This window comes from Notamacropus eugenii, chromosome 6 (genome assembly GCF_028372415.1).
Source record: "Notamacropus eugenii isolate mMacEug1 chromosome 6, mMacEug1.pri_v2, whole genome shotgun sequence".
In the NCBI taxonomy this organism is placed as follows: domain Eukaryota; kingdom Metazoa; phylum Chordata; class Mammalia; order Diprotodontia; family Macropodidae; genus Notamacropus; species Notamacropus eugenii.
The window spans coordinates 374,243,181-374,315,269 of NC_092877.1; the positions used below are offsets into that span (position 1 = coordinate 374,243,181).

Here is a 72,089-nt window from a genome sequence, read left to right on the forward strand (position 1 = left end):
AAAACTTAAAATAAATAAATAATTTTTCATGAAAAAGAGCGGGCACTGGAGAGGATGGGGGCAAGACTAATTTCCTGTGCTTAGCAGAGTACCTGACACATAGCAATTGCTTAAATAATGCTCTAGCTAACTACCCTAGCAATGATATGCGTGTGTTTGTGTTTGCTATTTTTTTAAACACAGCCTCTTTAATGGCCACTACACACATCCAGGGATATGGATTACATATGGCAAAAGCAATGCACTATAATAGGAAGTTTAGGAGTACTCACTGATTCTGACCTCTAACTCTAAACTCACTTGTTTTCATTTTGCTCTAGAACTTGGTTCCCCTGATCCAGAAGAAGCATGAATTCCTCAGTGTTCTCACAATCACTTGTTTTTTTTTCCTTGCTACATCCTGCAAATGCTTTCATAAAATTTCTTGTGTTTAAGACAGTTTGTCTTAATGATCCATAAATCTTTATCTTTGTTCAACTGTTTTTTCAATAGACTGGAGCCAGGGGTGATAATGTTTATGAAGTCATTTGAATCACAAGGGGAGAACGTAATATCTTTGTTTAGGTATCATAATCATCTTTATAATTAAAGGAGCAAGGCACATAATATATTAAGCATTTATTACTCAACATGCTTAATAGATAGATCAAATGCTATTAATAACTAAGTTTTCTCTTTTCCATAACAAGAGGCATTCTCCATTTGACCAGTGTTCTAATAATATGAATTTGAAGCTTTCAAAGGAGAAAATATAAACTACCAATAGTTAGATGAAAGGATGTTAAAAACAGTAATAATAAGGTAAATGATAATTAAAACATTTTTTCGATTTTTACCCCATACTTATGAATCTGCTGGTTATATACATGCATACATACTTGTATGTCTATATATATATATATATATATATATATATATATATATATATATATATATATATATATATATATATATATATATATATATATATATATATATATATATATGCATATATGCATATATATGCATATATATGTGGGGGTTATTTATTACAGCACTTTTTAATAAAAAAGTATTGGAAGGAATATGAGTTTCCTTCTAATGGGGTATTACTGTATTAATGGTGATAGATGAATATTACAGAACATTATTTTAATATAAGGAAAATTATATGGTGAGATCTATACATAAGGAAAAGTACTTTTGAAGGTATCTTTGACAGATATAGGAAGAGAGGAGAGAGGGGATCTTTTAGAGGTAAAGATCATGAGTTCAATTTAGACATGTTGAGTTCAAGATGTTTACAGGCCTTTCAGCTTGAAATATCAAATAGATAGACACTGATTTTAACTAGAGTTCAGGAGAGAGATTGGCCTGGACATGTTGATCTGGGAATTATCTGAATAGAGACAAAAGGTAAATTTATAGGAGTTGAACAGGTAATCAAGAGATAATATGAGTGAGAAGACAAGAGAGCCCAAAAGAGGATCTTGGGGGATTACCAACAATTAAAGGGTGAGATGGATAATGTTAAGGGATTCCCTCAACTTGGCTTTTTATGTTGCCACATTGTCCAGAAGCACTGGACCCAGAGCACAGAGGAGGCCTTGAACATGTGGAGGATGAAGCCTCACCCCTAGATGACATAATTTGTTATTTGCATGCCAAACTGGAATCCTTGTGTGTCCTTGAGAGTCAAGACAGGTGTCAGTCAGTCTGGAAGAGACTGAAAAGCTGTTTGTGCAGCTGGGATCCTTGTAGATAAGCAAATCATTCTATCTTCATAGTCTAGCAATTCCCAAGGGAAAAGAATGCTGGTTTTGTCACCTTACTGTTATTAGGATTTTGTATGTACTGTGGATAGGACCAGTCTCTAACCTGTGAATACCTGGAGCTTCACAAAGCAGGCCTAGAGACAGCAGTGGCAGGAATCAGGTAGCAGTTTAATTACTCTCAGAGTGAGAAATGCTTTCTATGCAGGAGTAAAGATACAGCTGATATACATAAATCACAAGGAGAAGGAGAGGGAAAATTGATTTCAAAACAACCATTTCTAGGGCCTCAATAGTTTACCACAACAAACCCACAAATATATAATGCACGTGTTTTGGAGTATTGTGGGAACAGTAATGTTTCAAGTCTTTGGTGGTTGTAAATTATCAAGGCACAGAACTAGAGTTCTGAGATGGGAACAGGTTTTGCAATCTTTGATTTACTTCACTTAACATACACAGGCACAAGAATGTAATAACTGTGAGAGCCTTTCAAGCGTCTGATCATTTCAAGCAGTGTTGTAAGTCTGACTACCAACCTAGAGTCTCCCGATAAATCTAAATTATTAGTATATTCATTACATGTCATATTGATAAATATGAAAAACATAATTCCCTTCACATTAATTATTCAGGATTTCTCCTCCCCCTTGAGAAGGAATGCATCCTTTCCTCACCCCTACAGCTCATTCTCTCCTCCTATGCCATTCCCCTCGTAGGAGACAGCTGTTCTTCTTCCCCTCTTTGTTGCAATTTCATACATATGCAAGCTTCTGTTCAGATGGTGAACTTTCACTTGTAGTTCCATATGTGTTCGTTTCTCTTGTAATAAATCCAGTTTCAACACATATCTCATAGACTTGTCATTTTTTTGTTGTTAACAGCAATGATCTAACCAAAAAAAAAAAAAAGAGACTGAGCACCAGCTGTTAGAGAAGAAGTAAATCAAGAGAATTTGAAGAATATCAGTGGGCAGATACTTCCTCAGGCATGTCTAAATAGTCTGACTAATTGTCAATCTCTGATGTCACAGAATCAATGGAATCAGGGAATTTTAGAATTGTGAAAGATCTTAGAGGACATCTATTGAAAGCTCTATCTGGAAAGGGAAGATCCGTGCTTTGCTTGAAAATTCCCAGTGACAAGATATCTACCACTTCCCGAAGCAGCCCATTTCATTTGGAGACAACTCTATTAGGAAACTGTTCTTGACATCAAGTCTAGATTTGCTACTTTGCAACTTTCACTCATTCTTCCATATTATACTTGTTCAGTCCAAATATAATGTCTACTTATTCTTCTACATGATATCCTTTCATGGCTGACATACTCCACTTTTGAACTGAAGATAATTAACATTTAACGTTCCTCACCAACCACTGTTTTCATGACCCATTGGGTTGTTTAAACTTCTTCTATAGTTTCCCAGATAAGATGGTGACATCCACCCTCTGGATCCCCAGTGGAGAAAACCACTTCCTGAGAGCTAGTAAGTAATAGAGAATGCCTGAGGCTCTCTTTTCATTGTGACAGGTTCCCTTTTCTCATTTTCTTTGCTAATCTTTGTCACTTTCATTATAACCTTAATCTTATTTGGATTCAATAAATTCTCCAACAAGATCTCTGAATCAGAGACCTTGTGTTCTGTGCTTGGTCCCTGCCCCTGTCAGTACTGCCCCATACTACTTGTACTATTATTAAATTAGTTAATCCCCACTCTGTCTTCTACCTTCTGTTCTTTGTCTTCAGGGTATGTAGTCTTTATAAACCAAGCCTACATTCACTTCTGTGACTGGTGGCTGACTACTCAAGAGTAGCTTACTTTTATCTTCCTTAAGATGTGGTTCAACTTTTTGAAAGCCATTATCAAGGGGCTGGGGATTTTCATTCCTGAGGTGTCTTTTTCCTCCATATAAACATTTGCAAGACCCATGATTAATAATAGGATTTAAGTGAAATATTATTAATGTTTCAGTGGGAACAGATATTTTTCATACTATTTACAAGTGGCATGTTTTCAAAATCTTTCACCTTTCATCCTTTAATGATATCTTTTAAATTTCTTTTAAATATTTAGGGAGAACTAACTTTAACTTTATTTTAATTCAATGAACTTCATTAATTTTTAAAAATTTTGGCTTTTCATTTTGAGATACAATGATTTAGAACCAATATCTGGTTCTAAGTGGATTTTATTTTCATACTTGGTCTTACTGGCTGTTATAGATGAAAATGTACCTCAAATGTAGAAACAAATAGAAATGAGATGTTAAGGCTAAACATTGGGCCAAAGTCATCCTAAATGTCATGTTTGGTGATTGATAACTTTAAGGGGAACATTTTCAGTTGAGTAAGGAATCACGGAAAAGGAGGAGGTTAAGAACCAGGAAGATAGAAAGTTGGAGTTAATTGTGATAGAAATATGAAAATTGTGAAGATGGGTAGTTTTAGGGGGAAAGACAATTTAATTTAATACAATTGGTGATGCATGTCACAATCATTTATGTCTGCTCATCCTGTACTATTCACTCTACCTCACTGAAATGTGAGGTGGTGAGGGAATGTATTTAGGTGGAGAGTGTTTTGCAGCCATTTAGATCTCAGAGCTTTCCCACCTGTTCTAGCCACAACGTGATTAGATGGTAGAGTATAAGGAAGTTAGAGGGGAGACAGGAAAGTTTCCTTGCATGGTTTCTTTCGGAGCCTGAGTCATAGTTGAGTTATAACCTCCTTGAGGACCAATTCTATTACCAATTCTTGGAATTAGTGGAATGGAGGGTAATTGAGCTACAAGGGTGAAGTAAATGTTGTGATTATGTTTGACACAAGTCAACAAGTGTCTATTTCAGGGAGCATGGGGGGCAACCAGAGTTATACTGGAGCCAGCTTGGAAGGTGACTGTAAACTTTTCAGTGCGAGCACTCAGAAACTGGCAAATGTACAAATAAGCACTAGATTTATTGTTTTGTTGATTATCTAGATTTAAGAAACCAATGGAGAAAATGTTAATGATGTAGAGTAAACCTAAAAATCATGTCATGAATATTTCTTTTTTTGAGAGCTTGTTATTAAGCAATTACCATCATAGCCCAGAATGTAAACTATCTTTCTGTTCTCTGATTTGTTGGTCGCACATCCTTTGTGGCCCAGGCTCCCAAGTGAACATTTTTCCTATCTCCCCAAACCTACTTTGCAGAACAATGAGCTTAACAACCAGAAACAAAAACTTTTTTTAAGAGTAATAGATGAAGAGGGGGTGGAGCCAAGATGGCAGAGTAGAAAGTCACACATACGGAAGCTGCCTCCACGCAGCCCATAAAACACCTGTAGAGAGGGACTCTCAACAAATTTTGGAACAGCAGAAGTGGAGAACAAGAGAATGGAGGAGATTTCCAGCCCAGGGTGACCTGAAAGGTCCACAGGAAACGTCAGTTGCACCAGACACAGAGTGGAACTCGGAGAGCGGATCCCAACCCAGCCTTGGCCATGTGCGCATGGCTCATGAACAGACCTCTGGGGTGGAATCTCCAATCTCAGAATCTCTAATCCCAGCAGCAGAGGGTCCGCATATCCCTAAAGCCACAGGCACCAAAGGTCAGTGACGGGGATTATTCAGCTGTCCAGGAAGGGAGAAGGGCCTTCACATTGGGCAGGCAGCAAGAGATCTCAGGGCAGCCCCTATAGCATCCTGAGACCATACCTGGTTTGTAAAAACCCCTGGGGGCACTGAAGAGCTGAGTCTTACCTCAGCCCTGTGTAGATGTCCTGAGACAGTTGGTCTTTGTCTCGAACTGAATGGAGGCCCTGCCCCCGTAGCTTGACTGAATCTCACCTCCCCAGTACTAACCTCCCCGGAACTGGAGGTCAGGTGCCTGTGGAGAGGAACCTCTGTTAAGATTCTGGTCACAAAAATCCTTCTGTGCTCCCAGAGCAGCACACACTTGATCGTGCCACCTTGGAGGAAGTGATATCTTACAGGTCCCCAGAGTATACCCTACTCTTGACAAAGGATGCCGAAGTTAAGTAACTAGTTGGGAAAATGCCCAAAAAATGGGGAAAAAATAAGACCACAGAAAGTTACTTTCTTGGTGAATAGATATCTCCTCCCATCCTTTCAGATGAGGAAGAACAATGTTTATCATCAGGGAAAGACATAAAAGTCAAGGGTTCTGTATCCCAAACATCCAAAATAAATATTCAATGGGCTCAGGCCATGGAAGAGCTCAAAAAGGATTTTGAAAATGAAATTAGAGACGTGGGAGAAAAACTGGGAAGAGAAATGAGAGAGATGAAAGAAAAGGATGAAAAGCAGGCCAACACCTTGCTAAAGGAGACACAAAAAAATGCTTAAGAAAGTAACACCTTGAAAAATAGGCTAGCTCACTTGGCAAAAGCGGTTCAAAAAGTCAAAGAGGAGAAGAATGCTTTGAAAAGCAGAATTAGCAAAATGGAAAAGGAGGTTCAAAAGCTCACTGAAGAAAATAGTTCTTTAAAAATTAAAATGGAGGGGGGGCGGAGCCAAGATGGCGTAGTAGAAAGACGCACATACACATAGCTCCGAACCCACAACCCATAGAACAACTACAAAGAAGTAACTCACGGCGAATTCTGCACCCAGAGGCCACAGAACCTTGGAGCGAGGGAGATTTCTGTTCCGGAGAGACCGGCAAACCTCTCGTAAAAGGTCCTTCGTGCTGCGGACTGGGCGCCGGGACTGGGAGCTGAGTACAGCCCTGCCGTGGCCGCGGCACCGAGAGGAACAGATCCGAGCGGGCTTCAGGGACGGGATCTCCAGCGGCCGCACAAGTACCTCCACCCACAGGTGACGGGGGTTGATGAGAGAGTCCCTTTGGCAGGTCGAGGGGGGAGTGGGGTGCCCCCATGGCTCGGGCCCCCTCGGGAGACAGAAGCTGAGGGGCAGCAGCAGACCAGGGCTCTCCAAGCAGGCAGGAGCCTGGATCCATTGTTGAAGGTCTGTGCATAAACTCCCTGAGGGAACTGAGCCTGAGAGGCAGCCCTGCCCTCACCTGAGCATCTGAATTTAATCTCACACTGAATAGCAGCCCTGCCCCCGCCCAAAGCCCTGAGGCTGGAAGCAGCATTTGAATCTCAGACCCCAAACACTGGCTGGGAGGATCAGGAGGTGAGGTGGGTGTGAGGAAAATATTCAGAGGTCAAGTCACTGGCTGGGAAAATGCCCAGAAAAGGGAAAAGAAATAAGACTATAGAAGGTTACTTTCTTGGTGAACAGGCATTTCCTCCCTTCCTTTCTGATGAGGAAGAACAATGCTTACCATCAGGCAAAGACACAGAAATCAAGGCTTCTGTGTCCCAGCCCACTCAATGGGCTCAGGCCATGGAAGAGCTCAAAAAGAATTTTGAAAATCAAGTTAGAGAGGTGGAGGAAAAGCTGGGAAGAGAAATGAGAGACATGAAGTCAAAGCATGAACAGCAAATCAGCTCCCTGCTAAAGGAGACCCAAAAAAATGTTGAAGAAAATAACACCTTGAAAACTAGCCTAACTCAATTGGCAAAAGAGGTTCAAAAAGCCAATGAGGAGAAGAATGCTTTCAAAAGCAGAATTAGCCAAATGGAAAAGGAGATTCAAAAGCTCACTGAAGAAAATAGTTCTTTCAAAATTAGAATGGAGCAGATGGAGGCTAAGGACTTTATGAGAAAGCAAGAAATCACAGAACAAAGCCAGAGGAATGGAAAAATGGAAGATAATGTGAAATATCTCATTGGAAAAACAACTGACCTTGAAAATAGATTCAGGAGAGACAATGTAAAAATTATGGGACTACCTGAAAGCCATGATCAAAAGAAGAGCCTAGACATCATCTTTCATGAAATTATCAATGAAAACTGCCCTGAGATTCTAGAACCAGAGGGCAAAATAAATATTCAAGGAATCCACAGAACACCGCATGAAAGAGATCCAAAAAGAGAAACTCCTAGGAACATTGTGGCCAAATTCCAGAACTCCCAGGTGAAAGAGAAAATATTGCAAGCAGCTAGAAAGAAACAATTCAAGTATTGTGGAAATACAATCAGGATAACACAAGATCTAGCAGCTTCTACATTAAGGGATCGAAGGGCATGGAATAGGATATTCCAGAAGTCAAAGGAACTAGGACTAAAACCAAGAATCACCTACCCAGCAAAACTGAGTATAATACTTCAGGGGAAAAATTGGTCTTTCAATGAAATAGAGGATTTTCAAGCATTCTTGATGAAAAGACCAGAGCTGAAAAGAAAATTTGACTTCCAAACACAAGAATGAAGAGAAGCATGAAAAGGTGAACAGCAAAGAGAAGTCATAAGGGACTTACTAAAGTTGAACTGTTTACATTCCTACATGGAAAGACAATATTTGTAACTCTTGAAACATTTCAGTATCTGGGTACTGGGTGGGATTACACACACACACATGCACACACGCACACACACATAGAGACAGAGTGCACAGAGTGAATTGAAGAGGATGGGATCATATCTTAAAAAAAAATGAAATCAAGCAGTGAGAGAGAAAGATATTGGGAGGAGAAAGGGAGAATTGAATGGGGCAAATTATCTCTCATAAAAGAAGCAAGCAAAAGACTCATTAGTGGAGGGATAAAGAAGGGAGGTGAGAGAAAAACATGAAGTCTACTATCATCACATTCCACTAAAGGAAAGAATAAAATGCCTACTCATTTTGGTATGAAAACCTATCTTACAATACAGGAAAGTGGAGGATAAGGGGATAAGCAGAGTGGGGGGGGGTGATAGAAGGGAGGGCATGGGGAGGAGAGTGCAATTTGAGGTCAACACTCATGGGGAGGGATAGGATCAAAAGAGAATAGAAGTAATGGGGGACAGGATAGGATGGAGGGAAATATAGTTAGTCCTATACAACACAACTATTATGGAAGTCATTTGCAAAACTACACAGATTTGGCCTATATTGAATTGCTTGCCTTCCAAAGGGAAGGAGTGGAGAGGGAGGGAGCTAAAGAAGTTGGAACTCAAAGTGTTAGGATCAACTGTAATGTTCTTACCACTAGGAAATAAGAAATACAGGTAAAGGGTATAGAAAGCTATCTGGCCCTACAGGACAAAAGAGAAGACAGAGACAAGGGCAGAGAGGGATGATAGAAGAGAGAGCAGATTGGTCATAGGGGCAATTAGAATGCTTGGCGTTTGGGGGGGGAGGGGAGAAAAGGGGAGAAAATTTGTAACCCAAAATTTTGTGAAAATGAATGTTAAAAGCTAAATAAAAAATATAAAATATAAAAAAATATAAAAAAAAAATTAAAATGGAACAGAGGGAGGCTAATGACTTTATGAGAAACCAGGAAACCACAAAACAAAACCAAAAGAATGAAAAAGTGGAAGATAATGTGGAATATCTCATTGGAAAAACAACTGACCTGGAAAATGGATCCAGGAGAGACAATTTAAAAATTATGTTACTACCTGAAGGCCATGATCAGAAAAAGAGCCTCGACATCATCTTTCATGAAATTATCAAGGAAAACTGCTGTGATGTTTTAGAACCAGAGGGCAAAATAAGTATTGAAAGAATCTACTGATCACCTCCTGAAAGAGATCCAAAAAGAGAAACTCTTAGGAACATCGTGGCCAAATAACAGAGCTCCCAGGTCAAGGAGAAAATATTGCAAGCAGCTAGAAAGAAACAATTCAAGTACTGTGGAAATACAATCAGGATAACACAAGATCTAGCAGCTTCTACATTAAGGGATTGAAGGGCATGGAATATGATATTCCAGAAGTCAAAGGAACTAGGACTAAAACCAAGAATCACCTACCCAGCAAAACTGAGTATAATACTTCAGGGGGAAAAATGGTCTTTCAATGAAATAGAGGACTTTCAAGCATTCTGGACAAAAAGACGAGAGCTAAAAAGAAAATTTGACCTTCTAACACAAGAATCAAGAGAAGTATGAAAGGGTAAACAGCAAAGAGAAATCTTAAGGGACTTATTAAAGTTGAACTGTTTGCATTCCTACATGGAAAGACAATATTTATAACTCTTGAAACTTTTTTCAGTATCTGGGTAGTTGGTGGGATTACACACACACACACACACACACACACACACACACACACACACACACACAGAAAGAGAGAGAGACAGAGAGCACAGGGTGAATTGAATAAGATGGGATGCCCTGGTTCCAGTGCTTTTCCCATTACACAATGCTGTCCTTGAACTGGGCCACAGACAACCAGACACAAAAGCTTTCCCAGAGAAGAAGATGAAGTTGAAGATGCAGCACTCTAAAAATAATGCACAAAACTCAGTCTTTGTGTATGGTACTAATATTAGGAATCTTCTGGGAGGCTGACAATTCATTAAACCTCATCAGAAAATAAAGGAACTTGCAGGATAGTTAATTGGATATTTTATATTTCCACAGAATAATTGGCTATTGTGTGAAGGATGGCTCGAACTTTGTTCATACATTTGAGCCAGTGATGCCATTAACAGAACTATACCTTAGGATGTTATTGAGAAGGAACAAAGATCTTTTTCAAAACAGGCATTTCATAAAGGCATTACTCAAAATAAAAATCTTCAAATAATGAATTGCAATGGTAATTTAAATGGGAAGTTCTTTCCATTCATTAATAGGCCAATGTGATCTGCTGAGGTCACATGAAAGCCTGAGTCATATGAGTCTCTGAAGGGAGAAGTTACTGAAGGCTTGGAGTAGGAAGGGTGGATCATGAACAGGCTGAGCTAGAGTAGAGCTGAAAGGAAATTGGTCAGAGCAGTCAGAAATGAAGGATAGAGAGGAGGCAAACACCTAAGCTCTTGAGTGCTTGTTTCAGGGAAGGCCCAAGCATGGGGAAGGCTTGGGGCTAGTGTTGTCGTCTGCACTGTTATTGTGTATAGATTATTGTTACTATTATGGATTTGACTTTCTGGTGTTAGGATTTGCCTCTCTTATGTCTGAATAAAAGTTTTGGTTCTGTCTTCCATGTGGACAGTCTGTTGTATTTCACAATTCAGAATTGCACCAGGATATTCATGGTCAATGTAAGTGCAGTGAATATCTCACTGGTGCTACACCCTTACATTCCATGGATGAACAAAGTGTAGTTTATATATATATACGTATATGTACATATACGTATATATATACACATATACATACATACATACATATATACATATATACATATATATATATACATATATATATATATATATAGTGGTGGGCTGTTGTCCTTTGTTCTCAGAGAGGACCAAAATGACATTGCTATTCTAAAGTCAACTGTCATTGTATCCAACTGGGGTGACTCAGCTCAGAACACCTAAGGGAATTTAGGAGACTAATGGAATAAATTAGTCACATGTAGGTGGTCAGAAGGAGAGAAGAGTAAATATTATTTAATGTCTTTGGACCTCAAGTTCTCATCTGTCATTTGATAGGTTTGGACTACATGGCTTCTAAGTTCCGTCTAGATCTAAATCTATGATTCTATGATATTTTGATGCAGAAATACTGCTTTTTATTTGCATATATTGAAAATACAGAGTCTATCTGACTCTATAGATACAGCTTTAAAGCTAGACTAAGGAGATGAACAAACAAATAGTCCAGCTTATAAAACAATATTAATAGCCAAACTATGGGAAGAATGCATCATAACTCCCACTGAGTGAGTGTGTGAGACTTAAGAATGAACTTGAACTTGTTCTGTGCCTCTTTGACTCTTAACAATAACCTCCTTGACTGTGCTTCCTCTTTTGCAATAATGAGGCATCCTTAATTCTCTCTTCAATCTAAGACTAATCATATTTTCTGCACCATTTTTGGGTTAAAAAATTTAGATAAATTTACCACCTACTATAATCAAGTCCTTCCTTACCCACATTGATTAGAATTATATTTCCCTCCATCCATTTAATCTATTCTCTCTTTTGACCTTGTCCCTCCCCAAAAGTATTTACTTCTAATTACTCCCTCTTCCCATTTGCCTTCCCTTCTACCATCCCCCCACAGACCTCTTTTGCCAATTGAGTTAACCTATTTTTAAAGGTGTTATTTTCTTCAGCATTTCTTGGGTATCCTTTAGCAAGCTGTTGACTCACTTTTCATGATATTCTTGCATCACTCTCATTTCTCTTCCCAATTTTTCCTCCACTTCTCTTACTAAATTTTCAAAATCCTTTTTGAGCTCTTCCATGGTCTGAGACACTGCATATTTATTTATTTATTTTATTTAACTTTTAACATTTATTTTCACAAAATTTTGGGTTACAAATTTTCTCCCCTTTTATCCCCTCCCCCCCCCAAACCCAAGCATTCTAATTGCTCCTGTGACCAATCTGCTCTCTCTTCTATCCTCCCTCTCTGCCCTTGTCTCTGTCTTCTCTTTTGTCCTGTAGGGCCAGATAGCTTTCTTTACCCCTTAACCTGTATTTCTTATTTCCTAGTGGTAAGAACATTATAGTTGATCCTAACACTTTGAGTTCCAACTTCTTTAGCTCCCTCCCTCTCCACCCCTTCCCTTTGGAAGACAAACCATTCAATATAGGCCAAATCTGTGTAGTTTTGCAAATGATTTCCATACTAGTTGTGTTGTATAGGACTAACTATATTTCCTTCCATCCTATCCTGTCCCCATTACTTCTATTCTCTTATGATCCTTTCCCTCCCCATGAGTGTCGACCTCGGATTGCATTCTCCTCCCCATGCCCTCCCCTCTATCCTCCCCCCCACCCTTCTTGTGCCTTTGTCCCCCACTCTCCTGTATTGTGAGATAGGTTTTCCTATCAAAATGAGTGTGCTTTTTATTCTTTCCTTTAGTGGAATGTGATGAGAGTAGACCTCATGTTTTTCTCTCGCCTCCCCTCTTTATCCCTCCACTAATAAGTCTTTTGCTTGCCTCTTTTATGAGAGATAATTTGTCCCATTCCATTTCTCCCTTTCTACTTCCAATATTTCTCTCTCCCTGCTTGATTTCATTTTTTTTAAAGATATGATCCCATCCTCTTCAATTCACTCTGTGCACTCTGTCTCTATGTATGTGTGCATGTGTGCATGTGTGTGTGTGTACTCCCAACCAGTACCCAGATACTGAAATGTTTCAAGAGTTACAAATATTGTCTTTCCATGTAGGAATGTAAACAGTTCAACTTTAGTAAGTCCCTTATGACTTCTTTTTGCTGTTCACCTTTTCATGGTTCTCTTCATTCTTGTGTTTGAAAGTCAAATTTTCTTTTCAGCTCTGGTCTTTTCATCAAGAAAATTTGAAACTCCTCTATTTCATTGAAAGACCATTTTTCCTCCTGAAGTATTATACTCAGTTTTGCTGGGGAGGTGATTCTTGGTTTTAGTCCTAGTTCCTTTGACTTCTGGAATATCCTATTCCATTCCCTTCGATCCCTAAATGTAGAGGGTGCTAGATCTTGTGTTATCCTGATTGTATTTCCACAATACTTGAATTGCTTCTTTCTAGCTGCTTGCAATATTTTCTCTTTCACCTGGGAATTCTGGAATTTGGCCACAATGTTCCTAGGAGTTTCTCTTATTGGATCTCTTTCATGCGGTGTTCTGTGGATTCCTTGAATATTTATTTTGCCCTCTGGTTCTAGAATCTCAGGGCAGTTTTCCTTGATAATTTCATGGAAGATGATGTCTAGGCTCTTCTTTTGATCATGGTTGTCAGGTAGTCCCAAAATTTTTACATTGTCTCTCCTGAATCTATTTTCCAGGTCAGTTGTTTTTCCAATAAGATATTTCACATTATCTTCCATTTTTCCAATCTTCTCGCTATGTTCTGTGATATCTGTCTTTCTCACAAAGTCCTTAGCGTCCATCTGTGCCATTGTAGTTTTGAAAGAACTATTTTCTTCAGTGAGCTTTTGAATCTCCTTTTCCATTTGGCTAATTCTGCTTTTGAAAGCATTCTTCTCCTCATTGGCTTTTTGAACCTCTTTTGCCAATTGAGTTAGGCTAGTTATCAAGGTGTTAATTTCTTCAACATTTTTTTGGTTCTCCTTTAGCAGGGAGCTGATCTGCTTTTCATGCTTTTCTTTCATCCCTCTCATTTCTCTTCCCAGTTTTTCCTCCACCTCTCTAACTTGATTTTCAAAATTCTTTTTGAGCTCTTTCATGGCCTGAGCCGATTGGGTGGGCTGGAACACAGAATCCTTGATTTCTGTGTCTTTGCCTGATGGTAAGCATTGTTCCTCCTCATCAGAAAGGAAGGGAGGAAATGTCTGTTCTCCAAGAAAGTAGCCTTCAATAGTTTTATTTCTTTTCCCTTTTCTGGGCATTCTCCCCAGCCAGTGACTTGACCTCTGAATATTCTCCTCACACCAACCTGGCCGCCTGGTCCTCCCAGCCAGCGTTTGGGGACTGAGATTCAAATGCTGCTTCCCGCCTTAGGGCTTTTGGTGGGGGAAGGGCTGCTATTCAGTGTGAGAATTAAGTTCAGGTGGTCAGGTAGGGGCAGGGCCACCTCTCAGGCTCAGTTCCCTCAGGGGGTTTATGTACAGACCTTCCACAATGGATCCATGCTCCCGCCCGCTTGGGGAGCCCCTGTCTGCAGCCACCTCTCAGCTTCTATCTCCCGGGGGGGCCTGAGCCATGGGGGCACCCCACTCCCCTCCTGACCCGCCAAAGAGACTCTTTCACTGACCCCCGTCACCTGTGGGTGGAGGGGCTTGTGCCGTCGCTGGAGATCCCATCCCCGTAGCCCGCTCGGATCTTTTCCTCACGGTGTCACGGCCACTGCAGGGCTGCCCTCTGCTCCCAGTCCTGGAGCCCAGTCTGCAGCGTGAAGGACCCCCCGCGAGAGGTTTGCAGGTCTCTCCGGAACAGAAATCTCCCTTGCTCCAATATTCTGTGGCCTCTGGGTGCAGAATTCACCATGAGTTGGTCCCCTCTAGCCGTTCTGTGGGTTGTGGGTTCGGAGCTATGTGTATGTGCGTCTTTCTACTCCACCATCTTGGCTCCGCCCCCGACACTGCATATTCATTATGGAAGTTTTGGATGCAGAAGCCTTGACATTTTTGTCTTCCTCTGATGGTATGCATTGTTCTTCCTCATCTGAGAGTATGGAAGAAAATACCTGTTCACCAAGAAAGTAACTTCTATAGTCTTATTTGTTTTCCTTTTTGGAGCATTTTCCCAGCCAGTTACTTGATTTTTGAATCTTTTTTCAGGTGGAGGGTATTCTCTAGTGGCCTGTAAGTTCTTAGTTCCTCCAGGGTGGCACAATCAAGGGAGAGGTGTTTACTCTTCTCCTGACCTGCACTCCAGTCTGGGAGCAACCACAAGCTTTTCTGCCAAGAATGTGTGAGTAGAATTCCCTCTCCAGAGCCTCCAATACCTCCACCAGCCAGCCATCCACCTCACCCCAGGGCTGCCACTCAGGACTGAGACCCAGCTCAGCTGCTCAATTCCCCCAATGTCTTTAGGCTGAGGGTTTTGCTGCTTCAGTGACTGCTGCCATCCTGGGGCTGAGGTTAGGGCAAGACCCTGCTTCCTTCTCACCCAGGTGAAATAACTTTCTCACTGACTTTTGAAGTTGAGACCTTTGTGGATTGGGGAATCTGGTAACCACAGCTGCTACCTGTGATTCCACACCCTGCAGCCTGCTCCAGTCCTGTCTGTGCCACACCCCATGGCTAAGGCTGGGTTGTGTTCCTCATAAAGCCTGGTGTGATAGACCCTGTCAGCCTTCTGGGCTGCTTCAAACTGGAAATCTCTTTCACTCTGTCGTTCTATGGCTTCTACTACTCTAGAATTTGTTTAGAATCATTTTTTACAGGTATTTTATGGGCTATGGGGAGAGAGTTTCTACAAGTCGATCCTACTCCACCATCTTGGCTCTGCCCTCCAAGAATATTTTCTTGTAGAAACAACATATAATGGGGATAAATGACATTCCCAGGTCTTCTCGGATTGTAATACCAGCTATGAACACAGCATGCCAACTTTCTGCCTGTTGCAGGAGGGTCATCACTTTAAGAATAAAAACAAAGCCAAGAAGTACCCACTGTTTTTACCAGAAAAGACACACTCCTTTTCACACACACACACATACATACACACAGACACACACGACAATAATAGGATAAGAACATACAAGTCATTCATGATCTTTTGTTATCTCTATTTCAGATTTCATGGAAAAGAGAAAAAGTAAGAAGTTAGGTGAGTTAAAATAGACTACATACCTTTAAAAAGTTACTCATCATGAATATTTGCCTTAATGCCAGAATCTTAAAGGACACATTTAATTAATCTCATCTGGTTTGATGTATAATGTTTTTGGGACCAGATTTCCCAGGCTAACATTCTCTAGAAAAAATATTTAATTGTTAAGAAAGCTTGAACAATTTTCACTTCATGATTTACACATTGTTACTAACCTCTCGGCAGACACAAAGATGGTCTCCTAATATGCTCATGTTTTAAATCCCCCAAATTCCAAAGGACATGATTTCATTTTTCTTTTAAGAATTGGTAACATTAGGCAAACAACTGGCTTCTTCAACCCCCTTGAAAGTTAATGAAATTTAGGTGAGAAAAGAGATTTCTTATTTATTTTTGTGTTAAATCACACCATTTGAATACATATATTTCTTAGCTTTCCTTAATGTTGTTCTTAATTGTTTTTGTTGTTTTAGTTGTGTTTCTTTATTTGCTAAAATCCGAGAAGCTCTGTGGCACACAGCGCTGTTATACAATTGGACCATTAGTACAAATGAAGCATTAATTTATGGAAAAAATATGCTTGTAAGAGGATAACATTTTTCCATGAAGGAATAGCCTATTCCAGGACATGTAAGTACATTGAAGGAACATAATCCCTGTTTGTAAGGCATTTCATGACATTCTTAGCCTAAAATATAAGGGAATATTGACATTTCTTAACATTTTCTCCTAGAAAGTTGTGTTGAAACCTATGCCAGCTGTTTTTTTTTTTTCCTTTTTCTTTTAGACCTTAAAGAATTAATATGCAGAATCTAGAATCAGCTCTATTTCACTAAAGGCTAAGGGGCACAAACAGAAAGGAATCTCTAAATGATACCCAATTGAGGAAAAAAAAAGTGGCCCAAAAGGTCAGTTTGGACAAATATATGTAAGGTAATGCATGTGGTTTTGAATTGTCCAAAATATGCTAATAATATGATGTGGGAGAGGTGCTGTGCACATTCTTTCTTGAAGATGCTGGTCCAAATAATGCTTATATCAGAAAGTCCACTTAATGGGTAGATTAGAAAGAGCACTGGAAGGAAAGTTTGTTTGTTTGTTTTGTTTCTTCCTTGCCAGGTGCCTCTGGGCTTGGAACACTGGTATCCATGATAACCACTGTTCACTTGGAGATGGGATCCAAACCTGTGGGTCATGGTCTCCTGTGACAGCCAGGTGGAGCCTATGGACTCCTTTTTTGAATAATATATTTAATTGCATAAAATAATAGGATTACAAAGAAAATCAAAGGTCACTAAAAGTAAAGATAGGATTTTTCTTCTCATTTATGTTCACAGATGGGAAAATCCCTCCATAGATTTTTTTTTTTGAGGTCCACGCATCCTCAATGTAAAAACCCTTGTCCTAGACATAGTAGAGAGGATAACTTCAGAAAAAAAGAATGGCAATGAAAATGGTCAGCTAATTGGACCATGGAAAGAGTACTACCTCTGGAGTCAGAATAAAAGAATTCAAAACATATCTTTGATGGTGATTTGCAGTGTTGGGAAAGGTACAATCTTGTTGGCACTAGAGGTCCTTTCCTGAGGGGTTTGAACTAGGTGACTTCTGAGCACCTTCCAGTTCAATGATCCTGGGCAGTTTTCTTATGACAGTGCTCTGAAACAAATTCGTATCTTCTGCTCTGTGCAGACAAGCCAGGGAATGGAAATTACTGAAACTGAAACAAAGATAGTTGTGAGTATCCCTTATATGAACAGATACTTCTTCATAAAAGGAAAGGTACATCCCAAAAAAACTTGAAGAAGAGAAGAGTTAGGACAACAAAGAGAAAAGAGGAAAAGTAAATATCCAATAAGTCAATTAAACAATAAGCATTCATTAAGTATTTACTATGTGACAAGCAGTGCATTGAATACTTGGGACATAAAAACTTAAGCACAAATAAAGCATTTTCAACCTTTTAAGAGTTTATGTTTTACAGATTGTGAGAAGTTGTGGGTAGAGAGGCTGGAATTAGAGTGAGAAATTCTTGAGTTCAAATCCTACATCAGGAAAGTACTAGCTATGCAACACTGGGTAAATCATTTAACTGTTTTTCAGCTGCAGTTTCAGAAATAGAGTTAATAATAGCACCTACTTCACAGGATTGTTGCCATGGTCAAATGAGATGATGCACGTAAGGGCTTTGGAAACTTTAAGGGTTGTATAAATTCTAGTTATTATTATTATTATTACTACAATTTACATGGGGTGACAAGTATGCATAAATGTACATATACAAATATATATTATATATCCTAAAAATTTTATATGTGTACATATATGTATATATATGTGTGTATATATATGAGTGTATATATATATGTATATGCATACATATGTATATGTATATATATATACATATATATGTATCTATATACATATATATGTATATATATATGTATATATATATATATACATATATATATATTAATCTGGGGAGAATCCACCAATAGCTGGAGAAATCAGTGAGGATAGTGATTGACTGAGCTTTGAATGATTTCAGAATAATTATTTGAATCAGTGGGGGTGAGGAGGGAGTTCATTCTGATAGGTGGTAAATTTAACATATAAAGCCTTGTGGAAACTTTAGGTGTAGTATAAATTCTAGTTATCATTGTTTTTGTTATTACTATTACAATCTCCATGAGGTGACAAGTATGCATAAATGTACAAGTCCAAGACATATATATATGTATATATATATATAATCATATATATGTATATCTTAAATATCATATACATACACATATACATATGCATATACATACATATACATATACATACATGTATGTGTTTGTATATATCTATATCTATATCTATGAAAATCTAGGGAGGATTCACCAGTGGCTAGAGTAATCAGTGAGGATAGTGATTGAATGAGCTTTGAAAGATTCAGAATAATCATTTTAATCAGTATGAGTGAGAAAAGAGTTCATTCTAATAGATGATAAATTTATCTAATTTTTTTTACCCCCCAAAATGGTGTAGGAGAAAATATGATTAGTCTTACAAATGGGCTTTCATAAGAGCTTAATACAGTGGAGAAAATAACCAGATTCAAAATCAGAGGATATGGGCTCCAAACCAACCTCTGCCACTTACTACCTGTATGACCTTTTGCAAGTGATTTAGTTTACCTGTTTCTTGGTCTCCTCATTTGCAAAATGAGGGAGTTGAACCACAAGATCTCAGTGTTCCCTTCTAACTCTAAATCTATAATCCTGTCGGTGATATTATCCATGAAAGGGAAGTTAAGACCTAAACGAATCTGCCATATATCCTAAACTTTAAAAGTTGATATCATAGTGCAATTATCCACCTTTGTCACATCAATAATCCTAAGATGGCATTACAGCATACAAAACTTTGAACTAGAGAGGTCATGAATCTGCTCAATGGAGATTCTTATTGAAGTTCTAAACTTAACAGATCTAAAAACATATATGGAGGGAGGAGCCAAGATGGCAGAGTAGAAAGATACACATATGCTAGCTTTCAACCTACAGCCCATAAAATACCTGTAAAGAAGAACCCCCAACAAAATCTGGAGCAGTGGAAGCCACAGAATAATGGAGTGGAGGAGATTTCTGTTCTAGAGAAACCTGAAAAATTAATGGCAAAGGTGTGTCACCCACTGGACCTGGGGCAGAGCCCAGCCCTGCCTTGGCCACGTGGCACTGAGAGGAGCAGATCCAAATAGACATCAGGGATGGTATCTCCAGGGGCTGCACAGGTCCCTCCACCCACAGGCGCCAAAGGTCAGTGAGAGAGTCTTTTTGATTTGCCGAGAGGGGAGCGAGGTGTCCCCATAACTCAGACCCCCTAGGAAGGCAGCAGTGGAGGCAGCAGCAGACAAGGGCTCCAAAGCAGGCAGGAGCTCAGATCCATTGTTGAAAGTCTCAGCATAAACCCCCTGAGGGAACTAAGCCCCGTGTGGTGGCCCTGCGCCCACCCCAGCACCTGAACTTAATCTCACACTGAATATCATCCTCACCCCGCCAAAGCCCTAAGGTTGGGAAGCAGCATTTGAATCTCAGACCCCAAGCACTAGCTGGGTGGATCTGGAAGCTAGGTGGGTGTGGAGAATAAACTCAGAGATCAAGTAATTCGCTGGGAAAATGCCAAGAAAAGGAAAAAAAAATAAGACCATAGAAGGTTATTTTCTTGGTGAACAGATATCCCCTCCCATCCTTTTGGATGAGGAAGAACAATGCTTACCACCAGGGAAAGACATAAAAATCAAGGCTTCTGTATCCCAGATATCCAAAGAAAATGGTCTGTGGGATATCTAGTTTGAAATACTCAATAAGAGTTGTTTATTTAAGATTGAAGCTAAGGGAGGAGACTGGGTGTATCATTGCTATCAACATGGATTCTAAACCTATGTGTGTTAATGGTTGTTAATATAGTCACCAAATGAAAGCATATAAGGGAAGGGTATAAGAGAGACCAGATATATTTTTGGGATAAAAGTGACCCAGGAAAGGAGCCTGAGAAGGAGAAGTCAGGTAGGTAGGAGAATCAATAAAGGCAGCATGATGAAAATCACAATGTAGATATCATGAAAGAGTAGAGTGTGGTCAAAAATATCAGATGAAGCAGACAGGTCAAAAAGTTTGAGGACTGAGAAAAGAACATCACAGATGGATGTCATGGGCTTTTTCAAAGCTTTCCATTTGTCTTCAAATTTCCCATGCCTTTTCCTCCCTCATTAGCTATCATCCCATGTTTTCCCTTCCTTTTGGGGGTTAAACTTGACAGGATCATCTACAATCAACGCCTCTGCTTCCTTTTCTCTCACTCTCCTCTTAACTCTATAGTCTGGCTTCTGAAACTACTCCTTCCAAAGTTTCCAGTTATTTCTTAGCTGCTAAATTTAATGGTCTTTTCTCATCCTTCTTGACCTCTCTGCAGCCTTCAAAATCATCACTCTTTAATATATTCTTCTCCTTGACATATTCTTTTCTCTGTGTTTTTGTGACTCTGTTGTCTTCTGAGTATCTTCCCACCTATTTAATTGCTCCTTAATTTCCTTTGCTGAAACTTCATCCAGGTTATTCACAGTGTGGGTGTTCCCCAGGGCTTTACTCTGAGTCTTTTTCTATTCTCCATTTATAGTATTTCATTTAGTGATCTCATCAACTTCTTTGAATTCAATTATCATCTTTAATCTGATGATTCCAAAATCCCTGTATCCAACCCTCACCTCTTCTGAATTTCAGGCTTTCATTTCCAACTACCAACCAACTACCTATTAGATATCTCAAACTAAACATTGTAGACTTTCTAACTCCATATGCCTAAACTGAACTCCTCCCTCAAAACAAAACAAAACAAAACAAAACAAAAAAACCCCGAAAAACTGAAGGTGTCACCAAAATCCCAATCACCCAGGGCTGGCAACCTAGCCTAGATGCAGTTCTTAACTCCTCACTCCCTCTCACGACTTGCACTCACATCCAACATGTTGCAAAGTTTTGCTGGTGTTAACTACATAATTTCTATTGTGTGTATATTCTTCCTTCTCCTGCCACTGGCATATTCTGAGGCAGGACTGTCACTTCATGCCTGGAATACTGCCATATCCTGCTGTCTTGTCAGGCTGTCATGGTTCTATTTCAGTTCATGTTCTATCAGCTGCAAAAGAATCGTCCCAAAGTGCAAGCCTAATTACATTACATTCACACTCAAGAAACTCTAGTGGCTCCCTATCATCTCTAATGTCAAATAAAAATATCTTTTGTTTGGTGTTTAAAGTTCTTCATTGCCTGTTCCCCTATACATTTCCATTTGTCATAAACTTTACACCCCACCCCCATGTACTCTTCAATCCAGTGACACCAGTACCCTTGCTGTCCTTCGAATAAAACTCTCCATCTCTGGATTCTAGGCAATTTCAATGGTTGCCCCCATGCATAGAATACTTTCCCTCCTCACTTCCATCTCCTTCAAGCACAAGATAAAATCCTGCTTTTGACAGAAACTTGTTTGTACACAGTGGAATTCCTGTTGTCTTCCTCGTTAGACTGCGAACTTCTTAAGGGCAGAGACTATTACACTAATTTGTATACATAGTGCTTGATACAGTGCCTGGCAAAGGAGGTGCTTAATAAATGTTTGTTGACAGGCATTTCATGGGGAACTTGCTTGTTTCATTTATTAATAGCACCATAGACTTAATGCAAATGTATGTGGAGGGTATCTAATCCAATATCCTCATTTATAGATTAGAAACTTGAGACTCCTGGAGGAGAATGGGTTCAAGTTAATACAGGTAATGAATGATAGTGAGATTTGAACTCAGTTTCTCAGACTCCAGATCTAATTCTCTTTCTACTGTGTCATGGGGCCTTTCAATAAAACTTATGATTTTTTAGAGAAGGGAAACATAATGAAGAAAATGGAGGATTTTGCAAGATAAAGGAAGATGAGGAAGAAGATAAATTCTGTAAAGAATTAATTATTTTGTAAATTTCTCAAATTATTTTATACTTAAACAGAAAATGAGAAAAAAACATTGCCATGTACACAGAACATACACACACAAAAAAAATCACAGGATCTCTTGAACCAAAAAAAATTCAATGCAACAATCCTTTAATGGGCATATCACATAAACAAGATGAGGGGCAAAATGACATAATGGATCCAGGGCTGGATGCATAGATAGAATTTAAGTTCTGAATTCAAGTTCTTTCTCTGTGAGTTATATTATGTAAGGGGCTAAGTTACTGATTGCTGAAATAATTCTCAAAGAAATTAAGTTTAGAGATAACTGGTTGACTTGACTTTGGAAAAAATAGTGTTCCACCTTATTTTTACATATCAGTGAAATCACACCTGTGAATTAAAAACAAATGGGAAATCATTAAAGAAGATACAGGCAACATAAATATAAAAAGCCCAACAACTCCAAACCATCCCTGTCCTCAAGGAGTTTACATTCTTAATACAAAGAAGAAATGTTATTCATTAAGAAACTGCCTGAAGAATACTCCAGAAATGTATAATTCTCCCATGGTTGATTAGTTGATTGGCTGTTGTCCTTCATTCCAGAACAGGTCCAAAATGACACTCCTTTGCTAGAGTAAGGCTACAATGTTATCTGATTGTGGTTGATCAGAGCAATACAAGCTCAGAAATCTCTACCACAAGTCAGGCACAAATGGTACATGTGACTATTTGGAGGTGGATTCTCTAAATTTGTGCATCCTGCACTTCTTCTGAGTTTCTTCAATTCTGCTTTGCTCATAGAGCACAGCACTTTTTCTGATGTGGGCATGCTATACTGGGCAGTTCTGTGCCAGTGTCTTCCATTTCTCACAATCAATTGCAAAGTCCTTAAGAGAGACTTTGAGAGTGTCCTTGTACTGCTTCTTCTGACCACTATGTGTGCACTTGCCCTCTGTGAGTTCTGCATAAAATGAGCTTTTTTGCCAGATTACATTTTGCATTTCAACAATGTGGCTAGGCCATCAGAGCTGTGTATTCTGAAGTAGAGTTTGAATGCTTGGTAGTTTAGTTTGAGAAAGGACCTCAGTGCCTGGTATCTTATCTTGCCAAGTTATCTTCAGATTCTTCCTAAGACAATTCAAGTGGAAGTGAATCAGTGTCCTGGCAGGACACCAGGTTTCACAATCGCACAACAAAGAGGTCAGCAGCACAGTGCTGCAGACCTTCAGTTTTATAGTCAGTCTAATACCTCTTTCCCACATTTTCCTTCAGAGCTTCCCAAATGCTGAGCTAGAGGTCAGTGAGTGAGTCAACTGCATTATCACGGTGTACATCCCTGAAAAATACATTATTAAGGTAAGTGAACTTATCCACAGCATTCCAAACTTCTCCATTTACTGTAACCATGTTCCATGTTCCATGTGTGGATGGTGTGGTGGTGACTAATGGAGCACCTGTGTTTTCTTGGTGTTAATTGTTAGTCCAAAATTCGCCTACACAGCAGAGAATTGATCCATACTTTTCTGAATCTCAGATTCAGCAGCAGCATTGAGTGTACAGATATCTGAATACAGAAAATCATCCACCATCACTTTCTTCACTTTGGTTTTGGCTTGCAATCTCTTTAAGTTGGAAGATTTACATTGCTTCAGTAACTTGGATCAGTAAGAAAACAGATGAAATTCAATTTTATGCTAATAGTAACAATCCAAAATTCCTTTTTTGATACCCTGAAGATTATTTATGGGCCAAAGAGTTATGGTGCACTTCAACTCCTCAATGCTGATGGAGTCACATTAATTATTGATAAGGACATGATCCTAGAGAGATGGGCTGGACACTTTCATATTATTCTCAATGGTGTGTCATCAATCAATTCTGAAGACGTTGACTATTTACCACACATTGAAGTCAATCCCTCTCTAACTCAAGTTCCAACTGCAGAAGAGGTTTAGAATGCCCTTAGACTCTTTCATATGGTAGAGCACCTGGTGCTGATTCTATTACAGCTGAGATTTACCAGGTATGGGATGTATTGTTCATATAAAAACTGACTGGAATTTTCCAGACCACATGAAAAGAGGAGGCTATCCTCAAGAAGTTCAAAGATGCCTCCATTGTCCATCTCTGTAAAGATAATGGAAATAGATTGTCCTGGGACAATCATGGGGGAGAGGGGGTCTCTCCCTTAATTACTGCTGGCAAGATTCTTTCTAGAGTCCTCCTTAATAGGCTGACCACCTGAAAGATAGAAAATACAACCATATAATCCAAATCCCTCTATACATTTTGTGCAATACCAATTCGTTACAATAGAGATATTTAATAGAATTCCACAAAATAATGACAAAATTAATTTGTGGTATTAAAAGTCCATTAATATTAAGAGACAACTTTTTTAAATAAAAAGAAGAGAGTTTAATATTTCTAGATCTCAAACCATAATGCAAAGCAATAATTATGAAAGACAACTGAAAGTGGGTAAAAAAAAATAGAACAATTCATTAGTAGATTGTACTAGATATATAAAACATGGAAACATTTTCACTCACTAGGCTATTATTTGATAAATTCAAGAATAAAGATATTTTTTTTTTACTTGATAGGAACTACGGACAGAACTAAAAAACAGTCTGGTAATAAATTTGTTTAGATAATCATCTTGTACCTTGTGCTGCAGTATATTCCCGAATAGTTAAAAGAGCCCAGATCTCAAAGAACCATTGCCTACAGGGAAATGAGAGGGTGACCTTCAATTCATGAATACAAGAAAATAAGAAAGACTATATTCAGTCAGGTAGTTTTAAAGATACATACAATTCCAGCTGTGCAACCAGTTTAGTGGTTCCAAATGTTCCAGTCGGCCAATGTAGAATGTCCACACATGTGTTAGTTCCCCTTTCTTCCAGAAGCAGGTTGGCATCATCTTCCATGTGAGTGATACTGTTTTAGGTGATCTACACATATGAAAACGTACATTACACATGTATAAAAGTTATCCTTGATATAAATCAGACAGAAGAACTAGTAGGATTTTTTTCCGGTTTTTCATAAAAATCTTCACAATTCAAACTCCCATAGTTGTTTCAGAAATTTTAGAGAATATACAATCTCTCTGTTTATTGTTTCTTGATATACAAACAAAAGATTTTATTCAGGAGGGCAAAAAGCAATGTAAAAGTTTTTTTTTTTTTAATTCTTCCTTACCCTCCAAAATTGTTTTAGTTTTTGACCACTACCTCCCCCAGTCTTTCCTCCCTGCTTTCAGTCCCCCTCCCTTTTAATCCCCTTTTCCCTTACTACTTCTTCCCTTCCTTTTAGCCTCTCCTCCCTTTTCTTTCCTCCTTCCCCTCCTACTACCTGTAGAGCTACTTGTATATCTATGCTTAATTGAGTTTGTTGTACCCTCCTTGATCCAATCAGATAAGAGCACCTCTCAAACAATGCTCACTCCCCCCCCTTCCCTCTACTGTAATATATTTTTGTACCTCTTGTTGAGGTGGAATTTATTTTTTTCTGCCTCCTTCCTTTCCCATTACAATCCCTTTGCACTCTTAAATCACATTTGTTATCAAAGAATCATTTAATTTATACTCACTCCATCTATCTATCTATCTATCTATCTATCTATCTATCTATCTATCTATCTATCCTTTTATGTTTCATAATACATATATAATCATAAAGATTAACAAGTAACATCTTCCCGTATAGGGATGTAAACAGTTTGCCCATATTAAGTAACAAGTTTTTAATTTTTTTCCATTTACCATTTCATGCCTCTCTTGACACCTGCATTTGAAATTCGAATTTTCTATTGAGTTCTGGCCTTTTCATCAGGAAGGTTCAGAAATCCCTTGTGTCATTGAATGTCCATCTCCATGCCTGAAATATTAAGCTCAACTTTGCTGGGCAATTAATCCATGGTTGTAGTCCCAGCTCCTTTGCCTTATGGAACATTGTATTCCAGATCCTTCGATCTTTTAATGTAGAAGCTGCAAGGTCTTGAGTGATCCTGACTGTAGGTCCTCGATATTTCAATTGTTGCCTTATGGCTGCCTGTAGTATTTTCTCCTTCACTTGATAGTTCTGGAATTTGGCAATGATATTTCTGGTGTTTTTAGTTTGGGATCCCTTTTAGGAGGTGAACGGTGGATTCATTCAATGACTATTTTATTCTCTGGATCTAGGACTTCTGGGCAATTTTCCTTGATGATTTCTTGGATAATATTGTCCAAGCTCTCTTCTTTCATCATGGCTTTCTGGTAGATCAATAATCCTTAGATTTTCATTCCTAGATCTATTTTCCATGTCAGCTACTTTTTTCCAATTAAATATTTTACATTTTCTTCTCTCTTTTCATTCTTTAGATTCTGTTTGACTGATTCCTGATGTCTCATAGATTGATTAGTTTCTATTTGTCTGATTCTAATTTTTATCAAATCATTTTCTTCAGTTAACTTTTGCATCTCCTTTTCCATCTGTCCAGTTGTTTCTTTAAAGGAATTATTTTCTCCAGTTAGATTTTGTACTGCCTTTTCCATTTGTTCAATTGTCCTTTTAAATTCTTCTGTGTTTTTTTCTTTCATATTTTAAAGTCATTGGTCAGTTTTTCTTCTATTTCTCTAATTTGGCTTTTAAAATCCTTCTTGACTTCTTCCAAGAAGACTCTTTGTGCTTCAGACAAGTTCATATTCCCTTCTAAAGTTTCAGATGGGAGTAAAGTCTCAATGCTGAACTATTTGATATTTATGATTTGGTACTTGTCCCCATAGACAGGTTCTATGGTTTTTTCTTCTCTGCTTTGCTTCCTAGTCATGATAACCACTCTTTTCCTGACTTTTAGGGTAGATCTTTGTGTCTGGGGCCCAGGGGGCTCTGCCCCACAGTTCTTGTGCCTAAAACTTGAGACTTTGTGTGCATAAACACGGGGAAAATGGATGGAGGGAAAGGTGTAGATAGTGATGATAACTGAATTTGAATGGGATGAACTCTCCAATAAAACAGAGACTAATCACAGAATGGATTAAAACTATAATCCAACAATATGTTGTTTACAAGAAACACATTTGAAATGGGGGCATACACACAGGGTAAATGTCAAAGTTTGGAACAGAATATTTTGTGGTTCAGGTGATGTAAAAAAAGCAAGGGTAGCTATCCTAATCTGAGACAAAGCAAAAGCAGAAATAGATCTAAGCAAAAGAGATAAGGAAGGATACTATATCCTGCCAAAAAGCATCATAGAGAACGAAGCAATTTCAATACTGAACATGTGTTCTCCAAGTGGTATAGCATCCAGAATCATAGAGGAAAAGTTATAGGAGTCACATGAATAAAAAGACAGCAAAACTCTACTAGTGGGGGACCTCAACCTCCCCATCTCTGAACTTCATAAATCTTACCTCAGAATAAACAAGAAGGAAGTTAAAGAGGTCAATAAAACTCTAGATAGGGTAGATATGATAGATCTCTGAAGAAAACTGAATGGGGATAGAAAGGCATATAGCTTTTCCTCCTCAGTACATGGCACATATACAAAAATTGACCATGTACTTGGCCATAAAAACTTCACAATCCATTGCAGAAAGGCAGAGATAGTTGATGCATACTTTTCAGATCATAATGCAACAAAAATTATATGTAATCATAAGCCATAGAAATATAAACCAAAAACTACTCAGAAACTAAACAATCTAATCCTAAAGAATGAGCAAGTTAAACAACAAATTATAGAAACAATCAACAACTTCATTCATGAGAATGACAATAATGAGACAATCTACCAAATCCTATGGACTACTGCAAAAGCCGTTCTTAGTGGAAGTTTTATATCTTTGAATGCCTACATGAATAAAATAGAGAAAGAAGAGATCAATGATTCGGGCATGAAACTGAAAAATCTAAAAAGAGAAAAAAATGAAAATCCCCAAGTAAATACCTAATTAGAAATACTGAAAGACAATATAGAGATTAATAAAATTGAAATTAAGAAAACTATTGAACTAAGAAATAAAACTAAGAGTTAGTTTCATGAAAAAAAACAATAAAATTCATAAACCGTTCGTCAATTTGATTTAAAAAAATAGAACGAAGAAAACCAAATTACCCATATCAAAAATGAAAAGCTTGAAGTAACCTCCAATGAGAAGAAAATTAAAACAATAATTAGAAATTACTTTGCCCAACTGTATGTCCATAAATTCAACAATCCAAGTGAGATGGAGGATTATTTTAAAAAATATAAATTACCCTGATTGACAGAAGAGGAATTTGAGAACCCCTTTTTAGAAAAAAGAAATTGAACAAGCCATCAATGAACTCCCTAGGAAAAACTCTCCAGGGCCAGATGGATTTACAAGTGAATTCTCTCAAACATTTAAAGAATAGTTAATTCCAATACTATATAGACTATTTGGGAAAATTGCTGAAGAAGGAGTACTATCAAAATATTTTAATGTTACAAATATGGTTCTGATACCTAAACCAGGAAGAGCCAAAATAGAGAAAGAAAATTATAGACCAATTTCTCTAATGAATATAGATGCAAAAATTTTAAATAGGATATTAGCAAAAAGAATACAGCAACTTATCATGAGAATAATACATTAAGATCAGATAGGATTTATACCAGGAATGCACAGCTGGTTCAATATTAGAAGAACTATTAGTATTATTGATCTTAACAACAACAAAAGTAGTAGAAACCACGTGATTATCTCAATAGATTCAGAAAAAGCTTTTGACAAAATACAACATCCATTCCTATTGAAAACATTGGAAAGTATAGGAATAAGTGGAACTTTCCATAAAATAATATGCAGTATCCACCTAAAATCATCAGCAAGCCTTGTACCAATGGAGACAACCTAGATGCATTTCCAGTACGATCAGGGGTGAAACAAGTATAACCCTTATCAGCACTGTTATTCAACAGGTACTATTTTCAAATAAAATACTCATGAAAGGAAGCTAATGATATCCAGAAGTCTTCATGGAAATTTTGTGTTGCATGTGGACTGCATTCTGATGACAAATAGCCCAGTTTCAATTGTTACAACTGGGTATGCTCTGGCTGATTTGATGATAACCCACAATAACTACTAGAGAATTTTGTCTTTATTCAATAGGAAATTTGTTAGTGGTGCAGAGGGACTTTAAATATTACTTCCTCAAACAGATTAAGCAATGTATATAAATAAATACTATTTCCCTCAGATTTGTTATTAGCACTGAGAAATGACATAGAAAGAATCAATGCCTCTTGACATTTTAATTCTTGAATTTTCACCATTTCCAAAGGAAAGAAGAACTTTATTCTAAGACTCTGAAATGACTTAAAAGGATATTAGTAAGGGTACAACTTTTTTAAAAAATCCCTTGCTATTTACTAGAGAGATGTATTCATCTGCAAAGTTACAATGCCTTGTTGTATCTATGTGACATAAAAATGTCTGAATTAAAATCTCAAAAGCTCTGCCAACCATTTAGATGTTTTGCCTGGATGATTCCCAAATTTGAATTGAGAGATGATCCAGAAGATTGATAGGAATTCTTGTTTTTCAGCGATAAAATTTTTGTACCATATAGACAGATTTGTAGCAGAATTTGGGGCATAGGGAGAGTTATATTTTGCTTTAGTAGAAGGAATAAAAGGAAATAAGAAATTTTAAATAATCATGAAAATAATGTCCTCACTTCAGAGATCAATTCATAATTTGTACTTTTTTTCTTTATAAGTATTGAGAAGGACAAGTATGCTTTTAGATTTGTCATCTGACTTTGTCATGAATACTGAAACTCATGGAAATATTAAATTTCTCTAATTTCCTAGAATCGTGAGAATATAGGGCTTGTCAATGATATCGCTACATTTCCTTGCATCCAGAATAAACTTCTCTAGGAAATTCCAGATGATGCTCTCCACCCTGAAAATCCCCAGGAAATGGGAACTCACTCACAGCCTTCCCAAACAAAGCATTTCAAAGTTAGATCACTCTTAGGTTAATGTGTCATAGCAGAAAGTAAAATGAAGAACATAGATTATTCAGGAGTTTTAACTTTGAAGATTTTATGAAATATTCTGAATGCTTACAAAGCCATTTCAAAAGACAGGTTTCAGCAAATCACCTTGCTTATTTGTGGTTCAAACTACTCTCCTCTCTATTAACTTGTCTTTTTCTTTCTTTTTCTAGACCTAAAATAGTTTAGAGAAAACATTGAAAAGCTAGAGAACACACAGAAGGGTAACCATGATGGCAATGGACTTTGAATCCTTATTACATACATTAGAAAGAATTGAGGATGTCTAATGCAGGGAATAAAAAGTTTCAGGTAGGTATGATGATGTTTCCAAATATCTTCAGGGCTTTCATTGAATTCTTCAGTCATTTTCAGTTTTGTCCAACTTTTGTGACCCCATTTGTGTTCTGCATAACGATACAGGAATTGTTTATAATTTCTTCTCCAACTCATTTTATAGATAAGGGAAGTGAGGCAAACAGGGTTAAGTGACTTCTTCAGGGTCACACAGCTAGTAAAAAGTCTGAGGTTAAATTTGAACTCAGGAAGACTCCTCTTCCTGACTCCGGGTCCAGCACTCTATCCCAGGCACCATTTAGCTGCCCCTTTCATTTAGGAGATGGATTAAATTTGTTCTATTTGGCTCCAAAAATCAAAACCAGAAGCAAGGAGTTGAAGTGGAAGAGATGTGAATTTAGATTTGATATCAAGAAACAAATTCTTACTGATTAGAGATGTCTGAAAGTGAAATGAACTGTTTTGAGGGTTGGTATGTTTCCTTTTATTAGGGGTCTTCGAATGAGACATGACCATTTGTAAGATATAAACAATAGTGAGATTATCTTTTGGATATTAGTTTAACTGACTCCTGAAATAGCTTCCAATTCTAAATTTCAATGATTCTGTAAGCTGTCAAAATAATTTTCCTTAAATCCATTTCCAGTGAATATTAAAAGTAACTCCTGGTCATTTCCTTTAGCTTTATTTCTGAAAATGTACTCCTCAGATATCTTCGTAGGAAAAAATCATTCAGTTTAATTCATTAAGCATTTGTTGACACCAAGCAACTGTGATACAAAGATAAATATGAAAACACTTCCTTTTCTTAATGATTTTTCTAGTAGTTAATAATTCTTCTAATTGGCTATATTAATACATTTAAGAAAAGCATTACTCTTCTTTGGCAGGATTCTGTGTCATGCAAGTTTTCCAAAACTTTGCTTATTGGAGGCATTTATTTAGACACATTATGCAAAAAAAAATGCTTCTATGAAATTCTGTACAGAGTAGAATATGATGCAAATACAATTAATATTTTCATCAGAAATCAATTTTCATCAGAAATCAATCATCTTAACATTTGGTTAGATTCCCAACTGACTAATCTGATACTAGAAAATAGTGAAGAACTATGCCAAAATTTATACCACCCTTATATTGTACAAGCACATAGGTAAGCTGTAGCCAATTGAATGAATCCAATTTTAGACCCAGGCAAAATTCCTCTAATGCAAGTACTGTGTATATATAACTCTTTTTTTTAATCCAATGCTATGCTCAGGTAATCAGGAAATAATAATTATTTAATTTTTTGTGTGTGTTTGCAGTTTCTTGGTATTCCTACCCATGCATAGCAGGAATGAATCACATTATTGCTTCATTGACAGTTTATGATTCACCATGACTACTATGTTACTTTCTACTACACTAGAATTCCTTTTGTTTCTCTGATGTTAGTGTAGGTCAGTTTGTTTCTTTAGGAAAATTTCTGATGTTAAAAATGTATTTAGAATTCAACTCTGCAAAAATTCAGTCTAGTTTTCTTTTTTATCCTTTGGAACTATCACCATATAATTACTTTGCAATTTTTTTCTCTAAACCAGTGATCATAGAATGACCAGAGCTTTAAGTATATGTAGGAAATATATTAATAATTTATTTTCAAAATTATTTGCCTAGGTAGAATTTAAAGTATTTTTAAGTCAAATAAGCTGTGGTGATTGTTTGGATTCATCTACTCAATCATTTATATTTCTTTTTAGATCTCCCTTCAGCTGCCTTTGCCATACCTTCTGAAATTACTTTCCACTTACTCGGTACATATCATGTATGTGTGTAGTAATGCCCATGTTATCTCCTCAAGTAGATTGTGAGCTTCTTGAAGGAAGGGAAAGTGCTTTTGTCTCTTTTTTTGCATCACCAGAGTTTAGCACAGCTCTTGGCAAATATTAATGGCCTAAGAAATTCTGGTTAACATGACCTGATTTGTCGCCAGAACACAACTTGCTTGACTAATTCTGTTTCACTAATGTGAGTGAATTGAAAAGTATTCATCTTTCATGAATTCAGTTCTGGGTTTTCAGTTTTAGGTATGGCCCAGAGCTTTTTACATAATAGCTGTGTGTTGAATTGAATTGGATGGGAATAATTGCTTGTGTTCATGAAGAGTAATTAAGAAGAATAGATCATATAAACAGTCTACTTAAAGTCTTTTGTTATTAGAAAATGATATCAATTGACTACTCAATACATATTTCTTAGGTTCTCACTACACACTGGACACTGTGAAAAGGAAAACATTTGAAAGGAAAGAAGAATGAATGTTATTAGTTGATTTTTGCATTAATAATTGAATTCAATTTAAAAACATTTTTAAAACATCTGTCCCTATGACACTTATGGGCAATGGGGGGATATGACACAGAGACAGACAGATAATACATGACACAAAAATGATAAATGCCTTGGAAATTTGTAAGCAGAGTGAAGAAAGATCTGAGGGATTTTTTAATTTATGGTATTTGACATGCACATTAAAGAATTGGTAAGAATTGAACAGGAAGAAGTAAGGAGCTATCCTATTTCAAGAGCAGCATGAGTAAAAGCATGGCAGGAATAAATGAAGGAATGAAAGAAGAAAGGAAAGAATGAAGGGAGGAGAGAAGGCATGGGACAGAAGGAAAGAAACAAAGAAGAAAGGAAGGAAGAGGAGAAGAAATGAAGAAACAAGGTAGATAGGAAAGATATAAAAAGAAGCAAAAGATAGTCCCTGCCCTTAAGGATCTCACAATCTAATGAGAGAAACAAGCAAACCAACAGGTACAAACAAATTATGAACAGTATCAATAAGAAATAATTGAAAGAGAGAAGGCACTAGAATTAAGGGAGGTGAGGAAAACTCGGTAGAACACTAAAGAGAATTCTGAACTGGAGTTAGGAAAGCCTGAGTATAAATGTTGCCTCAGACACTTAGAAGCTATATGACCATGGATAAGCCATTTAACTTCTCTCTGTATCATTTCCAGCATCTGTAAAATGGGAATAATATTAGGACCCACATGTCAGGATGGCTGTTGTTTGTTTTTTATTCTTTAAGAGGACAGATGATGTAATTATGATGTAATGTCTTGAATTACATGTAAATTGGACTTGAGTGATGGAGAGCTGTGCAAAGACATCAGTTAAGGATATAATGAAATGATTTTTGTGAAGTGCTTTGTAAACTTTAAAACACTATATAATGCTAAATATTATTATTACTTAACTAATTTAATTCACTTTAGTTACCTAGTTCTTAAAACCAGGTGCTCAAAGAGTTGATTTTCTTAAGATATACTTATTAAAAGGGATGGGTTGACTCTTAAACCATGCTAATTAAAGTATAAGCAGCCTTAAGTAGCATTTTATTTCACAGATGAGTGTTACTTTTCATGATTTTGGGTGAATTAGTATTTTACTTGAATCTCTTATTTTAACAGCAGGCACAATGCAGATATGATAGAGGGGAACAAGACATTGCTGACAGAGTTTGTTCTCACTGGACCTAGGGATCTCCCTGTACTTCAGATCCCTCTCTTGTTGGTGTTCTTAGTGATCTACCTCACAATCATGGTGGGAAATACTGGACTAGTTGTACTTCTTTGGATGACCTCTCATGTTGACGTGCTGATGCATATATTTCTAAGTAGTTTAGCTTTTTCAGATGCATTGACTTCCTCTTCAGTGACCCCTAAGATGCTAGTGAATTTCTTTTTTTTAATAAAGCAATAATTTTATTGTCTTTTTTCTCTTTTTAAATTTATTTATGTTTTCAACATTCGTTTCCACAAAATTTTGAGTTCCAAATTTCCTCCCCATTTTTCCCCTTCCCCCACCCCAAAATGCCGAGCACTCTAATAACCCCTATCACCAATCTGCCCTCCCTTCTAACATCCCTACCTTCCGTTATCCTCATCTTCTCTTTTGTCCTGTAGGGCCAGATAACTTTCTGTATTCCATTACATGTATTTATTTTTTCTTAGTAGCAAGATTAGTATTCCACAGTTGTTCCTAAACCTTTGAGTTCCAACTTCTCTTCATCCCTCCCTCCTCACCCATCCCCTTTGGGAAGGCAAGTAATTCAATATAGGCCATATCTGTTAAGTTTTGCAAATGACTTCCATAATACTCTTGTATAAGACTAACTATATTTCCTTCCATCCTGTCCTGATCCCATTTATTCTGTCCTCTCTTTTGATCCTATCCCTCCCCAAGAGTGTTGACTTCTAATTCCTCCCTCCTCCCACTGCCCTCCCTTCCAATCATCCCCCCACCCTGCTCATTCCCTTCTCCCCCACTTTCCTGTTTTGTAAGATAGGTTTTCATACCAAAATGAGTGTGCATTTTATTTCTTCCTTTAGTCAAATGTGATGAGAATAAACTTCATATTTTTTCTCTCACCTTCCCCCTTTTTCCCTCCACTGAAAAGTCATTTACTTGCCTCTTTTATGAGAGATAATTTACACCATTCCATTTCTCCCTTTCTCCTCCCAATATATTTCTCACTCACTGCTTAATTTAATTTTTTAAGGTATGATCCCATCCTATTCAATTCACTCTGTGCTCTCCATCTCTCTCTCTCTCTCTGTGTGTGTGTGTGTGTGTGTGTGTAATCCCACCAACTGCACAGATGCTGAAAAAAGTTTTCAAGAGTTACAAAAATTGTCTTTCCATGTAGGAATGTAAATAGTTCAACTTTAGTAAGTCCCTTATGATTTCTCTTTGCAGTTTATCTTTTCATGTTTCTCTTGATTCTTGTGTTTGAAAGTCAAATTTTCTTTTCAGCTCTGGTCTTTCCATTAAGAATAAATGAAAGTCCTCTATTTCATTGAAAGACTATTTTTTTCCCCTGAAGTATTATACTCAGTTTTGCTAGGTAGGTCATTCTTGGTTTTAATCCTAGTTCCTTTCATTTCTGGAATATCATATTCCATGCCCTTCTATCCCTTAATGTAGAAGCTGCTAGGTTTTGTGTTAACCTGATTGTATTTCCACAATATTTAAATTGTTTCTTTCTAGCTGCTTGCAATATTTTCTCCTTGACTTGGGATCTCTGGAATTTGGTCACAATGTTCCTAGGAGTTTCTCTTTTTGGATCTCTGTCAGGAGGTGATCATTGGATTCTTTCAATAGTTATTTTGCCCCCTGCTTCTAGAATATCAGGGCAGTTTTCCTTGATAATTTCATGAAAGATGATGTCTAGGCTCTTTTTTCGATCAAGGTTTTCAAGTAGTCCCATAATTTTTAAATTGTCTCTCCTGGATCTATTTTCCAGGTCAGTTGTTTTTCCAGTGAGATATTTCACATTATCTTCCATTTTTCATTCTTCTGGTTTTGTTTTGTGATTTCTTGGTTTCTCATAAAGTCATTAGCCTCCATCTGTTCCATTCTAATTTTGAAAGAACTATTTTCTTCAGTGAGCTTTTGAACCTCCTTTTCCATTTGGCTAATTCTGCTTTTTAAAGCGTTCTTCTCCTTATTGGCTTTTTGAACCTCTTTTGCCAATTGAGTTAACCTATTTTTAAAGGCGTTATTTTCTTCAGCATATTTTTGGGTCTCTTTTAGCAAGGTTTTGACCTGCTTTTCTTGCATCTCTCTCATTTCTCTTCCCAGTTTTTCCTCCACCTCTCTTACTTGATTTCCAAAATCCTTTTTGAGCTCTTCCATGGCTTGAGATCATTGAATATTTATTTTGCATGTTTGGGATACAGAAGACTTGACTTTTATGTCTTTCCCTGATGATAAGTATTGTTCTTCCTCATCCTAAAGGATGGAAGAAAATATCTGTTCACTAAGAAAGTAACCTTCTATAGTCTTATTTTTTTTCCCTTTTTTGGGCATTTTCCCAAGCAGTCACTTGATTTTTGGGTTCTTTGTCAAGAGTAGAGTATACTCTCGGAATCTGTAAGATGTCAGTTCCTCCAAGGTGGAACAATCAAGCGTGTACACTGATCTGGAAGCAGGGAGAGATTTTCGTGTCAAGAATCTTAGAAGTTTCCTTTCCACAGCCACTTAGCCTCCAGTTCCATCAAGTCAGTGCTGGGGGCTGATTTTCAGATAAGCTGGATGGGCAGGGCCTCCATTCAGTGTGACACTAAGATCAGCTCCCTCAGGGCCTCTACAGAGGGCTGAGGTAATATTCAGCTCCTTGGTGCCCCCAGGGGTTTTTATGATCCAACAATGGAGGCAGGCTGCTGTAGGGGCTGCTGTGAGAACTGGTACCATCTGCCCAATGTGGCCTCTGTGAGCCATTGCCTGAGGCTAGAGCTATGGGAAGGCCCTTCTCCCTTCCCAGCCAGCTGAAAAAACCCTGTCACTGAGCTTTTACACCTGTGGGTTGAGGGATCTGTGTACCTGCTGCTGCTGCAACTGGAGATTTTGCCCCGAGGTGTCCTTCTCCCAGAGTCAGCCACGCCATGCCACGTGGCCAGGATTGGGTGGGGCTCTGTGCTCCGCTACATGTCCAGTGCGACAGACATTTCCCGTGGGCCTTTCAGGTCACCCTGGGCTGGAAATCTCCTCCACTGTGTTGTTCTCCACTTCTGCTGCTCCTAAATTTGTTGAGACTCACTCTCTACAGGTATTTTATGGGCTGTGTGGGGAGACCCTGCATATGTGTGTCTTTTTACTCTGCCATCTTGGCTCTGCCCCCGTTAGTGAATTTCTTAATTAAGAATAAAATAATATCCCCTCTGTAATGCATGACACAGTTTTAGTTTACTGGTGTTAGTATAAATGCACAATGTTTCCTGTAGCTAACAATGGCACATGAACAATATGCAGCCATATGCAACCCTCTCCTTTATTCAGTGAGGATGTCTAACAGACTGTGCAAGGAACTGGTCATTGCTTCTTATACATTTAGCCTTATTTATCTCATGGTTCATGTGGGCTTAATATTTAGATTAACTTTCTGTAAGTCAACTAGAATACATTATTTCTCTTGTGAAATTTTATGATTGTTTAAGATTTCCTTAACTGACCCATCTATTAACATGTTGGCCATTTTCATTTTCTCTGTATTTATTCAAACTTTCACTTTTATGATCATCATAATCTCTTATACTTATGCTCTCTCTGCTATCCTGAGGATTAAATGTGAAAAGGGAAGGAGTAAAGTCTTCTCAACATGTAGTACCCATCTGCTCTCTGTCTCCTTATTCTTTGGAACTCTTTTCTTTATGTAAGTGCATCCTGGGTCTGGCACTACTAAAGATCAGGATATAATGTATTCCTTACTTCACACTGTCATAATCTCCCTGTAAAACTCATTTATCTACAGTGTGAGAAATAAAGAGGTCTTTGGTTCTTTGAGAAAAACAACAATGAAATAATTTTCTTTAATGTGTTCCCAAACTGTTCATTTTTCAGTTTTTTTCTAAACAAATTACAAGACCGATCTCTGCATGTTCATTCTTAATTTTTTTTCAGACATCTTCACATCTGTCTACCAAGAGGCTTAGATTTTCTACAACACATAAACACACACACACATACACTATATATAGTGTATGTGTGTGTGTGTCTGTGTGTGTATACCTGTTTCTTTTCCTTTCTTGAGTTTTCATCCCACATTTTTGCTTTTACTCACTAACAAACTTCTGAAAAAAGTAACAAAAAGTATAGACCCAAAGCCTCCATTTCCTCACTTAGTCAAGCCGGGTTTTGGTCCTTATCATTCCACATTGGTAATGCAGCATGGAATAGTGAATAAAGTAATGAAGAACAGAATTGAAGCCCTACTCTGACATAGGCAGACTGTGTGATTACAATTAGTATTCATAACAATGGAGGAAGTTATCTCATTGGGAGTTTTCTGCACCTATGAAATCACAGGTCTGGAATAAAAACCTCACCAGACTGTCTATACTAAACTCCTTTATTTTCATCACAGACATGAACTATATCTGTTGAAAATTACAGAATGAAAAGCTTTCTTGCTTTGCTCTCAGGGCTTGTCTGCTCACCTAGCTATTACGGTGGCTGCCCTCTCTTCCTGATCTTTCCAGACTTATGATCAACTCTATTAATATCTCCTGTCATTGATATTTAGAAAACCGATGGGAAAGTAGAGATCCTACATGGGCACACATGCTTTACTTATTCGTCTCCTTTTACCTATACTTGCTACTATTGTCTATATATGTTTTAATAGTATTTTATTTTTACCAATTATATGTAAAGACAGTTGTTAGCATTCAGTTTTACAAGATTTTAAGTTCCAAACTTTTCTCACTCCCTTCCTCACCTCCCTTCTCTTAAAATGGCAAGTAATTAGGTAAAGGATATGTATGTGACATTATGCAAAACATGTTTCCATATTAGTCACATTTGTGAAAGAAGAAACAGACCCAAAGGAAAAAAGCATGAAAAAATAAAGTAAATGAAAATATATACTTTTACCTGCATTCAGAATCCATCAGTTCTTTATCTGGATGTGCAGAGCATTTTATATCATAAGTCCTCTTAGACCACTTTGTTGCTGAGAAGATCTAAGTCATTCATAACCCTCATTCAATGTTTCTGTTACTGTGTAAGTCTTCCTGGTTCTGCTCATGTCACTTTGCATCAGTTCATACAAGAATTTTCATGTTTTTTTTCTGAAATCTGCCTGCTCATCATTTCTTATTGAGCATAGTATTCCATTAATAGACCACATTCAAATACCATAATTTTTCCCAATCATTCTCCACTTTCCAGTATTTTCCCACCATGAAAATAACTGCTATAAATATTTTTGCACATGTATGTCCTTTTCCCTTTTTTATGATCTCTTTGAGATACAAACCCAGTAGTGGTATTGTTAGATCAAAAGGTATGCACAATTTGGTTACCCTTTGGGTATAACTCCATATTGCTTCCCCGAATGTTTCAAAGAGTTCACAACTCTACCAACTGTACATTATTATCCCAATTTTTCCACATCCTCTCCAATATTTATCATTTTCCTTTTCTACAGTAGCCAATCACATAGGGTAGGGTTCATACCTCAGATTTGTTTTAGTTTTCATTTTTCTAACAAAGCATTGTTTAAAGCACTTCTTCATATTATCACATGTATTAAATTATACCATTGCATCACAAATAACTATAGATTGCTTAGATTTCTTCACCTGAAAATTGATTGTTTACATTCTTTGACCATTTGCAGTTTGGGGAATGGTTTATATACTTAAAAGTTTGACTCAGTTTTGTATAAATTTGAGAAATGAGGTGGTTATCAGAGATACTTGCTATAAAGATTGTTTCCCAGTTTTCTGCTTTCCATCTAATCTTGGTCGCATTAGTGTTGTTCATGAAAATCTTTTTAAATATTACTAAGTTTATCTATTTTATATTTCTTAATTCTCTCGACCTCTTGTTGGTTATGATTTCTTTCTGTCTCCATAGATATGAGAGGTGGATTATTCCTTGCTTTTCTGACTTGGTTCCTCTGTCAAGCTTTCTCTCTAAATCATGTACCTATTTTGACTTCATCTTGGTATAAAAAATGAGATACTGGGCCTATACATACTTTGTGCCACGTTATTTTCTAATTTTTCCACAAGATTTCATAAAATATTGAGTTATTTTCCCAGAGGCTGGAGTCTTTGGGTTTATAAAGTCCAGATTACTATCATAACGTGTTAGTGTATCTAATCTATTCCACTCACCCACCACTCTGTTTCCTCGTAACAAAATTTTGAAGATTATTTCTTTGTAACATATTCTATATTTTTTCTCTGGATGTGGATGGCATTTTATATCAAGAGCATATTATGAATGTTTTAGGTCCTTGCATTACTGTGAGGGGCTTTCTGTGTTTGTCCTTCATTGCAGAAGACCATGCCATCAGAGAAATAATGACATGACTTGCACATGACTCTGTTTTGTGTGAGGGAGGGCTGTGCAGGTCACCAGGCTTACTTCTCTTCCAGAGTCATCTGAATCCAGTGACCAGATATTCATCAGGATGACTGGAGATGACCCAGGATGAAGCAATTGGGGTTAAGTGACTTGCCCAAGGTCACACAGCTAGTGAGTGTCAAGTGTCTGAGGTGAGATTTGAACTCTGGTCCTCCTGACTCCTGCACTGGTGCTCTATCCACTGCACCACCAGTGAAGGGCTAAGTGTATCAGAGAGAGTCCTCACACACTATGACTGTTACTGTGTATAATGTGCTCTTGGTTCTGCCCATTTCACTCAGCATCAGTTCATATAAATCTTTCCAGGTTTTTCAGAAGTCCACTTGTTTATCATTTCTTATAGCACAGTAGTGTTCCATTATAATCCTATACCACAACTTGTTCAGCAATTCCCCAATTAATGGATATTCCCTCAATTTCCAGTTCTTGGCCACCAGAGAAAGAGCTGCTATAAATATTTTTGTACGTGTGGGTCCTTCTCCCATTTTTATAATCTCTGCCATACAACTCTAGAAATGATATTGCTGGGTCAAAGGGTATTCACATTTTATAGCCCTTTCGGCATAGTTTCAAATTGTTCCTCAGAATGGTTGGATCAATCCACAGCTTCACCAAAAATGAACTAGTGTTCTAACTCCACTACATCTTCTCCTACATTTATCATTTTCCTGTTTTGTCATGTTACCCAAACTGATAGGTGTGATGTGGTACATCAGAGTTGTTTTGATTTGCATATCTCTAAGGAATAGTGATTTAGAGCATTTTTTTATATGAATATCAGTTTTAATTTCTTCCTCTGAAAACTGACTTCATCTCCTTTGATCATTTATCAGTTGTGGAATGGCTTGTATTCTTGTATGTTTGACTCAGTTCTCTATATATTTTAAAAATGATAACAGCTGCAAAAATTCTTTCCCAATTTTCTGCTTCCCTGCTATTTTTGCTGCATAGGTTTGTTTGTGCAAAAAACTTTTCAATTTAGTGTCATCAAAATGACCTCTTTTGCATTTCTTAATGTTCTCCATTTCTTGTTTTTTTAACAAATTTCTCCATTCCCCATAAATCTGACAAATAAACGATTACTTCCTCCTCTAATGTTTGTAGTGTCATCCTTTATACCTAGATTTTTTTACCCCTTTGGACTTTATCCTGGTGACTTTATCCTGCTGTACGGTATCAGGCATTGTTCTATGCCCATTTTCTGCCACATTATTATCCATTTTTCCCAGCAGTTTTTGTCAAAAAATGAGTTCTTATTCTAGAAGCTGGGGTCCTTGGGTTTGTTAAACAGGAGACTGCTATGATCATTGACTACCGTGTTTTGTGTCCCTAACTTATTTCACTGATCTACTCCCCTATTTCTTCATCCATACCAAGTGGTTTTGATGATTACTGCTTTATAATACAATTTGAGATCTGTTATGGGCTACACCACCTTCCTAAGCATTTCTTTGCATTTATTCCCTTGATATTCTGAACATTTTGTTCTTCCTGATGAATTTTGATATGGTTTTTCTAGCTGTAGAAAGATTTTTTTTTTCTGGTACTTTGATTCGTATGGCACTAAGTAAATTAATTTAGACAGAATTGTCATTTTCATTATATTAGCTTGGCCAACCTATGAGCAACAGATGTTTTTCAAGTTACTTAGATCTGACTTTATTCATAAGAAAAGTGTTTTGTAATTGTGTTTATATAGCCCCTAGGTTTGTGGTGGCAGGTAAAATCCCAAATATTTATAGTTCATACCATAACTTTATTTTTTACATTACAATAGTTTTATTGAAAGATCATTTTCTTAGTACCACAACATTGAACTTTGGTAGGTTACTTCATTGAACTTAAGTTTGCATTGATGTATTAGAAAGGAAATTCTTCAATAAATCATATGTTTAGGAGTACCTGAAGAGTGCATCTACAAAACACTTTACATAATGAAGCATAAGTCATATGAAACATTCTGTGGTTCTTTGGCTCATCTTTAAAAGGGAGGTTTTGTCCCCTCAACATGATGTTGTCAAAGGAAAATTTGAACTAGTTATAGCTATTGTGGAAGTTAAACTATATAATGCATTGATAAACTATATGCTTTCCCAACCCTATATATCAGTTTAGATTCATTAACCTGCAACTAGCATTAAGTGCTCTACCTGCCACATAATTAGTCAATTAAATTGCTATGTACTTGAATCTGGACAGAGAGCTCATTATTGTCTCTCTCTAAGTTGAATAGTTACAGGAGTGTTGTGACATTAGCATAGAACATATGTTGCATTACTTTTAGATACAAAGCTCTATGTTAACGGTCCAATCATAATACTTATTTAAAAGCTCTGGATTGTTAGCAAACATTGCTTTAGAAGGGCACAGCTGAAGTTTCTGATTGGCAGACCATAAGAGTTGCTTGTATAGGAGTGCCAGACATCAGCGCAGCAGTCCTTGAAATCTTCAGCCTGAAGACGGACTTCGGTGGGTCACTACTTGAACTTCCAGGAACTGGGATGGCAGAGTGATCAGTAAGTGCTCTCTCCTCCCCCCTGATGACCCTGAGGGAACCATAAAATTCTTCCCCAGATTAATCCTGGATCAGCGGGAACAGCAGAAGGGGGCGGATGGTCTCATAACACCAGAGGCTGGAAAAGTGGCAAAGGGGGATTCTTCCTACTGTGGTGGAGGCGATCTGGAGGGACAGACGACCCAGGGCAGAGAAAATTCGTACTGAGACCCAGGCAAGCCTCAGAGCCGGGAGACGAGCCCCAGGAGGGGTGGGAATACGCATTAGCTTCTAGGCGTGCCCCAGCCCTCCAGGGGAAAAGGGAAGACAATAGGGAAGCTGGGATTACCATCCCCTGACCTTGCCTTTGCCTCAAGTCAGCTGAGGAGATAGCCTGAGACCAGACCACACCTCCCACACACCTAACAAGCTAACCCCAGGGTTGATCGGGGAAACAAAAAACAAAAGCCTGCTTTTAGCCTAGACACACATCAGCTCAACTTAAAGATCTGTACCTTCTGACTGAAAGAACCAAAAGCTACAACACTCAGCCAACATCATGAATCGGAAAAAGCAGACGAAAAGTGAAAAAACCATAGAATCTTTCTATGGGGATAAGGACCAAAACACAAACACCAAGGAGGTTAGAGCTGAGACTGTACTTCCATCTGAAACCTCAGATGGGACTATGAATTTCTCGCAAGCACAACTAGATTACCTGGAACGTCTGAAGAAGGATATAAAAGAAAAACTGGCCAATGATTTTAAAACTATAAAAAAAGAATTCACTGATGAGAACATCACCCTGAAAAAGAAAATTGAAGAAATGGAAAAGGAAGTTCAAAAATTAACTGGAAAGAATAATTCCCTAAAAGGAAGAGCTAATCAAATGGAAAAGGAAACCCAAAACCTAATTGGGAAAATTGATCAGATGGAAAAGGAAACCCAAAACCTAACTGGGAAAATTGGTCGAATGGAAAAAGAAGTACAAAAATTAAATGGAGAAAATAGCTCCTTAAAGGGAAAAATTGGTCAGATGGAAAAGGAGATGGAAAAGCTAATTGAAGAAAACACTACGATGAAGATTAGAATTGGGCAAGTAGAAACTAATGACTCAATGAGGTAACAAGAATCAGTCAAACAAAATCTAAAGAATGAAAAGATAGAAGAAAATGTAAAATATTTAATTGGAAAAACAACTGACCTGGAAAGCAGATCCAGGAGAGAAAATCTAAGAATTATTGGCCTGCCAGAAACCCATGATGAAGAAAAGAGTCTGGACAATATCTTCCAGGAAATCATCAAGGAAAACTGTCCAGAAGTACTAGACTCAGAGGGCAAAATAGATATCGAAAGAATCCACCGTTCCCATCCCGAAAGGGATCCTAAACTCAAAACCCCAAGAAATATAGTTGCCAAATTCCAGAGCTATAAAGTGAAGGAGAAAATACTACAAGCAGCCAGAAAGAAACAATTCAAATATCAAGGACACACAGTCAGGATCACACAGGACCTTGCAGCTTCTACATTAAAAGATAGAAAGAATTGGAACCCAATATTCCATAAGGCAAAAGAGTTGGGACTTCAACCAAGGATCAACTACCCAGCAAAGTTCAGCATAACATTTCAGGCAAGGAGAAAGTCATTCAACGAAATAAGGGATTTCCAGAGCTTCCTGACCAAAACACCAGAACTCAATAGACAATTTGATCTTCAAATGCAGGTCTCCAGAGAATCATAAAAAGGTAAACAGAGGGGAAAAAACAAAAACAAAAACTTGCTACTCAATTAGGGCAAACTGTTTACCTCCCTATAAGGGAAGATGATACCTGTTAATCTTGAGAACTGTGCAGCTATTATGATAAAAGGGATATATGTAGAGGGAACGGGCATAAAGTAAATGATGTCATGTGAAAAATATGATTTAAGTATGAGAAGGGAATGTAATAGGAGGTGTGGAAAGGGGGAAGCAGAAAATGGCAAATTATATCACAGGAAGAAGTACAAAACTATAGTAGAGGGAAGGAGGGGAGGGAGATGAGCATTGTTTGAGAGGTACTCTCATCTGATTTGTTCAAAGGAGGGAACAATAATCTTAAGTAGATAAGCCTAACTAGCTCTATAGGTAGTAGGAGGGGAAGGGGGAAGAAAGGGGAGGGTGGCTAAAAGGGAGGAGAGAAGCAATAAGAGTAAAGGGAACTAAAAGGGAGGGGGGTCAAAAGAAGGAGGGGAAGGCTGCAGGAGGAGGGGGAGAAAAGTGAATACTATTGAGGAGGGGAAGGGAGACAGGGGAGATAAAAGCACAAATGGTGGGAAAGAGATTGGAGGGAAATACACAGATTGTAATCATAACTGTGAATGTGAATGGAATGAACTCTCCCATAAAACGGAGACGGATAGCAGAATGGATTAAAAGCCATAATCCAACAATATGCTGCTTACAAGAAACACATTTGAAACGGGGGGATACACATAGGATAAAGGTCAAAGGATGAGCAGAATATATTGTGCTTCAGCTCATGTAAGAAAGGCAGGAGTAGCAATCCTAATCTCAGACAAAGCAAAAGCAGAAATAGATCTAATCAAAAGGGATAAGGATGGAAACTATATCCTGCTAAAAGGCACCATAGACAATGAAGCAATATCATTACTAAACATGTATGCTCCAAGTGGTATAGCATCCAGATTCTTAGAGGAGAGGTTGGGGGAGTTGAAGGAAGAAATTGATAGCAAAACTATACTAGTGGGGGACCTCAACCTCCCCCTCTCTGAACTCGATAAATCCTACCTCAAAATAAACAAGAAAGAGGTTAAGGAGGTAAATAAAACTCTGGATAAGGTAGATATGATAGATCTTTGGAGAAAATTAAAATGAGAATAGAAAGGAATATACTTTTTTCTCAGCGGTACATGGAACATTTACAAAAATTGACCATGTACTAGGACATAAAAATCTCACAATCCAGTGCAGAAAGGTAGAGATAATCAATGCATCCTTTTCAGATCATAATGCATTAAAAATTACATGTAATAAAAGGCCATGGAAAGAGAAACCAAAAATCAATTGGAAACTAAATAATCTAATTCTAAAGAAGGGTTGGGTTAAAGAAGAAATCATAGAAACAATCAACAATTTCATTCGAGAGAATGACAATAGTGAGATAACATACCAAAACTTATGGGATACTGCAAAAGCAGTTATTAGGGGAAGTTTTATATCTCTGAATGCTTACATAAATAAAATAGAGAAAGAGGAGATCAATGACTTAGGCTTGCAGTTGAAAAAGCTAGAAAAAGAACAAATTGAAAATCCCCAAGTAAATACCAAATTAGAAATACTGAAAACCAAAGGAGAGATTAATAAAATTGAAATTAAGAAAACTATTGAATTAATAAATAAAACCAATAGTTGGTTTTATGAAAAAACTAATAAAATTGATAAACCTTTGGTCAATCTGATTAAAAAAAAGAAAGAAGAAAACCAAATTACTAATATTAAAAATGAAAGGGGTGAACTCACCTCCAATGAGGAGGAAATTAAAACAATAATTAGAAACTACTTTGCCCAACTTTATGCCCACAAATTCGATAATCTAAACGAGATGGATGAATATTTTAAAAAATACAAATTGCCCAGATTAACAGAAGAGGAAGTTGAATACTTAAACAACCCCATCTCAGAAAAAGAAATTGAACAAGCCATCAATGAACTCCCTAGGAAAAAGTCTCCAGGGCCAGATGGATTCACAAGTGAATTCTATCAAACATTTAAAGAACAGTTAATTCCAATACTACATACACTATTCTTGAAAATTGGGGAAGAAGGAGTCCTCCCAAATTCTTTCTATGATATAAATATGGTTTTGATACCCAAACCAGGAAGAGACAAAACAGAGAAAGAAAATTATAGACCAATTTCCCTAATGAATATACATGCAAAAATTTTAAATAAGATTCTAGCAAAACGAATACAGCATCTTATCACGAGATTAATACATTATGATCAGGTAGGATTCATACCAGGACTACAGGGCTGGTTCAATATTAGGAAAACTATTAGCATTATCGATCACATCAACAACAAAGCTAACAAAAACCACATGATTATCTCAATAGATGCAGAAAAAGCTTTTGACAAAATACAACATCCATTCCTACTAAAAACATTGGAGAATGTAGGAATAAAGGGAACTTTCCATAAAATAATAAGCAGTATCTATCTAAAACCTTCAGCAAACATTATATGCAATGGGGATAAGTTAGATGCATTCCCAGTAAGATCAGGGGTGAAACAAGGTTGTCCATTATCACCACTATTATTTAATATGGTACTAGAAATGTTAGCTGTAGCAATTAGACAAGATAAAGATATCCAAGGAATTAAAAGAGCCAAAGAAGAAACTAAGTTATCACTCTTTGCAGATGATATGATGATTAACCTAGAGAATCCCAGAGATTCAAGTAAAAAATTACTAGAATTAATAAACAACTTTGGCAAAGTTGCAGGGTACAAAATAAACCCACACAAATCTTCTGCATTCCTATATATTAGCAACAAAGTCCAACAGCAAGAGATAGAAAGAGAAATCCCATTTAAAGTTAGGGTAGACAGTATAAAATACTTAGGAGTCTACCTGCCAAAACAAACCCAGGGATTATATGAACACAATTACAAGACACTTTTTGCACAAATAAAGTCAGATTTAAGTAAGTGGAAAAACATTAGTTGCTCATGGGTAGGCCGGGCTAATATAATAAAAATGACAATTCTACCGAAATTAATACACTTATTTAGTGCCATACCAATTAAACTATCAGACAATTACTTTCTAGAGCTGGACAAAATAATATCAAAATTCATTTGGAAAAACAAAAGGTCCAGAATATCAAAGGGACTAATGAAAAGAAATGCTTGGGAAGGTGGCCTAGCGCTACCAGACCTCAAACTGTACTATAAAGCAGCAATTATCAAAACCACTTGGTATTGGCTAAGAAACAGAGAGGTAGACAAGTGGAATAGACTTGGCACTCAAGATGCAGTAGGCAAGGAATATAGCAACCTTCTGTTTGATAAACCCAAGGACCCCAGCTTCTGGGAAAAGAACTCATTGTTTGACAAAAATTGCTGGGAAAACTGGATAACAGTGTGGTGGAAATTAGGCATAGACCCATACCTGACACCGTACACAAGAATAAAGTCCAAATGGGTACATGATTTAGGTATAAAGACTGATACCATGAATAAACTGGAGAAGCAAGGAATAGTGTATTTATCAGATCTATGGAGAAGGGAAGAATTCTTTACTAAAGGAGAGATAGAATGCATTATGAAATGCAAAATGGATAACTTTGATTACATTAAACTGAGAAGTTTTTGCACAACCAAACCCAATGCAACCAAAATCCGGAGGGATGTAGTAAATTGGGAAAGAATTTTTACAGCTAAGCTCGGGGATAAAGGCCTCATTTCTAGAATATATAGAGAACTGATCCAAATGTACAATCATACAAGTCATTCCCCAATTGATAAATGGTCAAAGGATATGAACAGGCAATTTTCAGAGGAAGAAATTAAAGCTATCTATAATCATATGAAAAAATGCTCTAAATCACTATTGGTTAGAGAGATGCAAATCAAAACAACACCTATAAGATTGGCAAACATGACAGAACAAGAAAATGATAAATGCTGGAGAGGATGTGGGAAAGTTGGAACACTAATTCATTGTTGGTGGAGCTGCGAGCGCATCCAACCATTCTGGAGAGCAATTTGGAACTATGCCCAAAGGGCTACAACAATGTGCATACCCTTTGACCCAGCAATATCGCTACTAGGACTATATCCCCAAGAGATCATAAAAATGGGAAAGGGTCCCACATGTACAAAAATATTTATAGCAGCACTCTATGTAGCTGCCAAAAACTGGAAGTCAAGGGGATGTCCATCAATTGGGGAATGGCTGAATAAATTATGGTATATGAATGTAATGGAGTACTATTGTGCCATAAGAAATGATGAACAAGAAGACTTCAGAGAGGCCTGGAAGGACTTATATGACCTGATGCTGAGTGAAAGGAGCAGAACCAGGAGAACTTTATGCACAGCAACAACCACAGTGTGTGAGAGTTTTTTCTGGTAGACTTAGATTTTTGTAATAACACAAGAACTTCTTACCAAAAAAAAAAAAATCCCAATGGAGGATCTCAAGGCAAAATGCCTGCCACACTCAGAGAGAGAAATATGGAAGTCACTCACATATTGTAGCAGATCATGTTTGTGTATGTGTATGTGTTTGTGTATCATGTTCTGATTTGTTATACGATTTCTTTCATTTATCTTAGTCTGACTACATAGCATGACTATAGTGAAAATATACTCAATAGGAAAGTATATGTAGAATCTATACAGAATTGTATGCAGTCGTGGGGAGGGAGGGGGGGAGTGGGAGGTAGGTGGGGGGGATAAAATCACAATTGTATGGCAGTGACTGTTAAACATTACAAAATAAAAAAAAAAGAGTTGCTTGTATAAGAGAAATTAACTTTTTTTGTAAGGGGCTAGATATTGAGATAAAAATCATACAGTACAAAACTTTGTATTCCACAAAACTTGTTCCCTAGGATAATGCTAAAAATCACTTAAATTTAACATGTCTGTCTATAAATTTATTAGAATTTTTTAATCAAATTTCAATGAAAAAATATGCCAAACAAAAATAAATCTTTAAAATTATTGGGTTTTCTAGTTGTATAAGGCTTTAACAAGTTTGTTCCACCGCCTTAAAGGCTGGTAACCCTGACTATACTAAAGTGCATTATATCATTTTTCTTACGTTGATTTGTTTTAATATGAACTTGCATCAGAATTCAAATAACATCAATTAAAGTCAAACACATCTTGCCATTAATACTCATTATAATCAGTGTACTGATCCAGATACTACTAGATTGGATCACTATTAATTGTCAATTCACAGTATAGTCTCCCATTCTTATTCTACATTACAGTTTCACATTTTACTTTGTTTTTATAAATATGCTTCAAAAGAGGATGATAGTTTAGTGCTGAATACATTTCCAACTGCAGCACACATATTCAGTTTTCAACAATAGCCTGTTCTCCTCTCAAGTCTGAAAACATCAATGCTAACCTAATTGCTATGTTTCAGGCTTTACAGCTTAAATGTATTCTAATATTGGAGTCCTCAGTTCTGCTGTGAAAAATAGTCTTCAAAATAGTTGAATTTCTTCACCATAAAAATACTATTAAGACCCAGTTTCAGGAACTGTTGACAGACGAGCGATTTTGTAATAACTACATCTCAAATGATGTACAATATACACAGACACAATCCACTTCAATTTCTGAACATTTGGTTTAGAATACTTGTTTCATGAGTATTCACTTAGGCACTTTGCTACAAATTCCTGCCAGAACTTTAGATCTCTGCAATTTATTTTGGAATGTTACTGAATTCCATCAATTCTATAAAATTCTGTGTTTGAACATCCAGGATAATTATAGACAATGCCAATACAGAAGGCTTTGCTTTAGAAAACATAATCCTACAGTGGCATGCCTTAAGCTGAACTTTCAAATCTCAAGTCCTTTCTCCTTTCCAATGGTAAGTTTTCATGAATAAGTGAATAACAGAGCTGTGGAAACTGAAAAGCAGTAGTAGTTTGGACTTTCCAACACATTTTCTCTAACACAATCTTTTCCATTTTCATCAGGTAAGACTCTGAATTTGTATTAGCTTATTTGTATCAAATCAATGGCTAATGGGACATTTCTCTCTTCCTCTCTCAATTTTACAGTCAGATAGAAGCAACTTAATCCCACATATCCAAGATGTTTGGGCTGTACCTTCACTTTGCATAGAAATATGTTCAGTAAATTCACAGCTAGTGAAAAAGTCTCTGTCAAAACCAAAGAACTGAGTGAGGCTAAAAATTGTCTTTCAAGTCCCTCGGTCATGCTGTCATGTGAAGGCCACTATCAGGAGCAGATTTAATTAGTCTCCAGTCACAGGCCTTTGGTTGACATCTAGACTCCTGTTCCAACAGAGCATTCAGCTGGTGCAGCAGTTTCTTAGCTTCAGTTATTATCAGTGCCTCTATAATCTTGAGCTCCTCAGGGCAGCACTCCAAATTAGCAAGTTTCTTCATCACATCACATGGCCTGTCTTCTCACTCTGGGGAACTATATAAGGGAGCAGAGAGGGGGCAAAAGGGGAGATGAGCAAGTGGCTCCAGTGAGTTGGTAATCTTACTGGTCCTAGGCCACAGAGGACTGAGGCTTCTACCACAACTTTAAAAGGAATTAACCTTTCTATCTCTTCTTGTTGGGCTTTGTTTGTAATATATAGAAATGTAGATGATTTATTAGGGTTTGTTTTGTATCCTGTAACTTTGCCAAAGTTGTTTATTATTTCAAGTCGTTTTTTATTGATTCTCTAGGATACTCTAAGTATATCTTCTTGTCATTTGTAAAGAGTGATAATTTAGTGTCTTCTTTGCCTATTCTGATTCCTTTAATTTCTTTTTCTTCTCTTATTACTAAAGCTAACATTTCTAGTACCATATACAATAAGAGTGGTGATAATGAACATCTTTGTTTCACCCCTGATCTTATTGGAAAAGCATCTAGCTTATTCTCATTACATATAATATTTGCTGATGAGGTTAGGTAGATACTATTAATTATTTTATGGAAGGCTCCATTTATTCTTATACTCTTAAGAGTTTTCAGTAGGAATGGAAGTTGCATTTTGTCAAAAACTATTTTTGCATTTATTGAGATAATCATAGGATTTCTGTTCCTTTTGTTGTTGATATTATCAATAATGCTGATAGTTTTCCTAATATTGAAAAAGTCCTGTATTCTTGATATCAGTTCTACCTGATCATAATGTATTATTCTTGTGATAAGTTGCTGTATTCTTTTTGCTTAAGTCTTATTAAAAATTTTTGAACTATATTCATTAAAGAAATTGGTCTAAAATTTCTTTCTCTGTTTTGGCTCTTCCTGGTTTAGGTATCAGAACCATATTTGTATCATAAAAAAAACTTGGAAGGAGTTCTTCACCAATTTTCCCAAATAGTCCATACAGTTTTAGAATGAACTGTTCTTTCAATGTTTGGTAAAATTGCTTATAAATCCATCTAACCCTAAGATTTTTTCCTAGGGAGTTCATTAATGGCGTGTTCAATTTCTTTTTCTGAAATTGAGTTATTTAAGTATTCAACTTCCTCTTCTGTTAATCTGGGCAATATATAGTTTTTTTAAGTATTCATCCATTTCATTTGGATTGTCAAATTCATGGGCATACAGTTGGGTAAAGTAACTTCTAATAGTTATTTTAATTTCCTCTTCTGGGAGGTGAGTTCCCCCTTTTCTTTTTTGATATTGGTAATTTGATTTTCTTCTTTCTTTTTTTTTTTAAACAAATTGACCAAAGGCTTCTCAATCTCACTGTTTTTTTTTTCATAAAGCCAACATTTAGTAGTATTTATTAGTTCAGTGGTTTTCTTGATTTCAATTTTATTAATATCTTCTTCCATTTTCAGTTTTCCTAATTTGGCATTTGCTTGGGGATTTTCAGTTCGTTCTTTTGCAAGCTTTTTCAGCTGCATGAGCAATTCATTGATCTCCTCTTTCTGTATTTTGCTCATGTAAGCATTCAATGATATAAAACTTCCCATAAGTAATGGTTTCCCTGAATCCCATAGGTTTTGGTAGGTTACGTCATTATTGTCATTCTCTTGAATGAAGTATTTAAGGATAATTTAAATGTAAAAATCTTTTTCATTCATTAATAGGCCCATTTGATCTGCTTAAATGATCTGGAACTCTAAGTCACATATGGTGAGAGGAGTTTATTGAACAGACATAACAGGAAGGGTGGAGCAGAATTGGGAGGAAGTGAGTGAGTGAGGTCAGGGCAGAAGAGAGGGGGCACAGGCAGGAAGGAACAACAAGTCTCAGGCTTTTGAGTGTTTGCTTCTTAGAAGGCCCTGGCAGAGAGAGGCAGGCTTGGAAATTGCTTTTCTCCCATCGGTGATCATGTTCATTAACTTCTTGATGACCACGACCGATTTTGCTCTCTGGTTCTTGTATTTGGATTTCTGGTATCTAAATAAATGTTTTTCTTCTAACATCTATATAGAGAGTCTTTTATTACTTGAGATCTAGAACCGTGCTGGCATATTCATAGTCACCACCAGCACTGTGAACATTGCTTTGGCAATACTGTTATTGATTATTTCTGTGCTTTGTTGTTTGACCCATTCATTCCTTAGGATTACATAATTTGTTTTCCAATTAATTTTTAGTCTATCTTTCCATGACCCTTTATTAAATATAATTTTTATTGTGTTATGATTGAGAAGGATGGAGGCATTGGCTCTGTCTACCGTTCTGCATTGGATTGTGAAGTTTTTATGCCCTAGTACATGATCAGTTTTTCTACATGTGCCATATACCACTCAGAAAAAGGCAGATTCCTTTGTATTTTCATTCAAATTTCTCCAGAGATCTATCATGTCTACCTTTTCCAGAGGTTTTTTCACCAACTTAAATTCTTTCTCGATTATTTTGAAGTTAGCTTTATCAATTTCATAGAGGGAGTGCTTGAGGTCCCCCACTAGTATAGTTTTGCTGTCTATTTCTTCCTGTAACTACCTTACCTTCTCCTCTAAGAATTTGGATGCAATATAATTTAGTGCAAAAATGTTCAGTGATTATATTATTTCATTGTCTGTTGTGCAGTTTAACTGAATATCATTTCTTTTCTTATCTCTTTTGATTAGATCAATTTTTGCTTTTGCTTTGTCTGAGATTAGGATTATCAACCCTGCTTTTTTTTTTTTTACATTGCTGAAGCCTAATATATTCTGCTCCAACCTTTTATCTTCACCTCATGCTTATTCCCCTGCTTCAAATATGTTGCTTGTAGACAGCATCTTGTAGAATTGTGCTTTTTAATCCATTCTGCTATCTGCCTCCATATGATTGGAAAGTTCATTCCATTCACATTCACAGTTAGGATTACTATCTGGCTATTTCTCTCTATCCAAGATCCCCTCATTTATGGCTTTATTGCTCCATTTTCCTTTCCCTTTCTTAAAAGATTTTTATTTTTCACCATCATCTCCCTAATCTTCCTAATCTTATATAAGCCCCCCTACCCTTTATTTCCCTTTTTCCTAACTCCTTCTCCTCTCCCTTTTAACTACTCCTCTACTTTTTCTTTCTCCTTTCCCTTTCTACTGCCTGTAGGGCAAGTTAGATTTCTACACTTAACTGAGTTTTTTGTTCGCTCCTTGAACCAAATCAAATGAGAATAAACACAAAAGTGTTCATCTACTTCCCCTCTTTCCCTCTACTATAATACGACATTGTGCCTCTTCCTCTGGTATAGTTCATTTTTTCTGCCTCTTCCAATTCTCTTCTCTCATTACAATCCCTTCACAGTCTTTAATTATGTTTTTTATCATTATATCTATTAATTTATACGTACTCCCTCTATCTATGTATGCCGTTTCTAAATGTCATAATAGTTTGAGGTCCCTTTCGGGTGATAAACGGTAGTTTCTTTGGATGACTATTTTGACCTCTGAATCCAGGGTTTCTGGGCAGTTTTCCTCAATGATTTCTTGAATGATGTTGTCCAGTCTCTTTTTTTCATTATGGCTTTGTGGTAGACCCATAATCCTTAGATTTTCTCTCCTGAATTTGTTTTCCATGTCAGTTGTTTTTCAAATTAGATAGTTTACATTTTCTTCTATATTTGCATTCTTTAGATTCTCTTTGACTGATTCTTGATGTCTCATAGAGTCATTAGGTTCTACTTATCTGATTCTAATTTTTATCAAATTGTTTTCCTCACTTAACTTTTGCATTTCCTGTTCCATCTGTCTAATTGTTCCTTTTAAAGAGTTATTTACTCCATTTGTGTTTTGTACTTCCTTTTCCATTTGTCCAGTTTTCCTTTTAAATTCTTCTGTGATTTCTTTTTTTCATATTTTTGAAATCATTGGTCAGTTTTTCTTCTATTTCTCTTATTTGGCTTTTAAAATCCTTCCTGATCTCTTCCCAGGATGCTTGTTGTGTTTCATATCACTTCATATTACCTTCTCAAGTTTCAGATGGGAGTACAGTCTCAATGCAGACCTCTTTGTTTTTCCTGTTTTGGTCCTTGTTCCCATAATAAGATTCTATGGACTTTTCTTTTCTGCTTTGTTTCTTTCTCATAATAATCATCACTTTCCTGGCTTTTATAGCAGATCTCTGCCTCTGGATCACAGAGGGCTCTGTTCCACAGTTCTTTTGCCTAAAATTTGAGACTTGGTGTGTTTTGTTCTCTTGTTCTTTCAGCTAGAAGCTAAAATGGGGGTGATGAGCTGGCTATTGTTGGGCAGCAGAGGCCGGGTGATGTCTTTTGCGGTTTCCCTGGAGTTACCCTGGAGCTTATTTGTTAAATGTGTGGGAGGGTTAGTCTGGCTACAGGAAGTCTCCTCTGCAGAGTTAGAACATAGGTAAGCTCAGTGGTTGGTGATCTCATCTGCACTAGTGTATTCCCAATTCCTCTGGGGTGCTGAGGCATGCCTCTGATCCTGGTATTGTTGGTTGCAAGCTTCATGCCCCTGGGGCTCAGTATCTTCTCCCAGTTTTCTGCAGTGGGATTATCTGGGAAAGCTCTGGTCCTTCACTTGCCTCTTTCAACTTCAGCAAGAGGGAACCCCTTAGCAATTTTCCTAGCCTCACTAGCTAAGAAACTGTTTACTCCTTCTGCTGTTCCCATTGTTCTAAGGTTTTTCTTGGGGAGATATTTTCTGGGCTCTTTAGGGTCAACAATGGGAGGGAAATAGCAATTACTGATCCTTCTGCCATCTTGGTACCTGCTAGTGTTCCAATTTTCCCACCTCTGCTCCAGCTTTCATAGTTTTTCTGTCTTGTCATGTTAGTCAATCTGATAGGCGTTTTGTGATACCTAAGTGCTAGGGTTGGAAGCTCAATTCCATGTGGACACTCTCGGGCGGGTAAAGGTGGGAACTTCTAAATCTTAGAGTTCTCACGAGACCCCCCAGGAAATGGCTGGGAATCGAGGTGAACCGAGCTATCTCGTATATTTCCGCCTCTTCCCGTGAGAAACGTGATGGGAGAGAGCTCTCCCCGCCCTCGAGATTGTCCTGGATTGGACACACCTGTTGTCTCCTAACAGGCTTGATATTGATATGTAAACTACGCCACAGAGGGCTTAAGTAGGTCCAGGAAAGCCTGAAAAAGCCTCTTGGGCGGAGGGCCACGTGTGAGCTAACTAGGCTCCCCATTTTCTTCTCTCTTCTCTCCCCTCCCCCTCTCTCCTCACTTATACTTCTACTTCCAATCTCTTATTGTAAGATCTTTGCCTCCTTGGGAGATCCTTCTCTCTCTCCCTCCTAAGGAAGAATTCCCTGCATTTGTAACTGAGACCCTGAAGTAAAGCTCAACCCTTGTTCGACTCTGGAACGTCCTTTCTCTCATATGCGCACCCGGCGTGGCCAGCCGAAGACCTTGGGAGGTGAGGTAAGAAAGACTCGGGTAGCCCACAGGCCTCTAGGCCTGGCAGTTGGCGCCCCGAAGAGAGGACTGGGAGCGCAGATATCCTGGGTGCTTTGGGAACACCCGGAAGGGGCTGTGAAAGACGCGAGTCCCGAATCCTAGATTCGGAAGGAGAGAAAGAGTGAGAGTAGCTTCCCACACCCATGGGAAAAGGGCAGGGATGGGGAATCAATTGCCAGTAATAAAGCCAGAGGAACAGGAGGTCTGGGCTGAGATACTTTACAGGGAATGCAGGGAGGCGGGGGTCACTATAGAGTTAAATGACCTCCGAGAATTTTGTAAAAGGATTTGGAAAGTTTCTCCTTGGCTCAAGCAGACAGGAATATCAAGAGAAAGATGGGGAGCGGTCGGAGAACAAATGATCGCTTATGAGCAACTATGCCCTGGGGAGCTAGAGGATTTAGATTTCCTGATATTCAGTGTAATTAAGAGCCTTTTGGAAGGGCCGGAGAGGCCAGGGCGGGATTGGAATGAGAGTGGAAGCGGAGAGAGGGGAGGGGAGAACCCTGGTAAGCAGAAAGTTAAGGAGTGTAGAGAAAAAATAGATTCGGACCTCCATCTAGCTGATGGGAAAGGCGAAGCAGGGGAGCATACGCCGTGTCTTCCCTCTGCGCCTCCTTATAGCATGCTCCATTGGTCAGACAGTCCAGGGCCACAGTCCAGTTTGGAAAAGGGAATACAAAAGGCTATAGAGAATGGAGAAGACGTAGGGACATTTCCTGCGCTAGAAATAGCGGACCCCAGTGTCCCTGGTGGGGTTCGGAGGAGCCACATACCTATAGAGTGGAAGAGAGTAGCGACTCTCAAAGAGGCTTGTACCAAGCACGGCCCTAATTCACCCTTTGTCATAGCCATGCTTGAGACTCTCAGTGGTCAGTTTGTTCTGACTCCTAATGACTGGAAGAGCTTAGCTAGAGCCTGCCTTACCCCTGGGCAGAATGTGATTTGGGTATCAGAATTTTCTCAGAGGGTAAAGAGCACTACCAGTGGGCTAGGGGCTCAGGCCCTCCAGGCTTATCAGCGATTTACAGGAACAGGGCAGTTTGAGGCTACAGGAAATCAATTACAGTACTCGGCCGCCGATTATGTCTTGATTGCCGGAATGGCTATTGCCACCTGGAAGGTTATAGCCTCTAAGAAAGAGAGAGAGTTTCCCATGACTAGGATTACGCAGGGAAATACTGAGCCATTTACTAATTTTGTGGCCAGGCTGCAGGAGGCAGTAGGCCGAGACATGGGAGAGGAGAATCAAGGGACAGAGATAGTGTTGAGGACATTGCTGCGGCAGAATTGTAATCATGACTGCAAAAAGGCAATGCTGGGACTGCCAAAGAATGCATCTGTTGAAGAAATGATACAAAGATGTGACAGGGTAGGAAGTCAGGTCTACTTGGCACAGGTGCAAGGGAAGTACCTGGCCGCAGCCTTAAGTAATATCTCTTTGGAGAAAAAATGTTTTAATTGCGGAAAACCGGGACACCTTAAGAAAGAGTGTAGGAAAGAAATAAGAACAGGGAGGGGCCAGGACCCTTGTTTTTCATGTGGAAAGCCAGGTCACCTAGCTAGACAATGTAGGAAGTCAGGAAACGGAGAGAGGGGCCCCTCGAGGGCCCCGAAAGTGTACCCTTTGGCAGAGAATCAGGACGGCCCCTTGGAGGGAGAATACAGGAGATTGTGGGGCCAAAGGAAGGAATGCAACACCTTTACAGCTTAGAGAAGTGCCAGCTTGCAGCTCATCAGTTTACTATGATTCCCCTGGGAGACCCCATACAGGAGGAATCCCTGATATTACAGAACCCCTCTCATGCACCCGTAGCTATATATACAGGAGTTTATCCCACCGGCACCACAGCACTTCCATGCTCTAATGTGGTAGCCAAGCCAGCTCATATAGACAATCAGCTTCCCATAGCTATTGCCCTTCCCTTAAAGCACTCAGTTCAAATCCAGTTACTAAAGGAAATAGGACAGAATAGACCTGAGTGTACAATCTGGCTCAATGGAATTCCCATGACTGGCCTCCTTGATACTGGAGCGGATAGGACCTGCCTTAGCGGTCACTCAGTACCCTGGCACTGGAAGCTTAAAGAAAGCCAGAGACCAGTGTGGGGAATAGGAGGGTGCCAAAATACCTTAGAGACAATGCACCCAGTAAAGTGGGAGGCAGAGGATCGCCAAGGGACCGTATGGCCACTGGTGATTCCAGGACTTAGTTTTAACATCTGGGGCAGGGACATCATGAGCCGCCTGGGGATGAAGCTATCAAATTTTTAGTTCCCACCCTTGAATTGGAAGTCAGACACCCCAATTTGGGTGGAGCAATGGACCCTGACTCCAGAAAAACTCCAGGCACTACAACTATTGGTTAAGGAGCAATTAGAAAAAGGAAATATAGAGCCATCACAGTCACCCTGGAATTCTCCTGTGTTTGTTATAAAGAAAAAATCCGTGAAATTCAGGTTCCTTACAGATGTTAATCAAGCATTTGTAAGCACCTGGCAGCAGCTATACCTAAGTAAAGAGCCAGTATGCAGCCTTATCAATTTCATCTTAAAGGCGATTCTCGCTAAACAAAAAAGGGGGAGATTAAGAGGTCGCCTAACACAATCAGAGCTTGATACAGCTGTGTATACACATAATTTTTTGCATATCTCAAAAAAACTCACATACTACTCCAGCTATGAGACATTTTGTGACTTTTCCAAGACAACCCCGCAAGGAAAGTAATACCCAGGCTGGAAATAAGGACACATGGGCCATGGTAAAGGATATGGCCTCAGGGAAATGGAAAGGTCCGTATAAGATACTAATATGGGGTCCAGGGTATGTTTGTGTCTCCACAGGAAAAGGTGATGCGTGGATTCCCATTAGAAGGATCCGTAGGTGGGAACTGATGTCGGAGACGGCGGAGACGCAGGAGGCGGAGACCTCGGAGAGCCCGGAGACCCCAGAGAAGGATCATGCACCACCTGAGCCTGCTGCTGACAGCTTTAACCTTGCTGCCCGGAGAGGAAGCAGCACTCATCCCAACCACTGACATTGCTGCTGACAGCTTCCCATCTAGGCATCTCTTTCCAGCGGCTGAAGGAGAACTTTGATATCACAAACCCAGGACATTGGCGGGGGGGGGGGGGGGGAAGGGGTGACCAACTTTTCGGGAGATGACCAACTTTTCGCCTGAATACCACAGGCTTGGCCATTCAGGCTTGGCCGTTGAGATCCATTTGCATGACTGAGGGGGTGGTGGGTGTAAGGCGCCAGCACTAGCTGCTTCTCTTACAATATGCTTTGGAATTAGTGATTGCCCTTTCTCTTGCTGTAACTCAGCCATTTAGCTTCATCTTTGTTTTATTTGATGCCTCTCTTTGTCAGTTGTGCTAGCTGCAGATTTCTGTGTAAATGAAGTCTTGTTGTGGGGTACTCATATGCTAAAGGCCTTCCTAATCCACTCAGCCTCCAGCCACTGTTTGCTCTAGAGCCATGTGGGCACCGCGCAAAACAAAAAGGGGGAGATGCTAGGGTTGGAAGCTCAATTCCATGTGGACAGTCTCGGGCGGGTAAAGGTGGGAACTTCTAAATCTTAGAGTTCTCACGAGACCCCCCAGGAAATGGCTGGGAATCGAGGTGAACCGAGCTATCTCATATATTTCCGCCTCTTCCCATGAGAAACGTGATGGGAGAGAGCTCTCCCCACCCTCGAGATTGTCCTGGATCTGGGCACACTATTGTTATCTAACAGCACGGTATTCAGATGCAAACTATGCTGCTGGAGAGTCTAAGTAGGATCAGGAAAGCCTGAAAGCTCTCTTGGGTGGAGGGGCGCAGAGCGGACAGGACAACAAGGCTCCGCTTTTCCTCTCTCCTCTCTCCCCTCCCCTTCTCTCCCCACTTATACTTCTACTTCCAATCTCTTATTGTAAGATCTTTGCCTCCTTGGGAGATTCTTCGCTCCCTCCTAAGGAAGAATTCCCCTGCACTTGTAACTAGACCCTGAAATAAAGCTCAACCCTTGTTCGACTCTGGAAGGTCCTTTCTCTCATACGAGCATCCGGTTTGGCCAACGGAAGACCTCGGGATAGATGTAAGAAGACTCGGGTAGCCCTCAGGCCTCTAGGCCTGGCACCTAAGAATTGTTTTGATTTGCATTTCTCTAATCAATGGTGATTTAGAGCACTTTTTTCATATGACTCTATATAGCTTTAATTTGTCTTCTGAAAAGTGCCTGTCATATCCTTTGACCATTTATCATTTGGAGAATGATTTATATTCTTAAAATTTTGATTCACTTTTCAACATGTTTTAGAAATTAGACCGTTATCAATGATGCTACTTGTAAAAATTATTTCCCAATTTTCTGCTTCCCTTTGAATCTAACTTGCATTGACTGTGTTTGTGCAAAAAGTTTTCAATTTAATATAATAAAAATTATCCATTTTGCATTTCATAATGTACACTATCTCTTGTTTTGTCACAAATTCTTCTGTCCTCCATAAATCGCACAGGTAAATTATTTCTTATTCTCCTAATTTGATTAGCTTATCAGTCTCTAAATCTAAATGATGCAACCATCTGAACTTCATTTTAGTATTTTGTATATGATGTTTGTCTATGCCCAATTTTTACATCATTTTCTGGTTTTTTCAGAATTTTTTTGTCAAATAGCGAGGTCTTATTCCAGAAGATCTAGTCTTTTGATTTATCAAATGGTAGATTACTACAGTGATTGATCACTGCTTCTTTTGTCCCTAACCTTTTCCACTGATCCACCACTCTATTTCTTAGCCACTACCAAGAAATTTTTATAATTGTTGTTTTACCAAAACAAATTTTATAAGCCAAAGAGAAAGCAATTTAAGCTGTCTCTATGGTCTGGACATCAAGAATAAAAAGATGGTTAATCTGCCTCCACCCAAACACAGAAACTGGTTCTTACTGACCTCAAACTCATGTAGCACCTTTACCCCATCACTGACTAACACACCCAAACACACAACAGAGCCTTACATCAAAAATCACCCCTGCACTCCCATGCCACTTCCTTATAACTCACTTTACCATGGTGTTCAAATAAATATCTTTTTCTTTTAACTGTCTCCTCCTAGATAGCTTAGACAAATAAACACATTGAAAATCTTTATAAAGAACCTATCAAGGATCAGGCACTTTGTTGGTGCTGGTGACGTGAAAACAAAAGTGAAAAACACGTGACTTCACGAGCTTAGGTGACACATCTTCGTTGTATCTTGCACATAACTGTACTCACAGTCTCACAACCAGCACTTCATTGTGATCAGTGGTCATGAATCTGCAAAGTGTGCTGCTGAAATTAGAGGCATCATCTAGGAGAGAAGAAAACTTTTCTTTGTATAAAAGTAGCCATCTCTAAAAGTAGTTAATGGCAGTTCTCATGACTGTTATGTTCTAATCAGAGCATTGCTTTCACTTTTATGCTACTGTCTGTAACATATAGAGAAATGAATCCAAAACTCTGATTCTTTCTCCCTCCCTCTCTTCATAAAATTTTTGATGCTTCTCCTATTATATTTTCAAACAACTATACTCTAGTATGGTTAGTTTCACTATTATATAATTAGCTCCCTGATGGGAATCACCACCTAGAATTATTCTTAGTATCCAATAAGTATAGTATTTATTAAATACCATGAAGTACAGTACCAATAACCTCTTAGGGAAGTTACAACTGTAACTGATTAATGATGTATAGTACAATTCTAATTGTTAGAACTGGGCACGTCTAATGGGATTTCTGATCAACTCCCAATAGGGTAAATTTGCTTGTATCTGAGGAGAGATCTTGGGAAGTATTGATGTATTTCTCACATTCACAGGAATTCCCTGAGGTCTTAATATAGTTTTGTATATGATTATTATTGGTTTTAAAACAAAGAGAAATAGGTGCTTGATTTTGAAACAACCACCAAAGAGCATCTTCACAAAGAAGAGGAACTGTTCTTGACTTCCTGAAACATTCTACAGGAGCTAGGTGAGAATGCAAGGACTATAATTTTTCTCTTCCTTTCTCTGCTTCTCTCTTCTCTCTCTTTCAGTCTCTATCTCCTTCTTCCATTTTAAAAAAGTGAAACGATTGGAAAACACTTTTTTCTCATAGTAACTTTTGGCTTTGTCTATATGAAGTCAAAGAATCCTAAGGAAAAATCCTGAAGTTTGTCAACTCAATCACTGAAGAGTTTTCACTCCATAACTCTAAAATATGAAGGAACTATTTTTTTGCTTTTGCATCAAATATTTGCTTCTTTAGTTTTAACACGTGGAGGAAATTAGGTAAATTAAATGGATCACAAGAAGAATGATTTCATGACTACTAATAATTTCTTCGCAATTAATATTTTTCTTAGAATATTAAGGGGTAAGTTCTAAAAGCTATAGTCACCAATGGCATCTTCTTTCCTCTTCAGAGAAATTATTGCGGTCTTGACTCTTGAAACCTAAGAGAGAAATATGAAATTCTTCCATGCCACAGAATGATTGAATATGGACTGGGGGACTTGTCAGTCTGTTAAACATAGTCCATCACTCTTTCCTGTGTGGCTTCTTTAAAACAAATCCCTAGATATATCAGTCTTGAAGATTTTAAGTAAAGAACTTTTAACAATGTTTTGTATACAGCCCCTTTAATAACTCAGTGATTAATTCTGTAAGACAAATAATGAAATTTTGGTTGTTGAGTTATTGAACGTGAAATCTTTGCTTAGGTAATGTATTTAATAGCTAAGTCCTGTTCTGGAAGCAAAATTATCTTCATTTGATATTTACTGACATCACATCCAGATGTAGACAGTCTTTCTCTGGCAAGGTCTACTTTGGGAAGTAAATTCATCTTGCTTACACAAGCACAGAGAGAAAATATCATTCATTTGTGTAACCTGCAGATGGTTTACAGGACCATCCTTGATCTCTTAAAGAATAAAGACAAAGTAATTTATCTCATTTGATCTTCCCAGTAGTCCTTTAAAGTATGTACCATTTTTATGCCCACTTTATAATCAAGAAAATAAGACCCAGAGGGTTCAGAACTTGCTCATTGTCACACAGACAGTGAATAGTAGAGGCAACATTTAAACCCAGATTACCCATTCCACTGCTACAGCTGCCTTCATTCTCCATAGCCTGGTTTGTGTGAACTATTAAATATATGTTTCTAAACCATACCCTACTGAGTATTTTCACTGTTATATTTTATTTCTTCTCTCTCTCTCTCTCTGTCTCTGTCTCTGTCTCTGTCTATCTGTCTGTCTGTCTGTCTCTCTCCCTCTCCTTACCTTCCTGTTTTTATCCCTCCCCTTATCCCTTCTCTTCACTTCCCTTCTCTTCTCTTCTCTAACCCTCTACTTCTCTCTCCTTACTTACTTTCCTTGACTCCTTCCCTGATCTCTCTGTCCCTCTCTTTCTGTCAAAAGTGGCCCAATTTTCCCTATGAAGGGCATTTTTGTATTTTCTAATCACACTTAATTCTAATCTAATTCATTAGAGGTTCATTTTAAGATATATTTTCTTCCATTTCATTTCCAAACCAAATAAAGATTAAATACTTCTACTCCATGTAACATTTCTCAGAACAAAAATTATCAAAAATATTTATTTCAGGCCAAATGGTATTTATGCAACATATCTTTATAATCTTTCAACGCATTCCTCAGAATGCATTCTGTACCCTCTCGAGGTTTTCTCCATGCTTCTGCAGGAGTATAGAGCCCTAGTTGTATAGTGGAAAAACTGAATTCAAATTCAGTTTCAAACACTTCTTACTAACTGGGCAAAACACTTAATTTCTGTAGTCTCTATCTATAAAATGGGAATAATAACAGCACCTATCTCACAGGGTTTTCCTGAAGATAAAGGCTGATAATATTGTAAAATACTGAGCATAATGACTGGCACATAGTGAATGTTTAAAAAATGCTTGTTCCCCCTTCTCCCTGGTATTGTATAATTGGTTCTACTTTGGGTTTTCACAAATATCAGAAGACTAGAAAGACAGCAATATTGCTTAATAGGAGGAAATTTATGGCTTATGAACATATATATGTTTCATTGATTCTATTTGGCATGAAATAAATACATATGATGGAACAATGAGCTGTTGACCTAACGCAAGGTACTGAACCTTGCTGAATGACACTGTAGTGACTAAGACAGAACATGGGTTTTGAATTCTAGTTCTGCTCTTCAATAGGTATGCGATGACAGAAAAGTCACTATACCTCGTTGAGTCTCAGTTTCCTCATCTATAAAATGAGGATAACAATATCTGCCATACTGATCTCAGAAGGTTGTGAAAAGGTGTTTTGTAAACCTGAAAGTGCTGTATAAATATAAACCACATGGCATCACAAAAGTCATAGTTTATTTTAAAGGGACCATTTGGAACAGCTTGTATTCTACTAAAACAGGGATAATAATACTTCTTTTTATCAAGCAGAGTTCAACTTCTTCTTTGCTCGTACAAAAATATTTGTGTGACAGCCACAGCAGTTACCTAGGTTCTTTGGATTGACGGTAGATTGTTACATTTTATAATAATGAGTGAATTTCTCAGGGACTTAGTGAATAGTCTTTTCCCACAGATCAGGGAATATCAAGATGGCATCAAAGGCAGCTTTGGTAAAGTTTACCAGAGTGGCAATAAAGCCAGTGGTAGAAGGAAAGTCATTAATTTCCTGTATCATCAGCAGCATTTTAGGCACTGCAGGCAAGACAATGCCAGTTCCCCATGGGACAGGTGTAATTCACATCAAGCCCAATTCTTAATAATCAGTGACTAAGCACGTCACTGTGTGGGGCTGGCCAATCTTGTTCCCCTAGTATCCTTGCCTCACAGGAACAATGACTAGCTTGGTCAAGATGACACCATATTGGATAAATATTTGATGAAAAAAAATAGCTAGCAGTTCTCTAGAATTTCAAGGTTTCCAAAGAATTTTACAAATAACAGCCCTTGCTAAGAATGCCCCCACGACATAGGTGCTATTATTTTTCTCATTTTACGGGTAAGGAAAATGAGGCCAAAGTTATGACTTGCCCAGAGTCACACAATTAATTTTCTTTTTTTTCTTTTTTTCTTTTTCTTTCTTTCTTTCTTTTTTATTTAACTTTTAATATTCATTTTCACAAAATTTTGGGTTCTAAATTTTCTCCCCTTTTGTCCCCTCTCCCAACCCCAAAACATTGAGCATTCTAATTGCCCCTATCACCAATCTGTCCTCTCTTCTACCATCCCTCCCTACCCTTGTCTCCATCTTCTCTTTTGTCCTGTAGGGCCAAATACCTTTCTATACCCCTTTACCTGTATTTCTTATTTCCTAGTAGCACGAACAATACTCAACAGTTGTTCCTAAAACTTTGAGTTCCAACTTCTCTTCCTCCCTCTCTCCCCACTCCTTCCCTTTGGAAGGCAAGCTATTCAATATAGGCCAAATCTGTGCACTTTTACAAAGGACTTCCATAATAGTCGTGTTGTGTAAAATTAACAATATTTCCCTCCATCCTATCCTGTCCCCTATTATTTCTGTTCTCTCGTTTGATCCTGTCCCTCCCCATGAGTGTTGACCTCAAATTGCTCCCTCCTCCCCATTCCCTCCCTTCCATCATCCACCCCACCCTGCTTATCCCCTTATCCCCCACCTTCCTGTATTGTAAGATAGGTTTTCATACCAAAATGAGTATGCATTTTATTCCTTCCTTGAGTGGAATGTGATGAGAGTAAACTTCATGTTTTTCTCTCACCTCCCCTCTTTTTGTCTCCACTAAAAAGTCTTTTGCTTGCCTCTTTTATGAGCGATAATTTTCCCCATTCCATTTCTCCCTTTCTCCTCCCAACATATTTCTCTCTCACTGCTTGATTTCATTTTTTTAAGATATGATCCCATCCTCTTCAATTCATTCTGTGCACTCTGTCTGTATGTGTGTACGCATGTGCATGTGTTTGTGTGTAATCCCACCAGTACCCAGATAGTGAAAAGCTTCAAGAGTTACAAGTATTGTCTTTCCATGTACGAATGTAAACAGTTCAACTTTAGTAAGTCCCTTATGACTTCTCTTTGCTGTTTACCTATTCATGCTTCTCTTCATTCTTGTGTTTGAAAGTCAAATTTTCTTTTCAGCTCTGGTCTTTTCATCAAGAATGCTTGAAAGTCCTCTATTTCACTGAAAGACTATTTTTTCCCCTGAAGTATTATACTCTGTTTTGCTGGGTAGGTGATTCTTGGTTTTAGTTCTAGTTCCTTTCACTTCTGGAATATCATATTCCTTGCCCTTCTATCCCTTAATGTAGAAGCTGCTAGGTCTTGTGTTATCCTGACTGTATTTCCACAATATTTGAATTGTTTCTTTCTAGCTGCTTGCAATATTTTCTCCGTGACCTGGGAACTCTGGAATTTGGCCAGAATGTTCATAGGAGTTTCTCTTTTTGGATCTTTTTCCAGTGGTGATCGGTGGATTCCTTAAATATTTATTTTGCTCTCTGGTTCTAGAATATCAGGGCAGTTTTCCCTGATAATTTCATGAAAGATGATGTCTAGGCTCTTTTTTTGATCATGGCGTTCAGGTAGTCTCATAATTTTTAAATGGTCTCTTTTGTTTTATGATTTCTTGGTTTCTCATAAAGTCATTAGCCTCCATCTGTTCCATTCTAATTTTGAAAGAACTATTTTCTTCAGTAAGCTTCTGAACCTCCTTTTCCATTTGGCTAATTGTGCTTTTTAAAGCATTCTTCTCCTCATTGGCTTTTTGAACCTCTTTTGCCAGTTGAGTTAGCCTAGTTTTCAAGGTGTTATTTTCTTCAGCATTTTTTTGGATCTCCCTTAGCAGGGTGTGGACCTGCTTTTCATGCTTTTCTTTCATCTCTCTCATTTCTCTTCCCAATTTTTCCTCCACCTCTCTAACTTGATTTTCAAAATCCTTTTTGAGCTCTTCCATGGCCTGAGCCCATTGGATGGGCTGGAATATGGAAGCCTTGACTGTTGTGTCTTTCCCTGATGGTAAGCATTGTTCTTCCTCATCAGAAAGGAAGGGAGGAAATACCTGTTCACCAAGAAAGTAACCTTCTATAGTCTTATTTTTTTTTTCCCTTTGCTGGGCATTTTCCCAGCCAGTGACTTGACTTCTGAGTATTATCTTCACAGCCACCTTGCCTCCAGATCCGCCCAAGCAGCACTTGGGGTCTGAGAGTCAAATGCTGCTTCCCATCCTCAGGGCTTTAGGCGGGGGCAGGGCTGCTATTCAGTATGAGATTTAGTTCAGATGCTCAGGTTGGGGTAGGGCCGCCTCACTGGCTGAGTTCCCTCAGGGGGTTTATGCAGAGACCTTCAACAATGGATCCTGGCTCCTGCCTGCTTGGGGAGCCCTGGTCTGCTCCCGCCTCTGCTGCTGCCTCCCGAGGGGGACTGAATTATGGGGGCACCCCACTCCTCTCTCAGCAAGCTGAGAAGACCCTCTCACCAACCTTTGGGGCCAGTTAGTGGAGGGACCCACGCAGCTGCTGGAGATTATGTCCCTGAAGCCTGCTCAGATCTGCTCCTCTCAGTGCTTCCTTGCGAAGGCAGGCTGGGCTCGGCTCTGGGTTTGGGCTGCGATGGACCTTTTGCGAGAGGTCTTCAGTGCTCTCTGGAACAGAAATCTCCTCAGCTGCATTGTTCTATGGCTTCTGCTGCTCCAGAATTTGTTGGCAGTTCTTTTTTTACAGATATTTTATGGGCTATGGGATCAGAGCTAGCGTGTGTGTGTCTTTCTACTCCACCATCTTGGCTCTGCCCCACACACAATTAATTTTCTGAGGCTATATTCTAACTGAGGTCTTCCTGACTACAGACAAAGCATTCTATCCACAATACCACTTAGCTTTTTTTTTTTTTTTTTTGGCAACACTTTACACCCAGGTCCATGGTAGTCTTCAGTGACCACAAAAGGCTTAATATATCATGATCAACGTATCTAGTCTGTTTCTCAATAGGTATTGTCTAAAGAATCTCATCCTTCAGGGAGGGCTCCAGTCTCCATGATAGAGAAGGAAGAAAGACATCTCATTTCTTGACATGATCTTCCCGATCTTCACTAGGCAGGCATGCTTAGTGACAGGAACCCACTCTTTTTCTTTTTCTTTTTTTCTTCCTGTGCCACTGTCTGACCTCAGCCATTGACCCATTCTAGTCCAGACCTGGCCCTTGCTGTTAAAACCACCAGCGAAACTGCATCTGTGTCTTACACCAATTCTCCAAGGACACCTCTTTTGGTTCTCACTAAAAATAAGGATAGAAATAATCACTCCTGACCTACAATAAGGAGGTTAGAAGATGAGAGTTGCTGAAACTCAAAATACTTTACTAGCAATTTATTAATTTTTGTGAATAATGGTATTCATGATAGTGTAATGATCAAGGCAGAATGCATTAGATTTAGATATCCTTTGAGATTGATTTGAAATACATGGCAGTGCATGTGACTACTTCAAATATATGTCATTAACTTTTGAGGTCAGAAAATTGAATTTTATAAAATGGGGAGAACTCTGAAAATTTAGGATGATGATGACCCCATCACTGTTTTAAATAATTTTAACAAAGATTTGGGTTTCTTGTATTTTAAACTAAAAACATAGTCAAGTTTGTCAAGTAATTTGGAGAAGCCCTGTAAAGAAAATCAACTGAGGTTTTAAAATCAGAACTAGACCTTGTTTCTCAACAATAATTTCATGAAATCTTATATCAAAAGTCAATTACTACAGAGTTCTGGTCTAGGAATCAGAAAATCTGTACTTTAGACACTCAGTTATGTGATCTTAGGCACATCACTGTATTTCTGGGTCTCAGTTGCCTTATTTGTACAATGAGAGAGTTGAAATTCATGCTTGCTTTAGATATCTTTTTGATTTCAAATTCTATTATTTTAGTTTTTGCCAGGCCTAGAGGCCTGTATTGGGCTACCCAAGTCTTTCTTACCTCACCTCCGAGGTCTTCAGTTGGCCAAAACTGGATGCACATATGAGAGAAAGGACGTTCCAGAGTCGAACAAGGGTTGAGCTTTATTTCAGGGTCTAGTTACAAGTGCAGGGGGGTCTTCCTTAGGAGGAAGAGGGGGAGATTTCCTAAGGAGGCTAGGATCTTAAGGGCTTGGAAATAGAAGTACAAGCGGGGAGAGAAGGGGAGGGGAGAGAGGAAAGAAGAGGAGCGGAGCCTACTGTCCTCTTGGCTCCTTACGTGCTAAGAGCTTTTTGGGCTTCCTCAATCCTACTTAACCTTCAGCCACACAGTTTGCATCTCAATACCGTGCTGTTAGATAACAATAGTGTGCCCAGATCCGGGACCATCTTGAGGGCAGGGAGACTCCACCCATCACGTATCTCCCGGGGAGAGGCGGAAATACCCGAGCTAGCTCGGTTCACCTCGATCCCCTGCCGTTTCCTGGGGGGGTCTCGTGAGAGCTCTAAGATTTAGAAGCTCCCACCTTTACCTGCCCGAGAGTGTCCACACGGAATTGAGCTTCCAATCCCAACAAGTTTTATTTTACTAATTTTACTGACAGCCTGTCACTTTCAAGATATTCAAGGCACTCTATAACCTGGTTACTAATGTCCATTTATAAGGTTATTTTACTCTCTTCTCCCATGTACACTATTTATTCTAGCTAACCAGCTCTAATTCACAGTTTAGCCTTTCCCTTATCACAGTCTGTTTCTCACACCTCCATGTATTGACATGCTTTTTTCCAAGCTTATGAATGGGTTTTTATCGCAAATCTCCATCTATTCAATTTCTTCTATTCCTTCAAAGTTAGTTGAGGTGCCATCTCCTTTATGGCGTGTTCTCTGATCCTAGCACCTACGACTGATCCCTCTCTCCCCAAATCTCTCCCACAACTAAGACTTCTCTATTCACCCATGCTTCATGCACCTTCCTTCCTGCTTTGATTCTTTGTGATGTTATGCACTGTTCCCATGGTTATTCTAACTTTGTCTTCTATTAGTAAATATTTAATGTTTAAGAGTTAATGATATCATCTTAGCTGTCTGGATTAAACAGGAAAACCAATAGAAGGGCTTAGGAACTACCATTTTTAGTAGTAGATGTGTGACTTCTCCTCATCAGGGTTAACATTATGTCCTAGACAATGACTTGTAATACTGGCTCTACTCCTTGAACAATTTCCCTCATTAGTGGGGACACAGCTGAACCAACAATAGCCCACAGTTGGGGCCAAAACCAAGCCCTAAATCACATTTTCATTCCTAGTGCTTAGCATAAGAGATGTAGTAAAAATTCAGTAAAGATATATTGGTTGAATTGAATTAAAATTATACGGAAAAAGAACATAACTTATTTAAGCTAATTAAATTGTTTCTTTTCTACACATTGGGGAACCAAGGATTCTATTTTCAATGCATAAAACAGCTGCATTTATTTAAAATTTAGTTTTTACAAATAGGCAAGTTTCAGAATATTTCTTATTCCTAAAATATATTTAAAGATAAAAATCAGAACTTTAAATGTGTTACAATAGAAACAATCAGAGAAAAACATTTTATTTCCATTAGAAGATGTCTACCCTTCATGTATCTTTGTGACTACCTATGTTTACTTTCTTTTAATGTAGCTTTTAGATCCTGTGTATACATGATGGATGAAAACGAAACACTGGTAATGGAATTTATTCTCTTGGGATTTACAAATCATCCACAACTTCAGTTTCTCCTCTTCGTGGTGTTCTTGGGTATCTACATCCTAACCATGGTGGGGAATATTGGACTGATTGTGGTTATCTGGATGAACTCTCACCTTCACACCCCTATGTATTTTTTCCTTGGCAATTTAGCTTTAACTGATGCTTGTATTTCAACCACAGTGAGTCCTAAGATGTTGCTGAGCTTCATAACCCACAATAAAGTAATATCCTTATCTGAATGTATGGCACAATTTGACTTTTTTTCATTCAGTGTAAGCACAGAAGCTTTCATTCTAGCTGCAATGGCATATGACAGATATGTAGCCATCTGTAAGCCCTTGCTTTATCCAGTGGTGATGACTAATAGGTTATGCAGCCAGCTATCTCTCTTTTCATATGTAGTTGGTTTTCTTCATGCTATCTTCCATGTGAGTTTGTTATTTAGATTACGTTTCTGCCACTCCAACAAAATCCATCACTTTTTTTGTGATATCATGCCTTTATATAAAATTTCCTGTAATGACCCTTCTATTAATATTTTGATGGTTTTTATCTTCTCTGGATCAATTCAGGTCTTTACCATTTTGTCGATCCTAAGCTCTTATACTTGTATCCTC

The 72,089-nt window shown here is 38.1% G+C and overlaps 1 protein-coding gene and 2 pseudogenes across 1 annotated transcript in view; 2 read left to right on the forward strand and 1 right to left on the reverse strand.

The window, feature by feature from the left end:
* The first annotated feature begins 34,228 nt into the window (after positions 1-34,228).
* On the forward strand, positions 34,229-38,106 carry LOC140511827 (olfactory receptor 5AC1-like; annotated as a pseudogene).
* A 12,520-nt stretch (positions 38,107-50,626) lies between these two features.
* On the reverse strand, positions 50,627-51,341 carry LOC140512435 (cyclin-G1 pseudogene; annotated as a pseudogene).
* A 20,082-nt stretch (positions 51,342-71,423) lies between these two features.
* LOC140511828 (olfactory receptor 5H18-like) overlaps positions 71,424-72,089 on the forward strand; it is a 939-nt gene continuing 273 nt past the window's right edge. Inside the window, exon 1 of the mRNA XM_072621045.1 lies at positions 71,424-72,089. This exon is cut by the window's right edge and continues 273 nt beyond it. Coding sequence (XP_072477146.1) covers positions 71,424-72,089 — 666 coding nt within the window.